At 46.1% G+C, this 70722-nt stretch overlaps 4 protein-coding genes, 1 long non-coding RNA gene and 1 pseudogene across 6 annotated transcripts; 5 read left to right on the forward strand and 1 right to left on the reverse strand.

The window, feature by feature from the left end:
* Positions 1–2107: 2107 nt before the first annotated feature.
* Positions 2108–9442, reverse strand: LOC149325496 (uncharacterized; annotated as a pseudogene).
* A 3944-nt stretch (positions 9443–13386) lies between these two features.
* LOC149325497 (uncharacterized) lies at positions 13387–38900 on the forward strand. The gene is made up of 14 exons (XM_089564308.1): positions 13387–13616; positions 24815–24903; positions 26859–27029; positions 29874–29921; positions 30324–30371; positions 30512–30542; positions 30668–30712; positions 30838–30882; positions 31008–31052; positions 31178–31225; positions 31623–31670; positions 32256–32329; positions 37207–37429; positions 38761–38900. Exons 1-14 carry the CDS (start codon positions 13433–13435, stop codon positions 38868–38870), a joined length of 1209 nt encoding a protein of 402 aa, XP_089420434.1. The 5' UTR covers positions 13387–13432; the 3' UTR covers positions 38871–38900.
* LOC149325498 (uncharacterized) lies at positions 16786–19153 on the forward strand. The gene is made up of 5 exons (XM_089563331.1): positions 16786–17513; positions 17985–18059; positions 18509–18605; positions 18756–18895; positions 19023–19153. Exons 1-5 carry the CDS (start codon positions 17327–17329, stop codon positions 19151–19153), a joined length of 630 nt encoding a protein of 209 aa, XP_089419457.1. The 5' UTR covers positions 16786–17326.
* LOC149325499 (uncharacterized) lies at positions 34495–36818 on the forward strand. Of its 2 annotated transcripts, XR_016285898.1 has the most exons (5): positions 34495–34984; positions 35249–35396; positions 35509–35659; positions 35776–35940; positions 36309–36818. It is a non-coding gene; the product is annotated as an uncharacterized LOC149325499 (long non-coding RNA). The 2 variants fall into 2 exon arrangements; XR_016285897.1 differs by having other exon boundaries at positions 35509–35940.
* A 9634-nt stretch (positions 38901–48534) lies between the features above and the next one.
* LOC149325500 (uncharacterized) lies at positions 48535–49351 on the forward strand. The gene is made up of 2 exons (XM_089564309.1): positions 48535–48856; positions 49011–49351. The coding sequence occupies exons 1-2, from the start codon at positions 48535–48537 to the stop codon at positions 49349–49351; spliced, it is 663 nt and encodes a 220-aa protein (XP_089420435.1).
* A 15271-nt stretch (positions 49352–64622) lies between these two features.
* On the forward strand, positions 64623–66048 carry LOC149325501 (uncharacterized). The gene has a single exon (XM_089564310.1). The coding sequence runs from the start codon at positions 64696–64698 to the stop codon at positions 66046–66048; it is 1353 nt and encodes a 450-aa protein (XP_089420436.1). The 5' UTR covers positions 64623–64695.
* The last annotated feature ends 4674 nt before the right edge of the window (positions 66049–70722 follow it).

The raw sequence follows: 70722 nt of genomic DNA on the forward strand, positions 1-70722 counted from the left end.
ATGACCCTGCTAGAGTGACAATGCGGAGGGGACTACCCTTGACCTTGGAAGGGGGGAATAATCCCCTTCCACGTCCCACTCCCTGCATTCTCATGCTAGCAGGGCCATGAGAATCTGCAGACAGCATTGCCTGAAAGGGGGTCCTTTGACGAGGAAAAAGCTGCGTTATTGACTTGAATCCTACTACAGGGGCCCTTAGGGGAAAATTAGCAATGATGCTTCTCATGAGAGATATGTGTGGTATATACAAACAGCCTTTGTCAAATTTTGGAACCCTGAGAGGTTTGCTTCAAAACCAAGGGGCTCTTGTAGCATACATGGAAGTCCCAACTTTTGGAAGGGGAGGAAGTTCCTCTTAGCAACTAGAGATTTGGAAGGCCAGGGATACTTAACGACCCACACGGCGCAGCCCAAAACAGCCTACAAGGAACTTCCCTGTACTGATGTGGCCCCCAAAACAAGAAAACAACACAAGTTTGCCACAACTATGCACTGTTCACTTCAGGATTGGAAGTTTGATGAAAATTTTCATTCTGTAAGATGCCTTAACTTGCTTGCACACAAGACCGGCGCTGCAAAATGCATTTTGCTGCAGAAGGCTTATATGTATCAAAAAGATACCAGATCGCTTAGCCCCTCTTTTGCTTGAAAAATGAAATCGGGAATTGTTCATCATTCAGATAGCCAAGAAAAAAAAGGATGCACAGCAAATAAAAAAATGAACACCTTTCTGTGGGCAACACAAAAGCAGAAAAATCAAATGAGAACTGTATACTCAAGCATATTAAGGACTTACAATTTCAACCAAATCATTACAAACTATGGTTTTGCTTCAATGAAAATGTGACGTACGACATAACACGGTAGAAAGCTTGTTTATTCAGCACACAAATAATGAGAAATCCCCAAAGGCACCATATGATAGCGTTTGGTCAACGATTTGCTAAAAAGGTACACAAGACTGAAAATCACAGGATGGTAAACAGACTGAACTCTGTTGATATAATACGGGTTGCCTGACTGACTGAAATGAAAGGAGTCACATTTTATGGCTTGGTGAGGCAAAAGTCAGGCGAAGATACCTCCCACAGTGGCTGAGTTGCTGTGGCATACATTTGTAGAGCACAAGGTTGCGGGATCAAATCCTAGTTGCTCTGGTCACATCTCACTGCCACTCAAATGTGAAAACACGTGTGTTGCGCATTGTCAGTGCACGTTAAAGAACCCTAAATGACCAAATTATTCAAAAGCCCTCCACTATGGTGTCCCTTTCTTCCTTGTTTCACTGCCTGCTTCACCCTTTCTCTTATGACACAGTTCAGATGTTTAGTGTAGGACAGTGTACAATCAGTAAGTAATCAAACGTGAACAACACTGAAATGCAGAGACAAGAATGCAAACGTATCAGCTCTGAGAGACAATGTACAAACAAGGTTGATTACCACTTCTGAAACACAATCTTGGCACTTTCTAAGTGAAATTCAGATGTGCTAGTATTGAGATTTCCCTTGCTGAGATCTTCTCATTTCGCTGTTCATGTTTCAATCGTCATGTTTAAATACTATTTGTTGACAAAAGTACCACTGCTTTCCTCATAAATAATCTGCATGTGTATCTTGGATACAATAAGAAACAAATGGCAGCCTCAGAACTTTAAAAATGGACCTAACTGCAGGCTGAAAGTTGCAAACTAGCTCATTACATTTTCACATCACGGTGTGACGACAGCTGACATGGAGGTAGCTTTCTCCTGAATCAAGAGTAAAAGGACAGAACAATAAAAATAGATGGGCTTTCGCGCCTTTGGCCAATATAGTTTCTTATCACAATAAGCTTAATTCCGCAGTGCAAAAAGCAACATCTTTCAGTCGTCAATTAAACTCCACTGGACTCGACAACCAAAAATAAAAAAGAATTTCAATGCTCAAAATGTGAATAAAATGGCCGAGTTGTTCACTGATGTACAAATTTGTACAAGGGACCAAGGCCTTGTCTGATGTTTATCATTTAGCATTGGCCTCCTGTTAGACACTGTCTGAGGATCAAATAAAGCAAACAAAATTTTTCATGACTCACTGACACACAGCTAAATTTGCCATGAAAGCATCTAGCATCGTTCTTGCTCATTTCCGACCTCACACAAATATGAAACGTTATCTATGTTTACAAACACACACTGTGCAAGAACATCTTCAGTAGAAAACAAATGGTGGTTTTCTGACAGCGGTGGATGCACACAAGGCACAATATGGGGCACATAATGGGACACATTTGGCACGATGAGCATTTGTTGGCAGTGAAAATAAATGGAATTCTGAGCCACATAAATACCAAGTATATATGAGTAGGTGCCGTCCTTCATCTTTACATAACATGTACAGCTCTTCTTAGGTACAACATAGTCTGCGGCATGAATGATGATGCTGCCCACCTGTGCACGAAAATACTTGGAAATGCTAGGTACGCAAGCAAATCTCTCCTCGAAGAGTTTTTCAAGACTGCGACAATTCTCGAATTGGCTGAGCAGCTCCAAGAACACACGTTTGAAACCACCTTTTGCTCTTGGATTCTAGTTCACATTTAGCAGCTGCAAGGCGGGCTGAAAGTTGTAACTCTCTACTTAAAAATCCATATGTTTGATGCATGATGCACCTTTCTGCCACCTGCATTGGCACAGATTTTGCAGCCGAAACAAGCTTCAAGGCTCGGCCATTAGAATCCTCAAAGGGGAATGTTGAAATGCCCCAAAGTGGGCCGAACATCCGTGTTGCCTTTGGTAAGTGAAGCAGCTGATGAACGTTAAACGTTGCTGCTGCCTCTCCATAGAGTTTTGTGACTTGTGTAGCAAATTGGAAGAGTAGCTTTTCTGCATCACTAATATCACTTTCATTGACCACATCCTTCAATAGCAAGAAAACTGCTTTCACAAGAAGGGCAAAATGGGACACATATGTATGCACAAGAAACCCTGAAAGACATGGCAAGCTATAAAATAGTAGCCAGTACCGCCACTCTGTGGCCTTCCAGAATGCACGTTCTGAAAGTGGCCGTGGCATCCTTGCAAATGTGATTGGAGGTTTTATGCACCGTAGCCTCGAATCCAAGATGTTAATGTGCCTGCCAATATAGAAGGCCGATCCCGTGGCTGAAAACCACAGCTCAGTCAGCTGCTTGGTCAAACCCTCCAGCACACAATGCATGTAGTCTGGTGGTAGTCCCCAGACAAGGTCCAGACCCTTGAGCTTCATAAGACAAGATGGGCGTTTCATGGCAAAGATTGCAGTCTTCTCCAGCGTTGACCAAAGCATCGCATTAAGCACACCTGCATGCGTCCTCTCAGCAGCCACCTGACCATGACAGGGAAACTTCACTGTTCCTGGACAAAAACATATTCACATTTGTCATTACGGTGGCTGCTTAGGCAGCTTGGAATACATTTTTCTTTCACTACATCAGTTTACGGCATAATAAATAGTTGAAACTGCACCCTTGTGTGCATTGTTATTTTAATTCTAGTTTACTAATTGTTTACTAAGTAAGAAGCAAAAGCAGCGAGGCAATATGTGTATCTCTGCTGACGTCTCGTTGCCTGCCACAGTCACTTGCATGCAATATGTGCGAATGGCAGCGGTGCTTGCTGTGCACAATCAGGAGTGAAGAGGGCGATCTGAATCACTATGGGAATGCCAAGATGTCAGCATGAGTGAACTTCTCTTTGCACCTCCTCGAAAGTTGTGAAAGCTTAGTGGTTGAGCTACTTGTGAGGATAGCAACCAGAATGCAGACATGCGTTAGATGTGACTTAGCCATGCACTTGCAGTGAAGTTCGCCGTACCTTCAATGAGAATCGGCCGGGTAGCTCGGGTGTATCTTTAGACACTTCAATAAAAAAAAAAGCTGGGGATCCTGCCTTCCCAATCAACCTGCTGTCATGGCAAGCAGCTATACATGATGGCGATAATCCACCATGTAATGAAAGTCACACTGTTCTCTTCTGAAGCCTGGGAAGTTGTTACAACTGCAACGGATTATAAATATCGGTGAGCTGCTTGCTGCTCTACATTGGGTAAAAAGGCTTCTCTCTAAAACACCTGTTAACAGGCTCTTTAAAAATTGTAGTAAAAAATTGGATGGAAATTAACTCCTTTTTTTGCTGCACATAGAATAGTATGCAATGTTTAATGTGGTTGCTTCATAAAAACCAATTTTCATTAAGAAAAAAATCCACGGATAATTCCCATTGAAAGTCACAATAAATACAACGCTGTCCTTCATGTTTGATTTTTCATTCGACTTGCTATCTTTTCTTTTTTTTCTGAGCACACATATTTCCCAGGGCAGGTTGCATCTACATTCACCAGATATAAACGTTTGCTTAGACTTCACCTGTAAAATTTGCAACAGGCACCATGCTTCACTTATCCAGCCAGAGCTTTAGCTCTGTCCAAGCACAGATTCTACATGAGCAGGTTGCTATCAATCTATTTCACTCTGCTCATTGTATTTGAGATATCATGGTTTTTCTGGCAACTACCGTAGCAACATTGGGCAGCATTAATTGGTAACAGTTTCTGAATCAAAAAGTACTTTAAGAACAGAATGCCATTATATTGTAGCAGTTGTTACACTGAAAGGGAACAGCAGCGGCTGAACGAGGGCACCAGAGAAAACCGACCTACACTTCAGCGTCGTCTACTTCTACCCACTGCGATCGCTTTCTTCTTCTACTTAATCCTCGTGTCAATATTACATTTCTAGTCTTCGCATCAAGATGAAAAGCCTACACTGTGTTTTATTTCCGATCAACAGTATCATATCATGCATGCTATTGGCACAAACTTAGCAATGATTAAGTTCCTACTCGAATGACGCCATTTTGGCCAAAAGGATGCTCTACACCTGCCATCCAGCTGCGTATCCACACTTGTGAAACGAGGCAAGCTGAGCAGGTCTACAAAACCATTTGCCATCATGATTGTTTAGACAAATTCCCAATCCATGAAGCAGTTATCTGAGCAGCTAATAGACTAGCAACCAAACCATGCAGTATAATGTGCAGTGCCCTATGGGTAACTCTAGTTTCACTTAGTCCGACCTGGTATGTGTTAGAAATTTGACCGAGTCCAAGAATCCACACCACGCCATCATTGACACAAATGACTCCTATCTTTTGCAGGTTCTTGTTAACGGTGCTCCAGTGTTGGTGTATTGTTATCTCTCAAGACTACTTCTGGCATTTGCCAAACAAAAGAATGCAGTGCTTCAGTAAGCCCAGCATATTTTAACACTGCTTATATTGCAAATTACGACAGATTGCAAGTTATTTTTACTTCGATTGAATTTTCCATATTTCTTCCCAACGGGCCCCTGCAGTGACTCGTCCCTAAAATAGTGGCTCCAGCCAAAACTGAATAAAAAAATGAAGTAGAACGAGCGATATCCGGCACCTGCTTGGCATTGACAGGCTCAAACCGATCTGAAGCGAACAATAGGGCCCAAAGTGGAAATTTTTGATAAAAAAAATACAATAGACCTCTCCCTGATGTAAACAGTGTGACGTCAAAAAGGTGTGCCCCTATGGGCAAAATCGTCGACTTTCGGTTCTGAACCGGTTTTTCAGGTGCCGAGCGCTCGCCCACCAGCTTTGTTCCCTGATTCGAAATGCCTGGCAGCCTTTCTTCTCCCTGTGAGAGCCTCCTCGGTATGGCGCATGTTTTGCCCATCGGACCAGAAACACGTGCGTTGATGACGTAGGCCGGGAGAGGTCTATTGAAGAAAGAATTAGAAACAGGTACACATGGGCACGCTTCCCAAGCATATTTCAAGCAAGTTATGTTGACAAGATCAGACAGAAAGCAAAGGCTAGCCCAACACCACAACACGCCTCTCCCCCTACAAAGCAGCAGGCATTAGTATGAACTGAGTGTTCAGCCTTGAACACTGCTTAGCCACATCAGCTGCCCAGGCACATTTAAAAACTATATTTATTACAAAAGAAACGTTTCTGATTAAAAAAAAAAATACGATCCACACTCACCGTCAATAGCTGTGCCTTTTTCCCAACACCAACTGCAGCCAAAATACCCGTTGAATTGTTTCATGTTTAATAGGGCCGCTCTGGCTGGGGAGTCCACACAGCAGGTGACAGCATGAACTGCAGACTTTACAGCTGTCCCAGCATGGTACCATGTCAGCTTCCCAATACTGCAAACCTCTTCAACAAACCTCTTCATAAAAAGGTGCATTGGGGGGTGAGTTTTTGAAAACCATAAGGCTGAAATGGTCACATTCTGCCATTTCAGTTGAAATGGAAGTTCGTTAATTACAAAATGGATTGGCCATATTGAAGACTTGCTAGATTCAAACACTGGTGCCCCATCCGTGTTGAAAGTGAGCGTGAGATCAGACCAAGTCATGTTCAAGTGGTTTCTTGTGCTCCTGTACAGGTCACCATCCGTGATGTCGGCATAAGTTCCTGGTTTGTGACATCTTGTCGCTATTTGCTGGAGATTTCCAAAAAGAGGCCCACTTGTTTGCTTCACCAAGTCAAGGATTTGCTGTTTCAAGTCAAACATCAAAAAAAGCTTCCAGTGTTGATTAAAGTCTGCACTATCTTTTGGACGCCACATGACTTACATTTAACAGCTGTATTTTTTCCAAGGCTCAACAAAGTCCCAAGGTAATCATAGCATGCCGAACAAAAGAAGTGTAGCTTCAGTGCTTCCTTTTGATTTTTCCACAGCTTCCTGAAGAAATAAGTGGTGCCTGGTACAACTTCTGACCCAAACAAAGCATTAACAAAAATCAGCAGACCTCTTACTTGTGCCCATGTTAGACCTGCATTTACAACATAAGCTAAAACCAACAAGAGTGCTTCTGCTTTCGCTGTTGTTTGGTGCGGCAGAGTCTCAGCAGACAATCTTTCAAACTGTTCCTGGAAGTCATAGGTTAATCTCTCCGCGTCAGGATCATCAACTTCACTTTCTTCATTATTGTCCTCACTCCTGTTCGCGGCAGCAGGTACTACGTCTTCTTCACTGCCTCCAGGTTGGGTGGGCTCTGGTTGTGAGCATGCACCAGTTTCGGGTATGCTGGTCTCCCTCTCAGAGCATGGACCGATGTTCTCAGTAGCACAGCTGGCGTTATGTGCTCCATCGTCTCCGCTGTTGGGTGACAATGAACCCACAGCATCTGGAGAATCCTGACTGGGGCTTGTACCTCGCAAATCCTCATTTTGTAGGTGTGAGCATGAATCGGCACTTTGTAAAGCTCTGGGAGGACCACTCACATTTAGTGCAGTGTCATCCTAAAAATAAAAAAAAGAAGCAGAAATTACAAGCCAAACACAACCAACAATTGGCATGCAAGATAAAAAAAGAAAAGTGAATGCGAACTGTTACTACAGGCATCCTCACGTGCCTTCTTGCAGGTAGTGATGCCCATTACAAGTGTTTGAAAAGCAACTATGACAACACAACCAAAAAAATTGGGGGGACACTTGAGCTCCACCTTTAAGGGCATGGCGCGATAGCGTTAATGCCTCCAGTCTGCGGCACCCCTTGCGGATCGGTGTTAACGTGCATGCACTTCGCTGCTAGCTTAATCACTAATCCCTTAATTTGTGCTGCCATTATCTCAAACATATTCATTAGCATGCAGTCATCAACTACTCAAATAAATCTTTTCAATTTCAAGAAAAAGAACCAGTTCAATTTTTACATATGGGAAATCTTTGTAAAAGAAAGAAAAAAAAAGGATATCATATCATGTAAAAGACCCGGCATAGCTATAAAGCCCTGCCTTAACCAAGCTGTACAAACACGGCTTCCTGGCCTAGGGGTAACATGTCTGACTTGGGATCTAAGGGTGCCAGGTTCAACTCGCATCTCACAAGAGCTACCAGAGTTGGCAGCTCCTTCCAACACCGATATATCATGTAGCCTGCAGACATCAAGCAAACTGCCTACCAATCAGCGCCGTGCCATGTCACCAATCTGATTGCCTCCGGCCAGAGGCATGCTCGTGATTTTCCGCTCACAATGTCGACAACACTAACGACACATTTTTTGCTAAACAGGGCGCTTAATGCCAATGCATTAATAAATATAAATATTCATTATCACAAGTGAGGGCATGTTTAGCTCAAGAACAGTCCTTATTCTGCCCATGTAACTACTACAGTCTATTGAGCTCAGTAAACACATGCTTTATTTAACCTACCACCTAAGCTACTCAGGTAATTGTGATTTTCTAGCAGTGCAGGGCCCATACGAAGGTGAAATTAGGATAGACAGCGAGTCCTAACCAGCCACTGCCTGTGGTTTGCAAGCCTGTCCCAACGTACAACAAAGGGGGTGCAAGAGAACTTTTCATTTTTCTGTCAACTGATGCGAAAGAAAGCTAGGCTGCCAAAATGACTAAGACCAGCAAAGGTGCACTGCAAACCTTTAGGACACCGCTGGCACCTATGCAAGGCAATTTTCTGTGAGTAACATTCAAATACACGACAACAGTGACCACAAGCTGTGCCAGAATCTTCATAGAGAGGTGGCAAGTTAAATTTCGGACAAGCGTGATGCCTGTCACATTCGTGCACGTGGACAAAAAATAAAACAGCAAACAGTGGCGATAGCTTCACATACTGACCAGAGAGAGAGCCTAACGAAGGCTAAATTTCCAATATTCATCCTCTTTATCAGGATCTCAAGGAATTCGTGTTCAGCAAATTTTTTATGCGGGCCGACAACTTTCAGGCCAAAATCACCACCTCTTACCTCTCTTTGGCACCGTCACTGAAGCTAACAGCTACCAGTTAACATTTTTAAGTAGAGAGAGACCGAGACTACCTAGAATTTTTCAAGGCCACTTATGTGGTAATACATTAATAATAAAGCAGCAGTAAATGACATCATCAGTAGCACATGGCTCATGTCTTGCACACAGTCTTTTTTTCCTTTACTGGTGGTCTGTTTTGGTGGTCTGTTAAGTTGAATATATTATGTAGTGAGACAGCAGATAACCACAGGCAAACAAACTTTGTGCTTAGCAACTACATTGTAGTTGGTTTCCTGTTTTTGGGGCTTATTTTTCTTTCTATTTGTTTTGAGACTTCAATGTGACTCTTGGAGCATGACAGAGTGGTAAACATGGTAGAAATTTTGGGTTTCCTTGCTTATATAACCTGTCATTTCACTTGATCCACAAAAAAAAAGCAGTTTGAACTTTGTGCCTTGTGGTGTTGCTTTTCCTTTTTTGCTGCCTGGTCCTTGTCCTGTTTATGAACAGACAACTTTCCTAGATATGAATAAACTAGCTTGGAAGAATTTCTTACCGGACCCATAACATGTGGAGAATCGTGACTGGGACTGCTTCCTTGAATGTCCCCATCTTGCCGGTCTGAGCAGTAAATGCCACTCTGTAAAGCCCTGGAAGGATCATTCATGATGAGTGGTGCGTCATCCTAAAAAATAGGAAAGGAAAAAACAATACTATAAACTGTTGGCATGGGTTAATGAATGTCTGCTACCCTGCGATTCTTCATCTACCTTTTTACAGTAGCCATCAAATGAAACGCGGACAGAAAAGAATTCGCCGCTGGAGAAGATCTACAGATAAGACATACCTTTAGCTACCGCACAGCGGTCTCCGCTCCATTTCTAAGGAAACTTCTAAAGGCTAACTCTCTCGTTTTGCTGCTCCCTTTCAAAGTGTCTTCTCGGTCTTTAATTCAACGCTGAGATAAACGCACGCGCACATACGATAGGTAGACTTTTTGAGTCGATCTTTTCTGCATGTTGCAGAGCTTGTGTGGAAAATTTTGCGCGCTCTAGTATTCAGTGACCCAGTAGATGCTCGCTGTTCCCGATTTCAACTGTCTGTGCGCACCTTATTTTAATACAGACGCTAACTTACACTGCATACACGCGCACACACTTACACACACGCGCGCGCGCGCGCACGCACGCACACACACACACACGCGCCACACACACACATACACACGCACGCACGCGCACACACACGCACGCACGCACGCGCACACACTCACGCAAGCACGCGCGCGCATGCACGAGCGCGCACATAATCTATACATACATACCTTAACGGCACCCCTTTTGCGTCTGTTCCGGATGTTCCAGAGGGTTTGTTTGGGAATTTTTCCGTTTGAACCAGGTTCCAAGTATTGCCTGTAGCGCTTTCGTGACTTCTGTGACATCGCGAAGTTGGCTGCTAATACGCCCGGTGCCGAAAACCGTTCCCGCTCGTTGAATCTTCAGCAGACGCTACGGCCGTCACTGTACTGTCACTCCCTGGCTCCGTGCAAAAGCGATCTTCCCGCCATCATGCCGCCACCACGTGCAGTGTTGCCACCTCTATTTCCGAGCATTCCACCAAAATGTTTTCAAAAATTCGCTAATAATCCGCTAAACATTTTTGGAAAACACCAAAATATCTGCTATTATGTACTGCGATGCTAGATGTAGAAATACGTGCACTGCGTCTTTCCTTGGCTTAGAAATGCAAGCAAATGTAGCGATCCAGAGTTAGAACTGTGATAAAAAAAAAGGGATTCCTTAAGCAAAATCGAAACCCCACGAATTTCGATGGAGGCGAAATATAATAGAAGCCCGCGTACTGTGCGATGTCAGTGCACGTTAGAGAACCTCTGGTCCCCTGTTGGTCGAAATTTCTGGAGCCCTTCACTACGGCGTCTCTCATAGCCTAGTCGCTTTGGGACGTTAAACCCCATAAACCAAACTAAACCAAACCAGAATGCGCATCGCCGTTTGAAGCGGTGTCTGCTTGTGCGCGTATCACAACCAGCCATGAACATGAGGTCAAGGAAAAGGTGGCATATTTTATCCCGCAACTATGGCTAGGAGGAAAGAGCAATTTCTTCAAGCGTTCAGTCAGATTATTTTTTGAGCAACATTCGTTGGCAGCGTCCAGGGCAGCTTGTACCGCATCGTTCCTGCGAGCGTTCCTGCCAGCAATTTTGTTTAAAGGCGTGAGTAAAGAAAACCAAACATAAGTAGGCTGTAAGGTAATCCTGTTCTCCTCAAATACACAGTCCGAAATAACCCATATAAAAAGTACTCCACAAGGGCCATTCTTCATAGGTTTATTTTACCGGGCGCTTCAGCGAACACTTCCGAAATTTTTACATTGCCTCGCGCATCGCATGTTCCTTGCACGAACAGGGACTGGAATGTTGTTACAAGTGACGACATTGCTTCACTGTGGTTAATGACATACATTGACAAATATTTTGTTACTGATATGTCAGTTGATTCGTCAACAATGATTCTGTATTTGCTGTTGCCAATGTCTGATGAAAGGTCCTCTTTAAAGTGCGGGTACAGAACATTTTAACCACTGCAGCGCATTTTGTCCTCTTCATTCGGCAGTCTCTGGCAGCCGCACTGTCTGGGAATGATTTCTTGATGCATTCTGCCAGATGGTCGGCAGTGCTGCAGTGTTCAGCTATGAACAACGCGGCCCTGCCCTCGAGATCTGCTGTGCTCACGGCATTGCTTTCAGTTCTTTTTGGGAATGTAATCTGCTGACGGGCCCAATATGCTAGTATCATTATGGTGCTGCTTTTTTGTATCTTTGTGAGCCTTCAGTTCGTTGTACTTGGATCCGAGTTGGCACCTGCAAAACTTACATTCAGCAACCTTCAATCCATTGGGTGTTTTCTTGCAGAGGAGCCAGCTGCTCAGACCCGGGTCTTTAAGCCATTCGTCTCGAAACTTTTGAGCGTTTTTGCCATGATATCTCCCATGCTCGTGCGCACCGTTTGGGATAGGTTATTTTCTGCCGCAGCGCCACAGTCAATGCCGATATACAGCCGGGTGTTTCACCTAAGACTTTCTGCAATTTTTAAAAATAAGCTATTTGAATTAGATGCGCGCTTTTTCTGGCATAGCATTGTCAGTGGTGTAGTACATCATAATGCAGCTAAGACGTGCTAACTAGCAGGCTTGTTAACCAATATTTAATAGTTAACTTTTAAACTATTACCGCTAGGCTGGAGGCACGTAGGCCACCGTAAGTAATGTCCATATCCGTTTTTAGAATTTCGAGAACGCGATTATCCTCGGCGCTGTGGCCCAACAAATTTTGGCTATCTCGACGAGTTAGGTTCACTGGAGAGGTTGCTTTGCCTGCAAGCTTCTCAACCCGCATGTATTTTGGCGCGATGTAGGCGAAATTTGTTGGGCCACAGCGCCAAGGGTAACCGCGTTTTCGAAATTCTAAAAACTGATATGGGTATTACTTACGGTGGGCTACATGCCTCTCAATAATTAAGGAGCCCAACGGTAATAGTTTAAAAGTTAATTATTAAATGTTGGTTAACAAGCCTGCTAGTTAGCACGTCTTAGCTGCATTATGATGTAGTACACCACTGACAATGCTATGCCACAAAAAGCGCGCATCTAATTCAAATAGCTTATTTTTAAAAATTGCAGAAAGTCTTAGGTGAAACACCCTGTATACCAAGCGGACTGATTTATTCTGCTCAAAGAAGCAAGGAGGAAGCACTGAGTGAGCGTTCAAAGTGTAGAGTGACTGGTTTTTTTTTTTTTTTAAGATGCTGGTTCCGAAGTAAACTGCGAGATAGGGTGTAGCAAAGTGACCGAGGCGCCTAGGCGCCTTTCACCGCGCCTCGCAGGGTCGATGCATGGTGTCATGCATAGAATCAGTTGAAACCCTACAGCAGCCAGGTGCGGAGAGGCGCAAGCTACGAATCTCTCCGTGGGCTTCTTCGAGGCGTGCCATTATAGTGTACTAATTCTAGTACACTATTGCCATGCAACGGCCCACGCCAACTGGCCACACCAACGAGCCAGCGGCCGGCACCGCTGATAAATTCCCTTCCTCGCACATAACCCGCCGGCCACTATTTTTTTACTGAAGCCTACGAAGAGAATTGCTCATTTCGTTCAGATCCACTTCACGTCCTGAAATCCGCTAAAACAATGAGACGCACGAAATAAAGATTCAAAATCCGCTAAAAAATCTGCTAGCCGCTAGACGAACATTTTTCCCGCTAAGACGCAACAAAAGTCACTTAATTTAGCGGGAAAATCGCTAAAATGACGACACTGAATTCTGCATGTACTTCGTATGAATTTCGAAGTCGAAATAAAAAATCATAAACTATTTGAGCAAGGTTGCTTGGACATTTTGCCTTTTCGTACATAAAAGCACGCATGTATATACGAGTACAGCTATAAATTATAACAGCACGTTTTACGTGGGAAAAGTACTTGTATGGTGGCACTATATTTTGCTGCGCATGATGCATGAAAGCCTATGCACGCCTTATAGTTTTGTCCGCGTAGTTGAGATGCGTCCATTGCCAAATAAAGGCGCGTCGCGTTGCGAACTTAGTGCGCATTTGCGGTTCGTTTTAATTGTTCCCGAAATGTTCGTCTACTGTGAGTACGTGTGTGATCATACAACTGCTGTTGTTGAACACACTAAAGTTCAGTCATTTGAACCAAAGAACGTCGCGGATTTCGATCCGGGAAAAAACTACAGCGTCTACTGGTGCGGCGACGACTTCACCGCTGGCGGTTACTACGATGCCAGAATCATACACATGACAGGTAAGTCGCCAAAAGGCCATCCATTGTATTTTTTTTTTCTGCGGCTGAACAACTTTTTGCGGTATTAGGAAGGTGTATATACAAGCGCGTGCCCTAAGTATGCATGACTTCCGCACCTGTGCGCGCGCTGCTCTACGCAACGACACAACCGTCTTGAGAGCTCAAAATAGAGCACTTTCGGGGATCCATTGGCTATATTATAGATATTTGTCGCTTCGTCAAGGGCTCGTGAAAATATTTTGAGGCATGACAAGTAAACCAGGCAAAGCGCGCAAGTTGAGGTCGCGGGAAGCGGCGAATGGAAAACATGTGCTCTAAAGTTTCGATTTCTCTTTTTTTTTGTAATTCTCGTATCTTCACCTGTCTTCTAGCGAATAATTATAACGAAAGGTTGCGAAGTTCATAAAATGACTTGTTTTCTCATGCGTAGTTGTCTAACATTGTCAACGAATTGCGCTTCTGATACCCCCCCAGGAAACCAATGTCGGCTACTAGACAGCTTGACTCAGCTTGACCCATCTCAACTCGACTATGGCTTCTTCCAGCCACAGAATAGACGTCTAGAGGCCATCTCAAGTTTGATGCCTTGTAGACGTTTGATTAAGGATGTATCTTAGACAATGAATATTATATGACTGCATGACACATAATATTCTAAAAAATTTTCTTCGAGACATTAAGCCTGAAATATGGACATCCTTACTTTACTAATGTGGTGTGCTGCAAGCGTCAAGCAATACTAAAAAAAAAGAAACATGGATCACGAATGTACGTGGCGCTTAAGAAATCTTGCAGGGAAGGGTAAATTAAGGCAATTGTGACGTGCGGCTTGCGCTTATATAGAAACGCTGATGCTTTCTATGCGTACTTTGCGTAGTGCGAGAGTCACACGTTTTCCCGCCATTTTTTCAAAAATTGCAGGAGCGCCATCATACCTACGTTAATTGCTCTTGAAGTATATAGCTGCATAAATATAATAAGTAAATCTTGTTATTATATTTTTAGAAGTAAACATTTTGCTATACAAAATTTTGAGCATGTGTGTTTTAATAAACGGATTCCATTGAAAACATGTGTAGAGCCGGCGCTGGCGGCGCTGCGAGCGACCGCACGTTTCCCGCCAAAATCTGTCGAGAAGCGAGCGAAGCATGGCCGTTGGCTCCGTTGGAACGTTCGCTGTGCTTTTGTTCGCGACGGCACGTCAAGACTGCGAGTGTAAAAGGTAGAGTTTTAAACTTTTTCTTATGTCTTCGAGGCACACTAAAAGCTTCGATGAACTGTCTCGCTGGCAGAAGCGTCGGCGCCTACGTTCGATGGCCGAACCGTCGTTCGAGGAATCGGTTTCGGCGAGCCTTTCCCAGCAAGGGTCGGTGCCGAGATGTTCAGAGTCGCAAGCTATCAGTGCGAATGTGTTTGCTATGTCAAGTGGCCCATCCACAGTTAATCAAGAACGAGGAGACATTTCCAGTTCCGATTCCGACTGTATGGAGATATGCGAAAGAGAAGTGCCTGCCGTGCTTGACATTGTTCACAGTGAAGATTGTCCTGGCAGTTCTGGCGTTGTCTGCTCAGATGAGAAAGGTCACGAAAGCATGAAGGACTTTTTGACAAGGTGGGCAGTACGAAATGGGGTGGGACACAAGGCTGTCAGTGACCTCTTAAAGAAACTGAAAACGCACGACTGTTGTCCATGCTTTGCTAGTTTGCCTTCGGATGCCAGGGCGTTGCTCGGAACACCCAGGAAACATAATATTATTTCTGTGTCACCAGGGAGTTATGTACATATAGGAGTAGAAACCTGTCTGACGACTCTGCTTAAGGCAGTTGTGGACATTTCAGCGGCACCATCATGTCTCAAGCTTACATTTTTCATTGATGGAATTCCTTTAACAAAAAGCTCTACGAGTCAGTTCTGGCCTATCTTATGTCGTGCAGAGGGAGTTTCAAACAACAACGTATTTGTTGTTGGCTGCTACCACGGTGAGTCAAAGCCAGAGTCAGCAGACACCTTTCTGACTCCATTTGTTGATGAAATGTGCAGTCTGTATCAGAATGGACTTTGTGTAAAGGGCAGAAAATTCACGATAGAAATTAGAGCTTTTGTATGCGATGCCCCTGCGCGAGCCTTTGTGCTAGGTGTGAAGACTCACTCTGGTTATTTCAGCTGCACTAAGTGCACTGAAAAAGGAGAATTTGTAGATCAGAGGGTTGTTTTTGCTAGCACAAATGCACCCCTTCGCACAGATGACGACTTTGCTCGCAAAACTCAGAAAGAGCACCATGTTGGCAGCACTGTCCTTGAGAAGCTTCCCATTGGATTAATCTCAACTTTTCCTTTGGACTATATGCACCTGGTATGCATAGGAGTCACCAAAAAGTTTCTGTTGTTGTGGGTAAGAGGTGAGCTGCCCCATCGCCTGTCAGCTTCTGCTGTTGCACAGCTTTCAGAGTCCTTGCTGGCTCTGAAAAGTTGCTGGTGCCTGGAGTTTGCTCGCCCACTGCGGTCTTTAAAACACCTTGATCGCTGGAAAGCAACTGAGTTGCGTACTTTTCTTCTCTATGCAGGCCCCATTGTTCTGAAGCTTGTTTTACCTCGTAAGAGTTATGAGCATTTTATTGTTCTCCATGTTGCTGTACGAATATTGGCTAGCCCTTCTTTATGCATCTCCCTGAACAGATTTGCAAAAGACTTATTGTGTTACTTTGTAAATTGTGTGCACAGATTGTATGGCCACCGTCACATGAGCTATAACGTTCATGGGCTGATTCATCTGGCAGATGATGTCCTGTTGCATGGTTGCCTTGACACATACAGTGCTTTTGCTGGAGAAAGTTTTCTTCATAGTTTGAAAAGGCTTGTCCGAAGTGGAAAAAAACCCCTTGAGGAAGTTGCTAATCGAATTCACGAAAAAATGAGCAATGGTGAACTCTTTGCAGCAAAAGGAACTGCGTCCTTTTCTGGTGTGGTCTTAAAGGAACCACATGCTGATGGCCCACTGCTGCCAACATTCAAAGGTCCTCAACATCGTGCTGCAGTATTTGAAACATTCACTCTAAAAGGCAGCTTTGGTGACAATTGTTGTATGCTTTCGGACAGCAGTGTAGTACTTGCCTCTAACTTTGCATTTGACAGTGATGGTCAACAAGTTGCAATAGGCCAAAAGTTTCAGTCCTCAGATCCTATGTTTTCAAGGCCTATTATTTCTTCTGAACTGGGCATCCTTGTCGTTCAGAACCTATCTCATGTTATGGCGTGGCACCTAACTGACGTTAAGTGCAAATGTGTCCTTTTTCCCCATCAGAGCGGGCCTAATACTTATGTTGTGCTACCACTTCTTCATTCAGAAACCCATTTTTAGCTTTTGGACTGTAGTACCATTAGGAGATATCACTGTTGCAATGTGTGTTGGACAACTTGTTTGATTTTTTACAGTAGATACTATTAATTTTTCATAATCTGTGCAATAGAATATGTTTAGATTTCAGTTTAAGTTTACAAGGTGCCATGTTTTAGCTTCACCCAATACTCTGTGTGCTCTGGATGAACCTCGTGTATTTTGAAGAGTGAACCCTTATGTTCTGTACATGTTGTAAAACAAAGTGAAATGTTTTTTAATACATGTTCAGAAACTATACTTTGATGTTAATGCTCCCAAAAGCATGATCCTAAGTGAAAGCCTGTGGGTGGCACTAACGACTTTCATCAACAGATGTATGCAGTGGTGCGATTTGCCAGTGATGACACAGTTGCTGTTGTACCCACAAACTGGGTTGATGGAGAGGACTGCTTGTGGCCTAGCCATGCAAACTCCAAAACCATAAGCAAAGCTGTTGAGCGCATGCAGACTCCGGATGCATCATATTCTCGCCACAAGATTATTGTCCTTCGTCTGGAGTGTAAGTTGCTTGCTTCCCATTTTTTTTTCTAACCTGCTCATTTGCATTCCCACTGTTCTTGATGTGACTGCAACACAAGTGATGTTATTCTAAGGGAAAATGATTGAAAAAAGGCCAGAGTTCATGTAACACTGTCTTGATAAAATTTTTGGATTGGTCTCCCAGATTAAAATGGCCGTTGAAACAAGATGGTCGACCTTCACTTACTAGTTTGCAACTGCATCCAACAGCTTCCTAACAGGACTGCTGCTGTGGCTTAGTGGCATTGACTCTGAACTGTAATAGGGTTGGTCTAAGCCATAATTACCATAAGTATCAGTTAAGGCATTAGAAACAACTATTAATGGGCAATGACAGCACCTTGCAGAGGCTGATTCAATGAAACAGCACCGTAGTTTAAGTTAGAGCAGAACTTTGTACTTTGTGTAATACCGGCTAATTAAGCAAGCAATGTTTTTGTCTGTATTCTAGCTTCATACAAGACTGCGCGTGCACTCCTGGCTCGGGCTGAAGCCACTGATGATATTCAAACATCTGCAGATGAAGGTAGGATTAAAAAATTATATGCAGTGTGTTCTTTAAACACTGCATCAGACATTTTGTCTTTTATGTTAATGTGTGTTTAAGCACAGATTATGGTAACAATAACACCAGATGGTATTTTAGGTCTTCAGAGTGTTGAGAGAATTTAAGTGTTTGTGCCTCTAAAGAACTGTAGAATGCTTGCTTGAAAGAAATGGAATACTTTATAAGATGATAATGCTAAAAATATCTTGTTTTATCTGTATTTAAGGGTTACACCTATAATTTGTCAGTTGTAGTTTTCAAGAAAGGCTGGAATGTTTACTCCCATGCTGTGGGTTATTGTTTGTTATTAGGTATTGATGGTTGGCGTAAATCTTAGTGGCAGCATCTTGTCAGCATTGTTAATTTAATATTCGAACCCCTTCCCGTGCACGTCATGGCTGCCTAAGCAAATAGTTCTCACCTTTCAGACAGAGGACGTGGCAAGCGACGAAAAGTTCTCAGAGTTTTGTCAAGCAGTGAAGAAGATGAAAGTGAGCTTGAAGGAATGCCTTGCAAGCCGCCAAGGTGAATCTCTTTATGATGATCACATTGCTTAAGTTTTGATGCTCTTGTCATTTGAAAGAAAATGCATTTTTGCAATTTTTTGTATTTATTGCTAACTAGCAGAACTGGATTGCTGACTTCCTGATTTTTGCACATTGTCATGGTTTGCAGCCCCAAAAGATGTGCCCCTGTGCATTGTCCCATGGTGTTTGCAAAGAAAAGTACCCACAGCCCAAAAACACGTGCCCGCTATGCTTCAGGCTTTGAAGAAACCATGGCTGAAAGGCCAAGCAGTGAAAGTTGTTCTAAAGGTAGGTACAGCTCATGCTCTCTAGTCAGGGTTACCTTACATTCACATGCTCACTAAATTCTTATGATGGGCAGATTCAAGCATAGTTAACATTGTGAAGTGTACATTGAAAGGTGTTTCTTTTTCAGATGCAACATACATACTGCTAAAGGAAATTCAACACATTAAACAGCAAAACGAAAAGATCCTCAAATTGCTTACAAACGCAAAAGATGACAACAGTGAAGGCCTTCGTTTAGAGTTGCCTCTAAAAAACTAAGATGATGTAAATGATCTGGAGTCCCAGATTGCTAACGACAAGGCAACAAGAATCAGCTTGGTAAGCGAACGTGACACTTTCTATGGCTGACTGAGTGAGAGCTTTTGGAATGCACAAAATACATTTGCTACTGTAATGCATTACCCAGTGTGTCATGTGAGGGCTTGATTTATCACTTCATAGCGAGAAACGCAGAGTTTCACAATTCATATTAAGCCAGTTCTCGCAATCTGGATTGAACTAACAAAGCTCAGTATCCTTGGCATGCATGCCGCAGCTGCAAAGTGTTCATGAGAAGGAAAACTTTGAAAAGCAAAGGACAACAAAGTGCTGAAGTGGTATGAAATGGTATGTTGGTGGCACCACTGGACCAAGTAGTGCAGTGCAAGAACCAATTCGTTACCCTCTAAGGCTCATCAGAGCTCACACTGATTGACAGCTGCACTGCTGCAAGAATGGTAGCAACAGTGACTTTTTTTTTTCTTTGAAAAATCCTTACACTTATACATGGCTGCTGGCAGTACTTTATATCATAGTTGATGAAAGCTTTTTGTGAAATTTCCGGAAGGAAAAATATTTTTATGGGGTTAGGTCATGGCCATAAAATGCTGCATATAATTTAAGGAAATGCTAAGAGAACCAATAACAGATGCAGTGGAAAGCTGCCATCATCTGAGATATGCTTTGTCAATTTTCAAATATAAATTTAAACTGGATTCAGCCTTCACTGCATTGAGGCAAGCACTACATGGCCAAAGCAATGGTTCACTCATTTATATGGAAAGATATGCTCTCAAACTATATATTAATAGTGTTTTTTTTTGTTTTACTCTGTGGAATATCATTCAATATATTTGTTGCAGGCACGGAGGCTTTCACTAATAGGTGGAAAGAACATAAGAACGCTGACTGCAAACATCTTGCGCACAGTTTTCACTGACGAAGTGGGGAGGATGTTCAGCGTTTTCGGACAGCGGGGCAAAAGAAGCTTGAAGGACCTGCTTGTCTTTGGCGTGATTGAAGGTGTGTATTTGGTAGGCTTTTACAAATGGTGCATGAATACTAGTTCCTTCCTATGAGTATGCCAGTAAGGCCTGCACAATTACCTTGAATTTGAAAAATTAACATAAAATGAGTGATTGTTATATTCTTAATGCCAAAACAGTGTTACTATTTAGTCACACTGGAGTTCATATCGTAGCATGAGCCACTAAGGCTTTTCATATAACCTGTGCAACCGTGCCCGCACAGTTTTTTTCCAGTAAAGTGTTTATTTCCAGAATCGATACGAATGGACAGGCGCTATGTCTCCGCCGATTCCCATACAATACAGCAAGCAGCAGCAGGGTGGCTGAAGAACTGCACACTGAGGGTGATGGCAGCTTCTAGAAGGTAATCTGTCCATTCATAATTCTGTTTAAGGATGCAGTGTAACATACAGTTATGATTATCACATTTGTGTGTGTGTGCCTTTGTATAAACCAATGGTGTAAGCGAGATTTTGAAAATTGTTGGTTACTTTGCATGAATATGGCTCTCTACATCACTGGTTTGGGTAGAACTAAAAACAAGTTTTCAATTGGTGCATTTTTGTTCAGGCAGCATTGTGATGCAACAAGTGTCCAGCTGGAAGAGCCAGTAACATTGGGAGGGCAATCAGGTGAGTGCTTCCTGCTACGAAGCTGTCAACTGCATGTATAATGAATGTGGTACTGTCGGCCAAAAGTTTCATATTAGCACAACTAAAATCTGGCTTACGGCGTTGAAGCGATAATCCAATGGACCTGATCACAGTTTTGCAGTGATGTCTATTTAACAACGATTGTGATTAAGCCGGATAAACAGTAAAACTGATATTTTTTGATGGCCACTGGTACCATGGAGCTCACTGTAAACTTCTCTTTGTGGCTGCAGAGCGCTGTTTCTCACTGTTGCGGGAGCACCTTGACAGCATTAGTAATATTTACTGGTGCAGGAAGACCTTAGTAACACTTAAGTGCATTTTGATGAATAAGCTTAATTGCAAACTTTATATCTTACACATCTAGCGTCTGTTCAGCATTTTCATCTCCAGTTTTTTCAGTCAGTAATTAAGCAAGTTAATTGCTCAAAAAAGTTAAGCATTGCATTTCATTTGAAAGGGGCGTAGGCTTTTTATATTGTTATTTCATGCTAGACACAGCCATAATTTTTTAATATGTATTTCAGAGTAACAGCTTCTGAGCCAGCTGCACAGCTCACAAAAATGTGACAATATCCAAGGATGGTGTGCTCGCCTCGTGTGTCCTCCATTCTACTCATTCAGCGGGTCTCTCAAAGTTGCAGTGACAATTTTATAACTTTGCATTTAAATTTTAATTCAGTTTGTTTTGTATCATCTATTGACTGAATGTTTTAGTGACTTTTAGATGTGTATATTTATTTGTAATTCTGCAGTTCATAAGCAGTTTTCTGTTTGTGAATTTTGGAGAAATTCATCATTATCTTGTAGCCATTGAAAGTTCCATGTATTAATGTTTGACCATCTTTAGTAACTTTAAGATAAATTTTTGTGCACTGTAGTCTTTGAATGTTTTGGTGGCAGCAACATCACTCGTCTTTGTTAGTAGTTTTGATGCTATGTCATATTGAAGTGGTTTTTAATGTGTAAAGTTTGAACTGCTCAAATTTTTTGTATCCTGGTTATGGACATTTCTTGCAACAGTCTTCTAGTCGCTGAACGTTCCCATGACAGTTACACCCATGTTTATTTGTAATTTAGCAATCTAACTAGTTCTCTGTGTGTTCAATTTCAACTTGATTTGTTTTGTATTTTTTTAGTGAAAGTACTGGTCACATAATGAGACCTGCTGGATTTGTAGTTGTGCAGTTCATAAACAGTATTCTAGTTCTGAATTTTGGAGAACTTCATTATTATCTTGTAGCCATTGAAAGTTCCATGGACAATTTTACACCAGTTGTACTAATGTTTGACCATCTTTAGTAATTTTAGGATAAATTTTTGTGCACTCTAGTCTTTGAATGTTTTGGTGACAGCAACATCATTCGTCTTTGTTTGTAGTTTTGATGCTATGTCATATTGAAGTGGTTTTTAATGTGTAAAGTTTGAACTGCTCAAATTTTTTGTACCCTTGTTATTGAAATTTCTGGCGACAAGTCTTCTAGTCACTGAAAGTTCCTGTGACAGTGACGCCTGTGTTTGTTTGTAATTTAGCAGTTTTTAAATAGTTCTATATTTGTTCATTTTCAACTCTATTTGTTTTGCATCATTTGGTGAAAGTACTGGTCACATATTCAAACTTGCTGTATTTATTTGTAATTTTGCAACACCTGAGCAGTTCTATATTTTTGAATTTAGGAGAACTTGATCATTATTTGTTGCCATTGAGTTATGTGAACAATTCCACACCAGTTGTATGTATTTGTGTTTGGTCATCTTTATAATTTGCAACTAAATTTTTGCACTTTCTAGTCATTGAATGTTCTGGTGGCAGTACCATCGTTTGTCGTTGTTTATGGCTTTGATGCTATATCATATTGAAGTGGTTTTTTTGTGTGTTAAGAGTGAACAGGTCATTCTTATTGTATCCTGGTTATTGAAATTTCTGGCGACAAGTCTTCTAGTGACAGTAAGGCCTGTGTGTTTATTTTTAATGTAGCTGTTTTAACTAGTTGTGCATTTGTTTGTTTTCAACTCTATTTGTTGGTCACATATTGAAACCTGCTGTATTATTTGTAATTTTGCAACGTCTGTGCAGTTCTATAGTTTTGAATTTTGAACTACCTGACCATTTTGTTTTTCTATGTTCACTGAAAGTCCAAGTGAAAAATTTACACCTTTGTATTTGTGAATTTCAATAAATATATTACTGGTCTTAACATTGGTTGACATGCTTTTAAGCGTGACATTCACCATATGCTCAACTGATGAGACGATTCTGCAGCATGGTTAAAACCAGTATATTGATTCCACCCGAAACTCAGAATTCCTAATAATTCAGTATTTCTGCATGGATGGCCTGCAAAATAATATTCCAGTAAGCGCTACGAATCAGGCAGGAATTGAATAAGGCCATTTGAGTGCAGGTCTGCAATACCTACTGATGTTCTTGGCCGAAGCTTACTGAGACGTCTTCAAGACCATATTGGAGGGAGCGTTAGCACAAAAAAAGCCGAGCTTGAAGCCGGCTAATAGCAGCTAATGGCTTGAAGAAGATGGCTTGTAGCCAGCCTGCTTGGCTAAACTAGCCAAGAACTAGATGTCTTGAAGATGACTTTGCGTTTCCTGGGCCGCCGGTGCCTCCCGGTGCCGGTGCCGCCGGTTCCGCGGGTCGCGGTGCCTCGTGTATTTCGCTGGTTTCTGCTCGTGTTTTTAATTTTATTTCAGTGAGTATTGGGCTTCATGTATAAGAAAAAAATGGCTTTATTGCACACAACAAGGCTTTGTGTACTACTAATTATACACTTGTATACTTCCTTCTTAACTATTGATGTCCCGGGGAGGACTATATGAGGGTATTAGTTTTAATGACTCAGTAACTGTTGCAGCTAGCGGAGCGTAAAATCCAAATGTGAAATCATCATACAAAGTTTTATGTAGTATGTATGTATACACGTATATATATTAAATTAAGGTATATTTTATAAATAATGGTAATAGTTTTAACTGCCATCCCTGCTGAAAAAAGTTCTATGTTGCAATAAACTCATACAGTTTATCATACAAATATCATAGACTTATCATACAAATCATAGAAAATTATCGTAGAAATGTCATACATTTCTATAAATCATAGTCATCATAGAGATGTTATAGAATATCATACAAATTGTATGATATATCATTCAGATTACATGATATTCTATGATGAAGCCTCTATGAGGTTATTGCATCATAGAAGTTTTTTTCAGCAGGGATGCCCTCCTTGAGGCAAAACGCTGTGGGGTACATGTTGCTATAGTGGCTCAGCAGAGCATGTGTTTCTCTATTTTTGGTGCTTTATAATTTATTACCATACAGAGTTCTTGCCCTCAAGGCAGGACAAAAGGAGGGGATATGTGCTCAACCTCAAACACTAAAATGAAGTGTGTATGGGCTTAGAAATTGTAATCTGGCTTTTACTGCTTAAGACGTTAATTAATGTGTCTTCAACTAATTCTTGCTCAAGAAAGGACATATGAATGCAGCGTGAAGTACCGCAGTTGTGCCCTCTTGGTTTGAGCATCCAGCTTGCGTGCAAGCGGTGTTGGGTTCAATCCCCATACAGTGGCCCCAGGTACTCAGAGATGATGCAGCCTGGTGTTTGGCATATGTGCGGTAAAATGCTCGAAAAATGTGTCTCTAATTGCACCTTGAGTAGACGAAAATTCCTTGTGTCATGGTGCTCTTTGGACAAAGCTGCCTTTAAACCAGTAAGATCTGCAATCATCATCATCTGATAAGCTGCATACAGTATGATTGCAGTAGACGGAGAGGAACTTGTACACAGAATTCGCGGATGCAGGTTTGTTCCATTACAATACAAAAAAAATTGAACATTTTGTAAAGGTTGTGTGCATATCAGATTGGAAAAATTCAAAATAATATGCAGTGCAGCTCCATGATACATTCTTAACCTTTTATCAATGCACATTGCTTCTAACTTTCTCTGTGCTGTGCAGAATCAAAGGAGGAAATGGACATCTACAATGAAAAACGACACCGAAGACCTCTTATACCACCCGAAGGGAAGAAAAGGACAAAAGGAAAGGTAAAGTCATAGCTTTTAAAGGCTGGTAATATTACTTTCAAATGTGCAGTTTTGCACTGTAAAAGTGTGTGTCTACTTGATGAACAGCTCACAAGGTGGGGCTTGTGACTGGCCTTGAAGACAGATCATTGCCTCCAGATATCCACTTCTATTTCAAGCTGTAAAATATTTGATCCTAAGTAGGTTGTCGGGCAGGTGAGTTACATTTATTGAAAGCAGTGTTAAAAAATATGGACATGGGAAGAAGGTGTACACACGAAGATGAACGGACAGCTAATCTATATTCAGGGACTGCTCCACATTAAATACACTGCCTACTAGGATGCCGTGCTGACATTTAGTATGCTCCTTTCCCCACACACTCTTCCACGTGATTCCTGGCTCAACTTGGATCAGCTTGCAAGGTCAGCTGACCTTTGTGCACCAGGCTAGCAGCCTTCTTAGGGGTTGACTCTGAGTGACCAAACACAGTTCAACTGGGTCATTCCATGCCAAACACCCCAGACGCTGCACACAGCCATCTACAGTTTGTTCAAAAATATTCATGGCAAGTTATGCCAATGTGCCTAATCAAAGCCTGAAACATTTTCGTTGAAAAAATTTATTTGTGAGGTCAGTGCAGTTTGAACATTTAGAGAAGGCTTTAATAAAAACACTTATAGTCGGATACAACTTAAGTCTGCAGTGAAGCTCCACCCACATTCAGCCTCTGCGCGCAGAATTCCTCCACGACAAAAAAGTAGTCCGCTGCTTAAACGTTTCTGGTTAAATAAACAAAAAGCTTATCACACGAAAAAAATTATGAGCTTTTGAATTTTGATATGGGGATTGTTTGATAAAGTCAAACATTCAAGCTGATTTCGTTTACTGTTCCGTTTACAAAAGTCAGGCTCATTTTGTTTCTGTTCCAATTGGAAAGCGGCGACTGCGGTCCAGTGTTAGCAACTGCTGTTTTTTTAAGTTGTATTCTACTATAATATTAACATTTGGAAAATAATAACATTTAGAAAAGATTAATCATCATCATCAGCCTGCCTACGCCCACTGCAAGGCAAAGGCCTCTCCCATGTCTCCCCGCCCCCCCCAAAAAAAGCTCTGCCTGTCGATGGAACTGCATAACCAGGCCTGAAGTACGGCCTGATCTCGGTGACCAGAGCTGACAACGCACTTCCTCACCAGAGCAGGATTTGGCCACCCTGGTGTAGTACTTGGCCACAACCTTCTGTGAACAAACCAATTAAGAGAAAAGATAATGAAACACAAATTTTTAGAAAACACTCCACAATTTTTTCAGTGACATTTGCGCAGATTCTGGCTTTCGACATAAATCAGAGCGTATAGGTTTTTACGGCTCAAATCTTTTTTTTTAATTAAAGAAAATATGAAAATGCACCATTTTTGCTGTTTTTTTATACCAACTTGCTCTCGCAGATTCAGAAATAGCCGTTTGGCTTCTCTAGATGTCTAGAACTGATAACCAATGTTACAGGTGATGAAACTGTGTACATTGAAGTAAGAAAAATACTAAGGTTGCAAAAAAGTGCATTTTGAGCCAATAACACTGGTTAATTTCACCCTGAGGTGATCCAAGTAAAAATACAAACAATGACAGGTTACATAGAACAATTTATTGCCTTTCATTTCTTACATTTTAATCGAGGTAATTTTTGTTTAAAGTGAGAAAAGAATTTTTGAAGTCGAGCTCTTGCGTCGGAAGTTGCAAGTTGCAGATATCGGAGAATTGCGACCTGCACTTGGACCTGTGAAGTGCCACATGTGGCTCGCGACCTACAGTTTGCCCCCCCCCCCTCCTCCTCCCCCCTGTACTAGTGCATTGCACAACTTTCCCCATTATGCTGTGGCATGCTGCTGTCAGGATTAATCCTGATGGATTGCATATTTTGGTGTGCTCAACAGTTAAGCAGGAAATTTTAATTGCGCCTATTCAGTTACAGGTGACAAAGTCAGCAAAAAAGCTACGGCTTGATGTGCAGCGCCAACAGGAGCTGCAGTTGATTGAGGAGGCAGTGGTGGATGGAGCCGTCGACATGGTTCCTGTTGGATTGCACAACGAGCTGAAGCGCAAAACAGAGGCCTTAGAGATTGAACTGGCTGCGTTGAAGCAAGCAAGGGGTGACCAGCTAGCTACAGCTGAATTTGAAGCTCTTAAGGATGAAGTTGGACAGCTCCGTATTCTGAATATGGAACTGCAGCGCAGCCTTACTTCCAAGCTCTTCGATGCTGGTAAATCCTCTTGAAAAGTTAGCTTCTTTGGAGCTGTTATGTCTTGATGCAGAGCGTACTTTCAGATCCATCTACAGAATCATGTGTAGTGTGAAACAATTTTTTCTTTCCCCCACACAGACACACACTTGTAAATGTGTTGTGAAGATGGTGGGGAACAGGTACTTCTAAACTTCTGAAATCCATCATAGCTGTGTGGAGGGATGCTTGTTGTTGTCGTGATTGCTTCCTCAAATTTCCAGTTAACTCGCTGGTTATAAGTTTCCAAAAAGACAGGAAGAGGATAGGCAGCTGGTCTGTGCAAAGAACCCTCGGTGTATCATGTGCCTTTTAACTCAACGGGAGATCATTAAGCGTTAAAAAAGAATTTAAAATCTTTTTTTCTTTTTTGAGGCAGGCCAGGTTTTTTCATTTATCGGAAATTTTTGTTTCTGCATGTGCTCATCGCGTTCAGAATATATATCAGTGCATGCTCTGCCTATTCATTCATTCAATATGTTAGCTAGCGGAAGCTTCCTTAATTTCTTAGCTTTCATTTTCACTGCACATTAAAGAAAGAGGGTGGCATATGCATGACTTTGGTAGCGCACATTAATGGCATGCCAGCACACAGTTCGGCACTGCTTATGTCAACAAAAGTTGGAAAGGAGGCTAGTTGATGGTGGACGCGCATTGCTAAGTGGCCAAGTGAAATCTTAGTGCATTATGAAACAGTAATCTGCAGTATTTTTGTTGGGAGCTCAGAAGAAAGAGCATGTTTCGCTTCTATTTAGGCCATTATAACCTGATGAGCTGCATTACAGAAATGATCCAGTGTTTTATGTAGCCCTTCGTGCTGAGTACCAGATTTCCATTGGGTATAAAGAACAATTGCATTGTTTTCAGTGAAAATTGAATCTTAGCCTCTTCACTGGTATGTTGTTGTTAATTTGGCAGCAAAGGACATAATTATTGCTGGTAAAATCAGATTGGAAATCTTTCCACTGCCTGATTCAAACTTTTGAAGTCTTTGCTGAAAAGGACAGGCTGCCACCGTTTTGAAGTTAATGATGGTCTAGCATATCCTCTGAGATGCGCGCAATAAAATTGATGTTGATACACATGCTTCATTCATGAGAACGGCCAGTGATGGCTACACCTGTATTTTGTTTCTAGGTTCTAGCTTATGAAAGCTTTGTTTTCAGTTTGTTTTGAACACGCTACCGTACTGATACAGGTGAACTTAAATTTTTGCTTTGTGTCCCTTTAACATATTCCTCATAGATATTTGTTTGCTTCTAATTTATGAAGACTACAAAAAAAATGAAACTAACATCTATAAGTGCTGAATATTGTTCCTCGTTCATGCATTATAACTGCAGTGCAGTAGAATAAACAAGGTGTAAGCATTCTACAGTGCTGTTGTTTGGAAGATGCACTGTGCCCACAACCATGCAGTGCCGGCACCAAAAAAAAATGTTCTAAAATAGGCTAGCTGCGGCTGTCACAGGACTGAGCTGATTAGAAATCAGTGAAAAAGGTCTGATTTTTCCATGTGCATAGCAAGGCTTTTGATCATAAACAGGAAGCCTGATTATGTCATAGAAGTTGCCAGACTGAAGCAGGAAGGTTAGCATTGTATTGAGCAAATAACCCAGCCACAGGACGAAGGACAGGGAAGAGACAAGGTGCACACTGCGACTGAAACTAACAACTGTGCAGCAAGTTTTCTTGGGAGATGGATGTGCTTCATTAGAACACTGTTGTTAGTTCCAGTTGCAGTGTGCGCCTCGTCCCTTCCCTGTCCTTCAGCGTTTGCCTGGGTTATTTGTTCAATACAGTGCACCAGCTGACCAGTACCAGTACTGCAGCCTGTGAACCATGGAATTATCCCTCCTGCGGCCTCAGTGTTGCAGAGTAGGCAAGGCAGATTTCGTTTGCAAACAGTATCCAACATCAGGAGTTCAGTTTCATGACACGCAGGTACTGCTTGCAACTATAGCAGAGATTTGGATAGCATGGTGGAAGGCGACAAGCTGGATAACATGGAAGTAAACTCTTGTATACAGGTAAAAAAAAAGAGTTGTATGAAGAAACCTAGCAGAGATTATCGGTAGCGTTGCATTGCTGTTTGTAAAGCCGATACAATTTCTTCCAGCGTCGTGGCACTGGTGAACATTGCCATAGGGGACAATAAATTTTTACCTTTTCTCTAAACTCTACTTCAGAGAAAATTTATTGTTCGATACGGCAATGTTTACTGAATTATGACATTGGAAGTAATTGTATGGGCTTTCCAAATAACAAGGTAATGCTATCAGTAATCTTTTCTCGGTATTAAGTTGCGCTGTGAGCAAAATCATTAAGTGCCAGCTCACTGGCCTGTGTTTGATGAATTTATGTGATACCTGATTGGCACTAATATCATCAGGTATAGGAAGCTGGAGTAATGAATTAACAGGAGTGTTTTAGGCAACTAAACTTATGTACTTAAAAACCGAATTATTCACTATTATGTGCTATGATATGTAAGGGGGAAAGAAGGGATTACTTTTAAATTTATTTTTCTTTTTCAGAAGTGAGGCTGATATATGCAGCTGCCTCTGATCTTCCACTGAATATTGTGTATCAGCCCGCACTAGGTAGTATGGAGAAGAATGGTAAGTAATTATTTGTCCACTTGCATTCTTTTACTTTCCTAAACTGATTTGAATGCCTCTGAAGCTCTTTACTTGTAATATCTGCAGGACAAGCCTCGGCGAGCGTTGCATCCCCACAGTGCCAAGTTCAGCATGGTAAGGTGTATACATTCTAAACGCGTATTGGTTTGTTGACATGTGGTTTGCTGGTGGCAGTTTCATGACATTTCAGGACGTGTGTTTGTAAGCAGAATCTGTAAACTTCTTGAACCTAGGGAGAGAACACTGTTTAGTTGAACCGGGTCAATTTGAGAGTTATCAGAATGATAGAGCACCGTTGCATTACCATGTAGACTGACACAGATGCTATGCTTAACTCCTTGAAAGTGAGGCTAAAATGAAAGTGCTGACGTAAGTATACCTTTCACTGGCGAGACTTTGCACGGCTGCTTTGTCTGATGTGGCCGTGCAACAGTCGGAAGTACTGGCATGCCTTACTGCAAATAATTATGGAAGAGAAATTCCTCTGCAGCTCCTTATAACTTGCTGTTCCTGCAGGACAAGCCTCGGCGAGCACTGCTTCCCTGGAGAGCCCAGGTCTGCTTGGTAAGATACTCTTTCATGTTTTGGGTTTAGTGATCTGACAGTTTAGAGCTGTTTTGGATCGTAGTCGTATGTTGGGAGAAAAAAAGCCTCGGTAGTTGGCTAACTTATTACTTGCTGCACCTACAGGACAAGCTTCAACGAGCACTGCTTCCCAGAGCCCAGGTCTGCTTGGTAAGATACTCTTTCATGTTTTGGGTTTAGTGATCTGACAGTTTAGCGCTGTTTTGGATCGTAGTCGTATGTTGGGAGAAAAAAGCCTCGGTAGTTGGCTAACTTATTACTTGCTGCACATACAGGACAAGCTTCAACGAGCACTGCTTCCCAGAGCCCAGGTCTGCTTGGTAAGATACTCTTCCATGTTTTGGGTTTAGTGATCTGACAGTTTAGCGCTGTTTTGGATCATAGTCGTATGTTGGGAGAAAAAAGCCTCGGTAGTTGGCTAACTTATTACTTGCTGCACCTACAGGACAAGCTTCAACGAGCACTGCTTCCCAGAGCCCAGGTCTGCTTGGTAAGATACTCTTTCATGTTTTGGGTTTAGTGGTCTGACAGTTTAGCGCTGTTTTGGATCGTAGTCGTATGTTGGGAGAAAAAAGCCTCGGTAGTTGGCTAACTTATTACTTGCGGCACCTATAGGACAAGCTTCAACGAGCACTGCTTCCCAGAGCCCAGGTCTGCTTGGTAAGATACTCTTTCATGTTTTGGGTTTAGTGATCTGACAGTTTAGCGCTGTTTTGGATCGTAGTCGTATGTTGGGAGAAAAAAGCCTCGGTAGTTGGCTAACTTATTACTTGCTGTATCTGCAGGACAAGCCTTGACGAGCACTTCTTCCCTGGAGAGCCCAGGTCTGCTTGGTAAGATTCTCATTGTACTCCCGTGTTGGTTTGGTGATCTGAAAATTTTGGTCTACTTCAAAATATAGTGTTCATAAGCTGAAGCCGACTCGCCTGGGAAAGTTTGCTTAATGCTTGAAAGCCAATGAGCATCAGACCAATTTGATGTTGCTGAGAATTACTTAGCACCATTGCACGGCCCATGCAGTACGAAAAGAATGCCATGATTAATTCTTTGAAAGCAACAATACATGAAAGCACTTTCTGAAGACTACCTGTTCGTCTTACTGCCAAGGCTTTGCACGGCTTCTTTGCCTGCATTAGCCATGCAACAGTCTGGAGTGCCTGCGTGCCTTATTGCAGGTAATAGTGGAAGAATAACACATCTGGAACTCCTTTTTACTCACTCCATCCGCAGGACAAGCCTCGACAAGTGCTGGTCCCCTGGAGAGCCCAGGTCTACGTGGTAAGATTGCTCGATTGTTGGTTTGGTGATTTGACAATTTTGATCCACTTCAAAATATAGTGTTTATAAGCTGAAGCTGACTTGCCTGGGAGAGTTTGCTTAATGCTTAAAAGCTAATGAGTGTCAAATAATTTTGGTATTTCTCAGTTATTTAGCACCATTGCATTCTCCATACAGTGCGAAAAAATGCTATAACTCCTTTAGAGTGAGAATAAATGGAACGCTTTCAGAAGATTACCATTTCCTCGAATGACTTTCCATGGTTGTTTTGCCTAATATAGCCACGCAACTGTCTAGATTATCTGCACACCTTAGTGCAAGCTTTAACTGAAGAGCAACGCCTCTACAACTACATTTTACTTGTGTACCTGTGGTACAAGCCACGATGAGCACTGCTTTTTTTTATATCAGTTTCGGGGTAGAGGTACCACATGCAGTGTTTGAATATTCCAGCCCCCATGAAAAAGTTAAATATATAAGAAGCTATGTTAATTGATCATTTTATGGTTTGATCATACCTGTGCATGCACATTTTATACTTTTTTTGGTGTTCAAAACAAAAAGTCAATTTTTGTCTTTGTGCAGGAGAAGGAGGCCATGGCCACTGCCCTGTCACTGAAGCTGACATACAAGTGGGCTCCACCAGGGATGATGGAAAAGTAATCACCTTTCTTTTTTACAAGCAAGCATGTAAACATCTGGTGGAGATGGTGTTCCATGGCTCCCAGTTTTACTGTAAGGACTGTGCTTTAAAATATAAAATATCTTTTTCAGCTTAAATGGGACGACAAATTTCTTATGGTCTAAAGTAGGCTTTTTGAATTATTATAGATAGATGTGAACAGGCAGGCAGACAGCTACAGTATTCATTTTAAATGAGCCTCAGGGGAGCATTTATGGAGGGAGGTGGTGGGGCATTGGTAAATTTCACATAAGGAAAACATGCAGAACACCATTTTTTGTAACAAAAGGCGAAGAAATACATGGCTAAAATGTGACTGCTGCCCCAAGAGAGTGCCGTATATCCGACCCTATGTTAAATTAAGCCTACTCAATAACATTTTGAGTATGCTTAATTTTTTGTTTAGTTTTAAGATTGCATAGGTCAGGAAGATAGCACCTCTAAGGGAATAACCTGTAGCACAAGCATATTAATTGCTGCTTTTCGATGTGGCAGAAGACTTCAAGCTGCTAATTGGGTGCTTGCAAGGAGAGTTAATTTGTCATACTGAACTGCTGTTTCATGTGAGCAGTAAATTTACAAAAGCCTCTCCTGCATTTCTAACCTGCTGTCAGGCACTTTAGTTGTGCAGCTGGTAAGCCTGTTCGCAACACAGGTGCATTGATCATGCATAAACTGCTAACAATGTCCAATGTATTGAACAAGTTGCATAAGCCCATGTTATCATCAGTGGTGTGTTAGCTTCGAATATTTTGGGGCCAGATGTAGAATCCACTTTCTCCTTAACTATATTGCTCAAAGACAAATTTAGGCAGTCGTTTTTGCATTCATGTCTAAACTGGAACACTATTTTTGTAAAGAACCCGTAGTAGCTTTTTCTGATTGACAGCTCAAGCTTTTGTGGAGTATGGAATTTGGAGCAATGTTTTGTCATATTACGCGTTGCTGTTGTTATTGGAGTTTGAAGTCTTATGTGGGCAATACACTAATGTGACGCTTGAAAAAAGTGACAATGCAACACTCTAAAAACTCATAAGGTGTGGTAGAACTGCTTTCATATGGATACTATTGTGATATTCATGACTTCTGCATTTTTTGTGCTCCATACCATGAGACTCAGGAGAAAACAGTTGCCCAGCCTGTCATATTGGCTTTGAGGGGACTATACAAAAAGTGCTAAATAGCGTGACAGTTTTTGTTTTGCGTCATTGTCAAGTGACCTTAAGTCGCCATCATGTGCTAGAGTACTATGTAATCCCACGAAACACAAAACGTCTTACGAACGTCTCGGAACAGCTTCAAATGACTACAAACGTCTTGCGCTATGTTCAAACGTCTCATAGATGTCGACAAGAAGAAGTTTCCTCTGCGACGTCTCTTAAACATCTGCAGTCAGACGTTTGCTGTGAAACTTCTGTGAAACATCTGTAGTCAGATGTTTTCTAGACTTGATTCTAACACGTGGAACTTGAGACCACGTCAAGGAGATGCGCCAGCAATCAGCAGAGAGTTGCCACCGTGGATTAAACATGCTGTAAAATCACGGCACATAAATTAGATGGCTCTCCTGCTTGACGTTTCGAAGAGCAGGCGCGCCGGTGCAAAGACCGCTCTTTGTATTCGAACACAGAAAGCGCGTTTTCTCCTACAGAGCCCGAATCACGTTCCACATCGAGTGCAGCTAACCCGCCACTCGTAAGACTGGATTTAGGTAACATATAATGGCCCTGAAAGCCGACGGTAGTTACGCGAGTGAAAAAATTTGCTGCATGTTGCGAACGCCTCTGTTACGCGTCGGCTAGCTGGCGGCAGCATGCGGATTGACAGGCGCAGCGCACGCTGCCTTCGCCGCCTTCCCGCCGCCTTCGCCGAGCTCGCTCGCGCGGTTTATCGCGCAGATCACCCGCGCGCTATCTTCTCGTGGCGGCGTATCTTGGAGGCAATCTTTCTTGAGTCACGCCGCAGCTTGCTGCTTGTGTCGCTCCGCACGGTGGCGATGCAGGATAGTTTGCCAAAGTGGTTTTAACCGTTTAAAGCAGAAAAAAATGGAAGCTTCAAGTGCTTAGTTTTACATGAAAGTATTAGATTCAATTTATTTTTTTGGTTCTTTGATGATATGTTTATTTTTACGTTTAGAAATTTAGTACTTCATTTGGTCATTTGGCGTTGCAGAGGCTAGCGATAGCTACGCGCGCGAAGCGGATGCTGCGCACGTTGTAGTACGTTTCGCTGCGCACTTTTTTCCGCGCTGGTTGGCATGCCGCTGCAGTTCGCATTTTCCCCTTTTTCTGCGGTATCGTTTACTACCAGTGTTGCACTGAGATGTGAGCCTGGTTTTCCGCAAAAGTAAGTAACCTTCCATTTCTCTTCTGTGGTGAAAGCGTCGGCTTTGCCGGCTAAGCCACTAACGCGCCTGATTTAACCTTTGGTTTACAAAACACAAAACAGTATCAGCCAGTGTTTTACATACCAAAGTGCAGCGTTGAATATATTAAAACAGGGCATTTGGATGTATTTGAGCTTTTGTTAAGTGGATACAGCTAGGCTGCTCTCGCATGCGAGTTGCTTTCTTTACCAAGGCGATGACAAGGTGAACGTGACAAAGCTTCAAACCAACCAGCTTTGTTTAAGCGTACGTTGGTAAGGCGCGAATTTTTTCCTACACGGTTTTCTTCTTGCCAAGGACTCTCATCTGGCCACCTGTGTGCTCCAATTCTCCTTGCTGTGATTGCCGTCAGTGAAACTCGCGTTAAAAAGGCGTTGGTTATCTGAACTGCGTCAAGCTTTTATTTCATTGCGATTGAGAGCCCCGGCACAAAGGTAGTTTACTCGGTGGTGCTGCTCTGTATGTGTGCAGGCTGTTGACAGTGCAGTGAAGTACTACGGCTCTTTGCAGGCATGGCAGCTTTTATTTTTTGGAAAACCATTGCACCGTGCACAGCTGGCGTTGTCCCTACTTCACTGTGTACATTTCGTTTTGGGTACAGGCTGTTCAACAGTGGTTTTCAGAGGACCTCCTTGCCTGCTCAACTTCTCAAGTTTTGGTAAGCACGCTTTGCAGCTGACACCTTTTCTTTCACTTCATGATTTCTTGTATAGGTTTAGGCTCTTTGCTAATGTTCATTCCACAAGCCCCATTAAGTGTTTGTCCTTTAGAACTCCAACTGTTGGCCGGAGGAGCAAGGACCTGGTATAGTTTCACGCAAATTAATAGCAGCACCTTGTACTTGGTTGTTCAGACGACTTGGCCTGGAGATTGTTTCAGTTCTGAGGTGGGAACCTGGACTAATGCTTCTTGTGCAGTGGTGTAAGTAATCTCTTGCCCACTGTTTGAGCTTCATCGTACAGATTAGAAAGGGCTTCTTTGGCAATGCAGTGTTAGGAACCTTATACACATGCACTTTTATTTGTCTTATCTTTCAGATGTGCCCTGTGTGGCTGTCAAGTTAAGGTCCAAGATTTAACACATCTCTGGTGTATACTGAAGTGAAGCAGGCATTACCAGGACAGCAGCATCTCTGCTATGTTTTCATGCGACGGTACAAGATGTCAACCATCAACCACTTTTGATTCAGCCACATCTTGCAGGTAAGAGAAAGCCTGTTTGCAAGATGCAGCTTAGGAGGTTCTGTGAGTAGTGTGCATCACAGTAAGGCAGTGCACTTGCTATTGCCTGCTTGGCTTTCAGTGTCCATGCACGCTGTTTGAATTTTGCTTCTGTTAAAGGCCTCCACAGTGATTGACTTCTTGAGTTTATGGTGAGCCGTAGCACTCTGCTGAAATGCCGCTTGCAAGGACATCATATGCATATATGTTTTCGGTTAGCTTATTTTATTGCATGTGCTGTCAATCCTTGCCATTTCCTGGTCTTATTTGCTACCGACTCCTCATTGGCCATTCTACATGCACCTGACTGACTGTGCTTTTGGTTACTCTAATATTTTTCACTTCTGCAGGCTGCTGAACAGAGCTGGATTTGACTTCCCCTTGTTACCATCTAGTTGGCATCCTCCTTGCAAGAAAAGCGATGTTTGGAACACCTAGCGAGCTCTTCATTGCCGTCCACATCACAGCAACTTGATCATCAACGCATCCGTTGTGAACAAGGCCTGGGGCCGAATGAATTTTTGATTTAACAGTTGGTTGCTGCTCAACACTTTCCCGCCATTCAAGTGCTTACCGTTGTAATGTCAGCCAAACCAGTGAAGCTACCTCCTCCATGGCTTCTAACATTAATTTCCTGGTCCCTTTCTTTTTTGTGTGGGTGTATGCACTGGATTCAATAAAGAGTAACACAGTGACTGAAAAGTGTGCTAGCACATGCATTTATGGCTCATTACTACAGCCATACATCCCTTGTAATGTGGGCTTATTGTTCGGGTCATTGCAGATCAGCTTTGAGTTCATTTTTGAGTGTATACCAGAAAAATGAACTATAACATTTTTAAAGCTTTAGAGGGTTTAAAGGCAGCACTAAAAATCAGTCTTGAAATGCATAAGAGAAATGCATAGGCGCCCATTTCGGAAAAAAAAGGAACGTCTAAAAAAATTCTAGAAAAGTTCTACCTCAGAAGTTTTCTAGCCGTATACAAGCGTAGCGTTAGCAGAGCTAATAGAGGGCTAGTAAACGTCTAAGTCTAAAACACTGCTTAGAAGAAACTTCTTCTAGATGTCAAGCTTTTTTTTCGAGACTTTTTTTAGACGTCTATTAGCGCTTTTTGTGTTTCGTGGGATGCTTGATGGTGCTACTGAAAGCTCCTCTGTCAAGGTACTTATAGCCTCAGAGCGCAGAAAGAGGTCTGAAAAAAATAGGCCACAGGAAAGTATTAACAGCTGTGTGCACATATTTTGCAGGTCTATGCTGGAAGCGGTGCCTGGGTGGAGCCACAGGTGTGGACTAGGCTCTTCCAGGCGCCATCCGACTCGATGTTCTGCCGGATGGCGGCTCAGGTGTACTGGAGCACAGAAGAGTTAAAAAACAGGAGTGTGACTGGAACGCTTTCAAACAGAAGCCTGTCTCTGGGCAAGACAGAGCCAAAGCCTGCATTGACGCCGCAGAAGCTGACTTCTCTGAAAGGTGTGTTGACCCTTTGGTGACTCTTTTGCTTTACGTCTAGCGTTGCTCAGTTAGTAAGTGGCCACGTAACAATAATTTGGAACCTAAACTTCTCATCATACCTTGTGCGCTGTGAGTTTTTGGTACAGAAGGAAAAATGTTTCAATGACTGCACTTCAGGATACAACTTGTCCACAGGTTATTTACAAACACTAGACAAGCAGGAAGCTGTTTGCTGGAACTGGTCACATTAAATGCATCATCATTTGCATCATCGTGTACGTGCAAAGTATGTTAATAAAACTGGAATTAAACAAATTTAAGAAGTCATGACAGACCCATTGTTCAAGGAATTTTCACCACCGGACAACACTGCTTATAGTTCACAGATCCAGAGCTGTGTCCTGTAATTAATGGCAGCTCACTCACTTTTAAAGTTATCATGTGTGCATTTTTTTCAATGGAGAACACTGCGCTATACCACAGCAGTTAATGAAGCTGGTTCTGCAGCAAGCTGTATTACTTAAACTTGTTCTTCTGCTCTTAACTAAGAATTCATTGTATTCTGCCCATAGTTATTATTGAAGCGTTAAATGTTTTTCCGTGGCAGAGCTTACAGAGATACGGAGGATAAATTGAAGTTGGCCTGATGTAGCTCAGCAGTTTGAGATTGAGTTCATATATTTTAAGAAGGCTTCTCATAAATTTGTTGTGGTGTGAGGAATTTAACGTCCCAAGGTTACTCAGCCTATGAGGGATGCTGTAGTAGAGTGTTCTGGAATCATTTTACATAACCAGAAGTGTTAAACCTTTACTGACATCGTCCAGCACATGGACGCCTTTTGCATTTTGCCTTCATCGAAATTGGGTGGCTGCGACTGGGTTCGAGCCTGAATACACAGGCTCGGTATCTGAAATCCTAACCACTAAGCAACTACAGCTAGTCCTTCTCATGAATATGTCGCAGTCTGCACTGACTACCTAAAAGCTCTTGACCGCGTCGAATCATCTCAGAAAAAAGTTTCTACCTTGCAGAGTAACATGATGGTGCTTTTATGCTGCCACTATTTTGTCTGTTTATTGTGTAAAATGTATGTTGCCAAAGGCAAAATGCTACAATGCACTTGTATGAACCACCAGTGGCTATTGTGTTCCAGACTGGGCTGGCCCTTAGTCACAAAGCAATTTTTCATTTGGCTATATATAATGCACTATATGCAACTTTTGAAACTGCAGTCCTTGACTGCACTGGGCTTCTTTGCTTTACTTCTTCTTTTGAGAGTTGCTTGTGGAAAGCTTTCTGTAATGCCCCTCAATCCATACATTGCCCTTAATATTTATTCTTTCTGCAGCTTTGTTCCGCCTCTACATGGGGGACACAAGCCCAGAGGAGTCTGCAAAACGGCTGAAAGCGGTGCGCAAGCATCTTGCTCAGAAACTGGGTGATGTACAGCGCAAATAGTGCGCAACATAATAAAGGTGTTCTGTGAAATTTTTTGTGACTGTTATCTAGAGACACACATTTTGCTAAAAAAGTTATTGCACCATTTATTTGCAGCATGCAGAAATAATTTTCCAGTTTATCCAAGTTCTCCTTTTCAAGTATTCAGATAATCGTTTTAAGCTTGTCCAAATATACCAGCAGGATTGTGTGTTGAAACAACGTGAAGGTGCCATGGTCATGTGTCTGCGTGAGCTTCATGCTCACGGGCCAACAGGCCTTCAGGCATGCACAAAAGCAGGCCAATACCAGTAGGCCGACACCACCAGGCCAATACCAGTAGGCCGATTCCAGTAGGCCGACACCATTAGGTCCAACACCAATAGGCCCGACAGCAATACACCTAACACCAATAGGCCCAGCACCAATAGGCCCAACACCAGCAGGCCCGACACCAGCAGGGTCCCAATTTACGGATTGCCAACAGACCTACAGCCTGTTGGATTTTCTGATAGGGTAACATGAATTTATTGAAGCAATTGCCACTTATACTAAGCCACTTGATTGACCTCTTAAATTGTAAATAAATTTTCTGTTTTGTTGAATTCTTCTGTTTTCTTGTTTGTTCCATTGCGTTGTATAATTTATCTTGGGTTTTTTTATGTACACCTGCCACTTACGACACTGCTCCGAATGGAGCTGCTGTATGTGAAAATAAATAAATAAATAAATTGAAAGGGGGTTTCTGCACAAGTAGGACAGGGACGGAGTTCACAGCGGGCGACACAAGACTGCGAGCAGAACGGCGAGCAGAGCAGAAGACGGCCAGTCCACGCGAACCGATCTCGTGCAGGGCGGCGGCACTTCGTCTTTCATCGGCGCTTCGTCTTCTTCGGCGCTTATTCAGTAATCTGCCTAAGCGGTATCAGGCGTGGCCTTCGTGGTTCGCTAAAAAACCGACACCTTCCGTCCAGGCCAACTCAGAAGCCATAGAACGCCTCCTCACCACACCTCCCCAATTAATCGTCCTTATCCTTCGCATCTCCACACACAGTAGAGGCATGGAGGACGACCTCTGCCGGCTAGCACAAGCATATCTCATCCCCAGGATAGTATACTCCTACCCTTACTATCATCTTCGCCGAAAAGTCGACGGAGCAGTAAACACCGTAATCCGATCGGTGTAAAGGGCTCCCATAGGGTTGCAACAATACGCCAGCGCATAACTTCGCACTTGCAACACTCTTACGGAACTTGTGAAGGCACACAAGACCGCCCAAATTCATCGCCTCTCCAGAAACAAGCACAGGCATCTCATCCTCGACCAGCTGAACGTCCAGCCCAATAGGCGATCCCTGTCCCGCAGCCTCCCTCCCTGTAGGCGTGTGTAGCTGCCTCGTTGTCGAACCGCTACCCAACAACATGCTGCTTGGGCGGCACTACGCGCGCCGTCAGCACAAAGCCCGCGCAATGGACGATTTCTATCGTGCCACGAACAAGCAACATACGCGGAGACTGCAAGGCAAGGTTGCAACAACCTACGTAGTCTGTTCAACAACGCCGCAATCTGCCCTTATCTCCACCTCCGCGGTGTACGCCCCTCCCCCACCGCAGCAGAAGAGACAGCTATAGCGCTGCCCATGGCTAACCACTGTAGGTGCTCAGTCCGCTGTGGCTAAGTAGGAGCAATCCTTAATTATTCAGCAGGCTGCCTCTGCCTTCCTGCCGCATAAATCCCGCGCGGCTGTAGTCCCGACCGCAAACTGGATACCCGCCCACGCGGGAAGCTCAGGAAACGAAGGGGCCCACCGACTTGCCCGAGGATTAACAATCGGGCGGCCGGCCCCAGGGAACCAGGCATCCTTACGGAAGGCCCCCAACATTTGCCGACATCAGCAATTTTCTTCAAGAGACGAGAAGTTGTTTCACCCCTCCTCACCCTGACCTCGACCATGCGCGAGCCACCCTGATCCACAGATTACACACGCACTGATTCTGAGCCAATACACGCTATCACTAATCCTCATGGGAGATAATGACCCCAATTGTCCACATTACCTTAAGGAGATCCCGCTACTCAGGCACAAGTCCTTTGGGGGTGCGAAAATAATCCGCCCCTACGGGCCCTCCTACTAGCTCCCTCTGCGGAAAACTCCTCACCCAGCTGGACCTTCCCATACTCTAGTACTACATCCCGCTACCATCAAACGCTTACCAACCCCACATGCTATTCCAATGCCTGGCGGACCCTCTTCCGCGGGCCTGGAGTGCCTCACCAGCTGACAGGACTGGGAGACCCTCTTACGCTCTGAGGACCCAGCCCAGCAGAAGACTGCCACAGGTCGGGCTATGAACATTATAGTGTAGTGGGCTCGTGCGAGAGCCCTGGGGCCTGTCAAAGTCAAAGTTTTTCCCACTACAAGAGCACTCAACTTTCCGTCAATTCGTGGGCCCAGGGCGTTTTGTTCTGCAATTGGAAATCAGCTCTTCCAGTTCTGCAGCCGGAAGGACGCACAAAATATTTCGGGCCAAGTGACATAAAAATAAAAAATTGGCAGGGGCTTAGCTTTGGTTAAGCCTGGTCGGTCGGTCGGTCGGTCGGTCGGTGGGTAGGTGGGTGGGTGGGTGGGTGAGCGGGCGGGCGGGCGGGCGGGCGGATGGATGGATGGACGGATGGATGGATGGATGGATGGATGGACGGACGGATGGACGGACGGACGGACGGACGGACGGATGGACGGATGGACGGATGGACGGATGGACGGATGGATGGATGGATGGATGGATGGATGGACAGACACACCGCAGCGGCTTCCTTACAGTAATAATATAAAATAAATAGATTTGGCTTATAGGTGTTTAACGTCCCTAACCGACTGAGGCTATATGAGGACCGCCATAGTGAAGCGCTCCAGAAATTTCGGCCCCCGGAGGTTCTTTACCGGGCACTGACATCGCACAGGACACGGGCTCTAGAATTTTGCCTGCGTCGAAATTCGACTGCCGCAGCCGGGTTCGAATCAGCGTCTTTCAGGTCAGCAGCCGAATGCCATAATCTCTGAGCCACGAGGCCGAAAAAAAAAACAACAAACGTGTAGAAAACCTGGGCTTATTGGGAAGTACATAAATAAATATAAAATTCAGGGGACACTTTGACTATCTAAGGTGCGTAGAGGCGAAAGCGTTTTCCGCACCACTTTGGCTGCTTCTGCGGCACTGGTGGCGTCCCAATTATTGAGTACTAATTACTAAGCGATGACAAATCACTAATTAATTGTTAATTACTGATTAATGCCTGAATATTAATTAACTGCTAATTAATGACGCTTAAGCTTCGCCTTTAGGAGTGGAACCGACAGCATGTAGCGCTGCCAGGGTGTCCACGGAATGCCACCACCCGTTCAGCGCAGTGCCTTGCCCTTAGAAAGCAACGCTTTTTGAGGAAAGGAAATGACGAAGTAGAGAGAGAGAGAGAGAGAAAAGGACGGAAAGGCAGGGAGGTTAACCAGGCGATGCCCAGTTGGCTACCCTACACTTAGGGAGGGGAACAGAGGGGAAAAAAGGAAAAAGAGCGGCAAGAAAATGAGTTGTCTAAGTGTCCAGCGACCACTATGTCACAGAGACAGAGGACGCGCAATGAAAACTTGAAGATTATAGGAGGGAATGCAACCCCGTGTCCCTTAATAAAGTCAGGAGCGCTTTCACCGCTTTCCGTTGTCTGGAAGGTTGTGTCCAAGGCCCCAGAGCGTTAGACTCTGTTAAAGGACGCGAGTCCAAGCGGAGCAGAGAAGCACTTAGGAAACCGCGCTCTCGCTGAAAACGAGGGCAGTCACAGAGGAGGTGGCTGATCGTTTCGCCACAACCGCACTGGTCACACGCAGGAGAGTCAGCCATTGCGATGAGATGGGAATAGGCGTTTGTGAACGCCACTCCCAGCCACAGGCGGCACAACAGCGTAGTATCACCGCGGGGGAGTCCGAATGGTATATGATGTTGGAGCAAGAGGTTGAAGTGATGCGAGCGGGGTGTCCAACCTCCAGGGGCAGACCACGACGTTACAGCCAGGTTTCGGGCGAGCAGTTGAAGGTGCCTTGCTGCGTCAGCTCTTGTCAGTGGTATGCGGACAGTGTTGGATGTATCGTGAGCCGATCGAGCAGCATCGTCAGCTAAGGCGTTACCAACAATGCCGCTATGGCCTGGTACCCACTGGAAGATGATTTCATGATCTTGTTCGATTGCCTGGTGGTGCAGATATCGTATCTCCGCTGTAAGTTGCTAATGGTCGCTATGTCTCAAGGCAGATTGAAGACATTGTAGGGCAGCTTTTGAATCACAGAAAACATCCCATTTTTGACGTGATTGTTTTGAGATATACTGTACCGCCGCAAGAAGTGCGGACAACTCTGCTCCAGTAGAGGTAGTCTGATGCGAAATTTGTTGGTGAATTTGAGTCTGTCGCACAGGAACGACCACAGCGCAAGCGGAACTAGTAGAGGTTACTGATCCATCCGTATAGACGTGAGTACGGTCCGAATATTAGAAGTGGATCATAGACAGCGTCAGTTGCTTAATGGCTGGCGTCGATAAATTTGACTTCTTCGCTATCCCCGGAATAGCAAGGCGCACACATGGGAGCCGCATACACCACAGAGGAGAGTGAGGTAGTGCTGCCGGGGTGAACTGTTGTGGGATCGACGACTGTTGCGTCGTTATCACCTGCGCAAATGCAGACTGTGGTCTCTGCAGTGGCAGAGGCGCAAGGTGATGCTGTGGAATCCTTGAGATATGACGTATGTGCCTTCGGAAGCAGTCTAGGACAATATAAGTAGAGATCGGGTGGTCTTTGGCGAGTGCAATGCTACCCAGTGTTGATGCGCTCCAAGGGAGACCTAGCCATGTGCGAAGGGCCTGACCCTGTACTGACTGGAGGGCACACATGTTAGTTTTGCACGTGTTTGGGAGTACAGGTGTACTGTACCGCAAGCATCCGACAAATAGAGCTCTCTACAACTCCAGCATAGACTGTACCGGCGAGCCCCATGATTTTCCACCTAGAAATCGGAGTAAATGAGCGATAGATATTCTTTTTTTTCAGTAGAGTGAAATGAGGGCTCCATGATAAATTTCGCTCGACCAGGATCCCTAGGAAACGATGAGTTTTGCTGTAAGAAATGACTTGACCGTCGATGCGTACCGGATATGGAGTCATACATTTACGTGTAAATGCCACTAGCGCGCACTTTTCCGGTGAAACGCTGAGACCTTGCTTCTGGAGATAGGAAGAAGTGATCGATGCTGCCCGCTGAAGTCTTGCACGCACCTGGGGACGCGTCACAGCGGAGGCCCAAATGCAGATGTCATCGGCGTACATACACACCTGGACGGTGTTGGGGAGGTTCTCAGGGAGGGCGATGAGAGTCAGATTAAACAATGTAGGGCTAAGGGCACCACTCTGGGGCACGCCACGGTAGGTGTAATGCGCAGGCGTCGGGCCATCTTCACATTGGATAAAAAATGATCTTTTGGACAGATAGCTCTCTATCCACGCAAACATCCGACCACCGATGCCCACAGTTTCCAGCGCATCAAGGATGGCCTCATGGGTCACGTTGTCGTAGGCACCTTTTACATCCAGAAAGAGTGCCACTGACAAACGTTTCATGCGCTTGTGTTGTTGAACCGTGGATACGGGATCAACGACGTTGTCAATAGAAGAGCGACCCCGCCTGAAGCCGGCCATAGCGTCGGGGTATATTTTGTAATGTTCGAGGTACCACTCCAGGCGCGACAAAATCATTTTCTCCATGACCTTTCCTAAGCAACTGGCCAAAGCTATTGGCCTATACGATGAGAGCTCGAGTGAAGGTTTTAGTAGGGGTATCAATCGACTCGATTTCCATTCTTGAGGAACAGCACTGTCGAGCCAAGAGTCGTTGTAACGTTTGAGGAGCTCTTCTAACGCGTCGTGGCCAAGGTGGGACAGCGCAGCATAAGTGATTCCATCTGGCCCTGGTGAAGACGAACGCCGACATCCTGCAAAAGCAGCGTCGAGTTCCTCGCGAGAAAAAAGGACATCCATGGCCGAGACCCGTGAGGCAGGAGGAACACGCCGGGAGCTCGAAGCAGTTGGTACACCAGCAATTTTACTGCAGTAGTCCGTTGCTACCTCAGACTACTGTGAGATCTTGATAGACAGCCAACGCATAGAAGGGTTGTCTTTGCTGCGGAAGCATACGGAGGCCCCGCACAGTACGCCATATGAGGGACATGGGCTTGCGGGGATCCAAGTGCTGACATAAGGACCTCCAACGCTGGTTCGCCAGCTGATCGATTCTACGCGTGATTTTTTTCTGCGTACGTCTCGCCTCCCGTAGATCATTTAAGCACTGGGTTCTTCTGTATCGCTTTTCTTCTCGCCGCCGAAGAGCACGCAGGCGTTCTAGTTCAATATCAAAATCGCTGCGTATTCGTGAGGACGTGATGTGACTTCTCGCAACGTTCATAGCATTAGCTATAGCGTGCTCCAGCCTGCCAGAGAGGGCTTCTTTGCTCGTCTCCTCCATATGTTTTCGAAATACTGCCCCAGTCAATTCGCGCGAGTTGGGCTGGGGAGGACGCACCAAGGCCGTTTATTTTGAGGTAGGTAGGAATGTGGTCACTTCCATGGGTCTCCAGATCACAAAGCCAGCTAACACGCCGGTGCAACGGCCTTGAGACTAATGTCAGGTCCAGGCAGCTGCTGTAGTGACAGCCGCGCAGGTATGTCGGACTGCCGTCATTCATAACATACAGATCATTGTCGGAAGAAAAATAACGCCAGATGCCTTCCTTTGGCGTTAATTCCGGTGCTTCCCCATAGCAAATGGTGGGCGTTAAAATCGCCAATAATGATCCAAGGAGCACGGGTTTCTTCCATGATGGCCTTCAGCCTCTCGCAGTCTAATTGAGAGGAGAGTGACACATATGCGGCAATCAGTGTGAATTCTAGCGTTTTTGTCTTGATTAAGAAACACGCGTATTGATTGTCATTGTGAGGTGGAACTGAGCAGCAAACATACGTCATGTCAGTGCGGAGGTATACCAAGACTTGGCTGCGCTTCCCGCATGTAGGGGCGAAAAAAGATTCGTACCCGGAGAGCCTGATTGCTTCTGATAATTTGGGCTCGCAGATTACCAATATCGGGAAGTAGTTAGTGAATACGTAAGGACGAAAACTTGACATTCGCAACCTCAGACCTCTTGCGTTCCATTGGAAGATCGTGGCGCCTCTGACTTCCTCACGAAAGGAGGGAAGGTGTCCAGCCATTATAGATTAAAGTCCTTGAAGTGCTGAACCCAGGGAGTCCAGCACTAGTAAAACGCTTCGAGCAGTTGGGGATTGCAGAGCCTGTAGGAGAGGCCGAATTGCGTTCACCACGGTCTTTATAATCACGAGGGTTTGGCGGTCTTGCTCCGGGAGCCCGTCTGCAGCGGCCGACGTGCTCAGCGATGGGAGCTTACGTGGAGGAGCCTCAGGAGGACATAATGGCGGAAGCGCTGGCCAATGATCGGAACCTGATGACATCTGGCCACCCTTGTCCACAGAGGGCGGACGGAGCACACTGGGGCGAGGTGGAACAGGAGGTGGAGGAGGGTGAGCAGGAGGCGCCAACAGCGCGTCGTTGCGGCTGTCATTGGCAGCAGCCTGTCTGGATTTCCTCTTGCGTCGGGCACGTCTCTTGCCAACGATCGCGGCGGCTTCGCGATGCGTCGAGTTGTCCCGGACCATTTGTCTTAGGACAGCACGCTCTTCTTTTAGCCGCGGGCAGTCTCTAGATGAGGCGTCGTGGGGACCGTTGCAGTTTGAACACCTGAGAATTTGTGCTGTGCATGTCTCAGAATCATGAGGGTCGGCACAGCGGGAACACACACTCGCGTTGCCGCAGACTCCGCTAACATGGCCCAGTTCCATACAATTCGTGCATTGTAGGGACTTTGGTATGAATGGACGTACTGCGTGACGAAAAAGGCCTGCCTTCACATGTGACAGAAGGCTGTCGCCTTTGAAGACAATCTTGACACAGCGAGATTACCCAAGACGTGAAACTCGGAGAATCACGGTGCCTTCATTTCCTGGCTTCACAAGTATGGGCAGATCTTCTTGCGTGATCGTCTCATCGACGTCATAGATGACGGCAGAAGAAACGTCCTCGCCGAGCGGGATAACTGTACGGACCGACATGCCTCCGAGTGCAGTGATGGCCCGCAGTGATTCGAGTGCTGGCGCATGATGGACGTCAACAGCAACAACGTTTTTGCGCCAGTTCACGCGAACGTCTTTAATTTCGTTCGGCACAAGGGCCTCAAGTTGCATTGAGACAGCTTGCCTGATAAGCCGCCTCATGTTGTGGGATCGATGCGCAGGCAGGATGAGAATAGTGTGCTTTGATGCTTGGCCAGTTGTCTTCACCGTGGACTGGCTCGATGAGGAGCTGGCTCTTAATAGTCTTCTTTTTGTCCTGCGGCTGAGGTATGTCTCAAATTCGCCTTCGGTACTGTCCTCGCTGAAGTACTCTATGGTGTCCTCGCTGTCGGGGTCACTGGGAAGGCTGCAACGCTTCCTCGAAGAACTCGACGAAGGAGCCGGCAGTCTGGTCGGATGCCCAGGAGGATCCACATCCATCGCCGTATGACGGGGGCGGCGTCCCCGCAATACACACACAAAATACACTAAAGAACGCTGCAGACGGATAGAAACCGATTCCACAAGGATACACTTCGTCGTCTCGGTAGACACCTGAACCGCACCGTACAGGAAGAGAGGAAGTGGGAGTGAAAGAAGACAAAGAGGGCCCGTAATAAAGGAAATGAAAATTATATTTTAGGAAAGGAAATTACGCAGTAACTGTCTCACATATCTCGGTGGACACCCGTCAAAATTCAGGGGGGCACTATTTTGACCTTAAGTGTGGTCACTGATGTGTGGTTAAGATGTTAAGCTTCCCCTCTGAGTGTGGAACTCGACAGCGTCTTGCAACGCTGCCAGGGAGTCCATAGAACGCTATCGCCCATTCGGTGCTACGCCTCACTCGTCGGTAAATTGGTTTTTGAGGAAAGGAAATGTATCTGTCTCTCATATCTCGGTGGACACCTAAACCTCGCCGGAAGGGAAGGGAGGAGGATGAGAGTGAGCGAAGACACCGTATTCACTACACGCGCCTTTGTTCATTTCAAACGATCGCGCTTCCCGGCCGCGGTGGTTGAATTTCTTTGGAGGAGAAATTCTAGAGGCCCGTGTACTGTGCGATGTCAGTGCACGTTAATGAACCCTAGGTGGTCGGAATTTCCGGAGCCCTCCACTACGCCGTCTCTCATAGCCTTAGTCGCTTTGGGACGTTAAACTCCATAAACCAACCAAACCAACCAAACCATCGAGCTGGCATGGCGGAGTTCTGTGCGGCTGTGCTTCAACATGCTCCTTGCTGGAAACAGCGCATCGGCCGGCGGCCGAGGTCTACCGACGTCTCAGGACACTACGGACTCGTACAAAGTTGTACTTCCCCGATTGCCTACCGGTAATGTTGTCCTTAATACCATTTTCCTGCATGCTGACCTTAAGGGTCGCCCGTACCGAGCGCCTGACTTCCGTGACGCACTCGCACAGATATTGGATCTCCAGGAAATTTTGTGCATTGGTCAATACCAAATGAGCCACGTGTGGATGGTTACCTGCGAGAGTAGTTCTTCCAAACAGAAGCTTGTTAACAAAGCGGAGTTTCCTGTCAAAGGACTGAGGTGCATGGTGTTTGACCCGGATACTAAGAACGTCAAGGTTAAGCTCCTTTGGCTTCCCCGCTATATGGAACACCGGAGGATTGTGGAAGCATTAGAGTCTTATGGCACGGTTCAGTCTGTGGAGCGTGAAAAGTGGCGGTGCCCAGGGACGGAGCATATGGAAACGGCGAACCGTGAAATCTCCCTCACACTCAAGGATGGAGTGTCAGCAAGCACAATCCCACACGCACTTAATAGGCCCGTGTAATAGGCACTTAATAGGCCCGTGTACTGTGCGATGTCAGTGCACGTTAAAGAACCCCAGGTGGTCGAAATTTCCGGAGCCCTCCATTACGGCGTCTCTCATAGCCTTAGTCGCTTTGGGACGTTAAACCCCATAAACCAAACCTAATGTTTATGGAGTGCAGGCATTAGTCCTTATCCCAGGGAGACCTCCACAGTGCCTCCGATGCAGCCGGGTTGGACATGTACGGCGCCAGTGTCGCACGCCTCGATGCACCCAGTGCCGACGCATTGGCCATACTGCGGAGAACTGTGTCTTGAGTTACGCTGACAGGCTGCGTCAAGGCCAGTGGTCACGGGAAGATGACGTGGCATCAGAACACATCATGGATGTGTCTGAGGTTGTCGACGCGACCGGAGAACTAAGTCGTGAGCATCGAATAGAGGGGGACAGAAGACTTCAACACCTGAAATCAACACGGAATCTGAAGCGACTGGCCATCTAGCATCCGCGCCTCCAGAACGAAAACCGCCGGACCCGGGCCCCCCCCGTGAGTGCTACAGAGACTGCTGTGCTTGCTGCACAGGAACGCCTCGTCGCCACAGGTCAACGTCCGGATATGCCTCCTGTGGAGTCAGTCGAGGCGATACAGCCAGTGGATGCTCGCCGATCCACCTCTGTTGCTGATTCTGCTTCGTCGTTGGAGGGTAACGGTGAGCCGTGTGTGGCGTCGATCTCTGGCGTGTCCGGTGCTCTGTCGGCTGTCAGTGTGGCAGCAAGTGATGTGCTCCCCTCGGGTTCGTGGGCCGCGGCCTTGGCTGTCTCAGAGGAAGACATGGACAGCACCGCACCTTTGAAACGTCCAGCAGATGCTGACGAGGTGTGTATCGATGGCGCTGACCACAAGGCACAATGTGTAGAGACCACGGGAAGGGTGGCGTTAAAGAGGAAGGCGATGTCTGCCCGAGAGGCCGCCAATTTGGAGGCGGTCCACCCCATTCCAGAGGATGGCGTTTGTTAAGACTGGAACCAAAAATGCCGAGCGCCGCAGCATATCAAATCGCTACCCTTAACGTTAGGGGTGTGCGTAATCGTAGGAGGCAACAGGTACGGCATCTCTTAAAGAAATGGAGTGTGTGTGTAGCCGCTATCCAGGAAACAAAGTTGTCCTCTGATGAAGAGACAGCAGCTGCTCTCGAGCCTTTTTTGTCGGAATACAACATTATTGTTAGCCACGCGAGAGGCTTATCCGGAGGTTGTATGCTATTCCTGGCGAACACGCTAGAGATGACAGCCATGTCTTATTGCATAGATGACGAGGGGCGACTTATATGCTGTGATCTCACAATTTCAGGTGTACAGTGGCAGATTATTTGTGTTTACGCCCCCACAAAGCAGTGCGATAGAAGGCTTTTCTTTCTGTCATTAGGTGAACATTTGTGCACGGACCGCAAAATTATATATCTGGGAGATTTTAATTGCGTTTGTTGGGATGAGGACCGATCAGTGGTATGTAAGAGATACGACCCTAGTGCTGCATTACTTACCGACTTGGTTTCTGAATATAGTCTTGTGGATGTCGGACAGGAAAAAGGCGACAGTATACATTTCACTCATTTTCAGTTTTCCTCTAATGCTCGCCTTGGCAAAATTTACGTTTCTGTAGAAGCGTTAGCAAGTGTGTTTGGCTACTGGGTGCGGCCCATCTTCTTCAGTGACCACTGTATGGTGTCTCTTCAGATAGGGAGGTACACTCGGCATGTACTTCACCCTCAATGGGAGTTGTGGAAGATGAATAACTGTCTGCTCTCAGACGAAATCTTTCAGCGTGCTGTACCTACTTGTTTGAAGGACGTATGGTCACGCCGTGATCTGTCCGTTTTTCAAAAGTGGGACTTGTTTAAACAGGAGATCAAAAACTTGGCAATTGAGGCCTAAGCAAGAATCGCTTTCCTGAAGAGACACCACCTTCGTGAGCTTGGGCGCACCCTAACGGAGCTACATGAGCTAGAGAGGGTAATCCCGGGTGCCTATCTCGAAGAGATTAATAACGTAAAAGCAGAGCTTCAACAATTTGCGACAGAAAGATATAAGGGGGCCTTGATACGATCTAGGTCCCGAAGGTTTCTTGACGAGCAACCTTCTCGTCGGGCCCTGAGTGATGAAAGAGAGAGTGCTCTCGCGAAGGAAATATTGGAAATTCAGTATGGTGATTGCACATACAGCGATGCGCCTGGTATTCTTGCTGCTTTCTTCGACTATTATCGGAAGCTGTTTGGCAGTTGCGAAGATCCAAATCAGGGTTTCGATTACAGTTCCTTACTCGGAAACTTCCCTCGACTTGACGATGAGAAGTGTGCCTTAGTGAAGGGACCTATCACTTTGGATGAAATTCAATCAGCCATTTCTGCCCTGCAGAGCCAGAAATCTCCTGGGCCAGATGGTATAACTAGCGAATTCTATAAAGCATTTTCGCCTTGCCTAGTGCCTGTTTTGATGGAAGTTTTCCAAGCATCTTACGATGTGGGTGTCCTGCCCCCAACTTTCTATTCTGGGCACACAATATTAATTCCCAAAAGCAACGATACTAATCGGTTAAAACTGTTGAGGGATATCGTCCAATTTCCCTCTGCAATGTTGATTACAAAATTTTTGCCAAGGTTCTTAGCAGTCGTCTGCAGCTCGTCATTATGGACTTGATAGGTTCGCATAAGGTCTGTGGTATTAGAGGCCGCAGTATTCAAACACATATCCATATTGCACGTTCAGTATTAGAGACAGTATCAGATGAGACAGGCCAAGTAGGTCTGGTTCAAATTGACTTGGCGAAGGCATTTGATAAAGTTCGGCACGATTTCTTGTTGGCGGTCTTGGGGTATGCAAATATTGGTGACGTCTTGCTCAAAGGCATAAGGCTGTGCTATAAGAACTCCTATACAAGGGTTATTCTTAATCAGGAGCTAACGAAACCAATACCACTAGAAGCATCTGTTCGTCAAGGATGTCTACTGTCTCCATTGTTGTTTGCCCTATATCTGGAACCCCTCTGTCTCAGTATAATTAACAGCGCAGCTATCCGCGGTTTCTCTCTGGCTCAATGTGAAGTTAAAGTTTTAGCCTACGCTGATGATGTCGCCCTCTTTTGTTCTGACAAAAAGAGTGTACTTGAGGCTCTAAACTTGACTAAAAAGTTCTGCGATGTATCAGGCGCGGCTCTCAATTTAGAGAAATCCAAAGGCTTTTGGTTGGGTTATTGGGGAACTAGGCCAAGCCAGTACAGTGGCATATGCTGGAACTGTAGCCCTCTTGAGTACCTAGGCGTTCCGCTGCACCAAGTTCGCAACAGTACAGCCTTCTGGGATTCACAAATTGTAACTCTACGGCGGCAAACAGAGGCTTGGATGGGTAGGGAACTCTCAGTGTTTGCGAGCGCACAGGTCTCTTACATATTTTTGTTTGCAAAGCTCGCGTATGTCCTTCAAGTCCTGCATTGTGCGAGGAGGAAGGTGCAAGCAATACACAGAATATTTGCAACATTCGTTTGGCGCTCTCAATGGGAGCCCATGAGGCGTGACAACTTGTTCCTTCCCTTAGAGGGTGATGGAGTGGGCCTTGTTCACCTGTTCGTGCATCAACTTGCTTCCCGTTTTTTCTTTTTCAAATCGGCAAACCACCCGTTTCTTCTAGCTGTGCTCATTAGGCGGCTTAGTTTTCATTTGCCTTACTTATTCGCACCGGCTGTGCAGGCTCGTGAGGGGACTTTATGGGGATTCCTTAAGGAGGTTGCTGACACTTTAAATTTCCTCACTGTGCGCTTCTCTTTAGATTACCTGTATAGCCTCTCGAGAAAACAGATGACCCAGGCTCTCACTGAGTCTTTGTTCCCTACACCATTGTATCGGCAGCCTTATCTGGGGTCCTTGGACATCAGTGTTCTAAAGCGTGTTAGGCAGATGTGCATTCACGGAGCCGCTAAAACGTTCTTTTTCAAACTACACACAGCGACGCTGCCTGTCAAGACATTTCTTAATGACAAGAGGATGTTTGTACCCTGGAATGTGAATTGCCGTCTGTGTAACGTGCCTGAGACAATTGATCATTGCTTCATCCTGTGCCGTGATGCCATGTTCTTTTGGGACATACTACAACGAACTCTTAAGAAGGACATTGAAATTACACCATACACTATTAGATTTCTGCCTGTTGACAAAAACTCTGTTGTGCCTTATGATCTGTTTATGTTGATGGGACTATTCAGTCTTTGGAAAAGCCGTATGATGGACAGACATGCCGAGCCACCAAGATCGTGTTTCGTGAACAGTGTGCTTTGGTGAGGAGTGTATACGCTGCACGCGAAGAACCTCCAAGCTGGCTGCCGTGCCTAGGTGCATGTGTGTGCCTCCCTGAATTTTGATGTTTTGATGGGGATGCAGTGTTGAGTTAGGGCTATGGCGGGCTCCTATTCAGCAGCCCGGTAACTTGAGACGCGAACCAGTCTGATTGAAGTTTTCCTCCTTTCTATGGAAGTTCTTCCATGCAATAAAGAAAAAAAGAGCTGGCATGGCGGAGTGGATAGCATGCTCGTCTCGCACGCCGAAGACCGGGGTTCGATTCCCGAGCTCGACCGATTTCCTAATCGATTTTATTTATTTATATAGCCTGACTAGAAAAGTTAATTAAACTAATTGGGTAATTAAGCATTTAACTAAGATCAGTCCCACTTACTTGGAGCATCACTGTACGATCCCTTCAATTGGTTGCATGGTTACTAGCCAAAGTACAATTGGCCCCGTTTGAAATTCGCGCACTGTGACGTCCCGACCGTTTCGACCAATATAAAAGCGTGCCATTTCTGTGGACAACTGCTGCTTACAACGATGAGACATGAAAGGATTCCGCGTTAATAACTGCACGCCTTCTCAGCCGCCACTCTCTTGTCCTTGATCCCCTGAGCCATCGACCTCGTACAGCCCCTTATAGGCACGACGCCGCTCCATCTATCCGATGCGAAGTCGCCCCATTGGTACTGGAGATGAAGACTAGGTTCCGCAGTTTGTGGCACGAGAACCTGCCCCTTGTCGAACTTTTAAAGGCCTCAGCTATCCCTACCTCATTCTATTGAAGTCTAGGTTGAGGGCGCTTGACGACACCGGCGCTTGACGACACCGGCGCTTTGATTTACGCAATGAACGCAAAGCGTCTTTCTCGCTAAGAAAACTAAAGTCGCCAATTGCTAGACTATCACTGCCAAAGCCAGCACTGAGCACATTAACGGCGTAGCAGCGCGCACTGCTGGAGTCGAGATCCAGTACCTCTATGTGATTAGTCTGACGTTCTGCCGTCCTGGTCTGATGCTATAATCTTGGGCTGGGATTTCCCGGCACTCCATACCAATATAACCGATGGTGCTTCGGCTAAAGTCGGGTTCTCGGCGCTGCCCAGTCCGTTAATGGACGCTGCTTCTTCTGTTCTTAGTGTTAAAGCCCTCACGGGCGAAGATATTCACCGTCCTCAATGTCCTTCCTTCCTTGTACAACTCTCTTGTCACTCTCAGCGACAAAACTGCCCTCCTTACAACTTAGGGGAAAAAACAGCATACTCCTGAGACACGGACGAAGAAAGGCAAGACGATACAGCGCTGACTTCAACTGATTATTTTACTGTGGAGCAACATATATATACGTTCGAAAAGTGGGCGGGATGACATAGGTAACAGCTGCTGTGTTTGCACGCGACCGAAAGATACCAAACTAAGAGCCGCCCAAATTCTAAAGCTAGGTGAAGAGTGTGTTAGCACACCCTCGATAGCGCTAACGGAACATGAGTTAGATTATTTGAGCCAGGCACAGAGCAACTTAAATGTGTAGGGTTCCGAAATACCTCGTTAGCCTTTTTTACCTTTTGGACAAGGTTGTTTTCTGTCTTCTGCTTTTAACGCCCCTTTTGGTTCTTTTATCGCTTTTAAAACTTTTCTTTTTCTTAATGGTCTTTTTGGCCTTTTAGTGCATTTTGTTCACTTGTTGTCGCCTCAGTATTTTTTTTGTCTCTTGTACTGCCTGTTCGCGTCATCCTTTTAAGCGTAATCCGTTTAATCGCCCCTCCACTTGTCTTTTTATCTTGTTTAGTTTTCATTTTTCGTTGCCTCCAAGGGCCACCCTTGTCCTCATGTGTCTTTGCAATTTTAGTTTGGTATCTTTTGGTCGCGTGCAAACACAGCAGGTGTTACCTATGTCCTCCCGCCCACTTTCCGAACGTATATATATATGTTGCTCCACAATAAAATAATCAGTTGAAGTCAGCGCTGTATCGTCTTGCCTTTCTTTGTCCGTGTCTCAGGAGTGCGCTGTGCTTTTTCCCCCAAGATGAACTACCAACTAGCCCGCTCCTCCACCCTTGCAAGCTCTTTACAACAACTCACACTTTTCTGTGACGGAAGTGCCTGGCACTGACATGCGCTTCACTCGCTAAATACCCGGCCTCTGCATACTGTTGGTTTCAAAAGACAATTTTTTCCCCTACCGTTTTGCGTCATCGCGAACGCAATGACAGTGTCCAAACCATTTAATCTCTTATCATGCTCGAGGATCACACAGTCGACTTTCGCTCTCGATCTGTCCCTTGAGAACGCCCCCTCCCCCTAAAAACGCCGATCCACCTCCGCCGTAACAGGAAAAGCTTCTTCCCGGTCTATCCAATGAAATATCTTAACAGAGATCGTCGAGGAAACGGGTGAACGCGCCTCATGTCCTGCAGCCGGCAGTGCCATATCAGTGTACGGGAAAGACCATCATGGAGTCGTCCTAGAACACGCGATGCTTCCTTGAAATGCACATCAGGCCAATATTAACTCGCGCTGCCCGATAGGCTGCACCTTTTTTTTTCACGGTTCCCTCTTAGCACTTCCTCACTTGCTCATTGTGAATCGTATGCCTTACTCCTCGCTTACTGCACTCTCCGTCCCTTATTTCTCGCGACTTTACATTTTATATCCTGTGAGCCTTCGCTGCATCTCTCCAATTACCTATCACTGCCTAACAGCGCCGGAATAGTGGCAGTCGCGATAGTAATAGCTCTCAGCGTGCATACAACTATAGGGAATGTTTTTGAACGGAACCTCTATGAAATTACAACTGGCCACGTGGTTTACTGACGCGTCACTCTTCTTTTTCAAGGCGTCTTTAGGCGACGCGTACACTATGCAACACTTTTCAGATGATTACTAAGCACAGATATATTTCTCATCATCTCTCTCGCATCCAGTGTCCACTTGAAAACGGACAACAAACCTTAACAATAGTTTCATCACTGCTATGGTTGAAAGCAAGCAAAAACTAGGAGGAATTTTCGTCCCGGAGTGCTGTGGTGCTGCCTTCGGGTGTTTTATGAAAATACCCAAGCGCAGATTGAATTGGTAGAGTACAGTTTGGAACTACTTTCGTCGTGCTGTCGGCGCAACGCTCTCTAAAGTCCACCCGCTGTGAAGGCACTCACACGCCAGATCAATAGAGTAGCTTTAGATATCTCTCCGCAACGCCGCTTCGAGGCAGCATAGTGCCCTGAAGACAAATTTGCTTTTGTTTTTGTCATGGACTACAAAGGAACTGCGATTTCAATGCGTCCGATATTACACTGCCATTCGAAACGCAAAGCATAAACACAGGCTATAATTTGTCTTACTCTTTTAGCTGACCTCTCCCGGAACGCCTTTGGGGTCAGGAGTGCTACAGCTATTGCAGGCAATCAGGGCTCTAAGGCAGGGCACACGCAGTCTGTTGAGTATTGCGCTGCACAGCATAACGTCTTGAATACGAGAATGTAAATCCTCACCAAATTTTTTCAGCAGGTAAGAATTTACTTACTGTCCAGTATATGAATTATTCAATCTGCGTTTTGTACTTCTCAGTAAGAGCTGGAAACCATCGAATGCAAAGAAGGTGATGAAACTTACCAATGCGCAAGAAAAATTATAATCTTTCCACCTAAAACATACCTTTCTGAATTGAGGGAAGAGTTAACAGTACTAAGAAATGAGTGTCCTTCATGCGTGCGACGGCGTTTGTCCTCTGCTTTTCGAGTATGACGCAATTTAGGTATGCCGAGATTTTCACTCATTATACATTCACTTCTTTTTCGTAGGCGTCGTTAGGCAGGACATGTATTGATCATTTTGCCGGTAGGCTACAACCGCTTGAGGCCAGTAACCTACCTGTCCTTCTGCGTTAACTCTGCTGTGGTCACCAGCAACACTAAATGAAAACAAAATTGTACCACTGTGACAGCCATCCATTGCTTCTACAATCATGCTGACAATGAATTTTTATTGCGCAAGGACAGCTTTGGCCAGAGAGCTCCATTGTACAAACTGCTGTTCTAGGCACAAGTAAGGCCGAACACTCATTTTCCAAGCATTTCATCTCAGATAAGACGAGCACCAGGCCCAGGAAAAGCTTCCACACACTTTATCACCACAGTGTACCCGCCGTTTCTGAGGATAAATCCACGAACCTTGATGCTGGAACCATGATGCTCGACGGATGCTGGAACAACTAGGCCACCCATGTGGTGCTTGCGTACATCGAGCAGTCAGCTTCAAATCTTAATGTGCGATGACGGTATCTTTGCATACTGCGTGAGGTCGGGACGCAGTAGATCTGGAATAAAATGTTAGACCAAACAGTTCATGAATCCTTTTTGAATTGGTACCGCATTGCATGCAGTTTAGGTTTATGTTTAATGGGGTTTAACGTCCCAAAGCGACTCAGGCTATGAGGACACCGTAGTGGAGGGCTCCGGAAATTTCGACCACTTGGGGTTCTTTAACGCGCACTGACATCGCACAGCACACGGGCCTCCAGAATTTCACCTTCATCGAAATTAGGCCGCCGCGACCAGGATCGAGCCCGCGTCTTTCGGGCCAGCAGCCGAGCGCCGTAACCACTGAGCCACCGCATGTAGTAGTTACTCACATCGAGTGTGTTGAATTTGATGGATGACTGACACATGTTTTTGTCAAAACACGCAGAGGTGTTTAAGCCTGATGGTATTTTTGTATTACTGATCTCTTGTATTTTTCTCTCGCTCATTTTAATTTGCTCTGTCCCGTTTTAATCTGCGATCCATCGTTTATTCCACTCTGGCGACATATTCGAAGAGCTTTGGTGTTTGTCTAAGTGAAGTGCAGTGTAAAGGATGATTAATTGGCGCATTACTTATGCCTTATTCTCTACTTCAATTGGGACGTTGCACCGTATCAGTTTATTTAAAACAATCAACGCTTATATTTTTTTTAAATTCAGCAGATGGCTCTTCCTAAAACTCCAAATTAAAAATGTGACTCCAAACGCGCTGCAAAGTTAATATAGTGTTCTAGTTTACTAGAACAATACGGAAAAAATGAGGGAAAAAAAAGAACAGCCATGGTTTATATACGTACAGTGATAGCAATCAAATTCTATTCAATGATTGTTTTAGCCTAAAACATGTGCAAAGAAGTGAAGTGGAAAACGACTTGATTCCTGACACGTACGTAAGCTCAATTTCTTCAAAATAAAAATAACAGTTAAACAGCAGCCCTTGTTGCCTTAAGGAGCGTTTTACTGACCGAAAGCAAGTGCGGTATCGATTGCAGACACCCAATAGGAAATTTTGGAGGAAGAAAGCAGTGCTGTAGTTTCCGTGGGCAAGCTGCAGAAAGCAGGCATTACAACGCGTATACCCTGATACATACGTGTGTTTTAGGTACAAAAAAAGATAAAATAATATAGAAACGGAGCGTACACACTTGCCAGGCCTGCAAAATAATAAATGCGACCGAACAAAAAGTTTTATTTTATTTGAAGCAATCAGAGGGAGTTGTGCGTTTGTTATTGAAAGCACTTACAGGACCTAGTTTGCAATCATGTAGTATTGTCATGCTGAGCACTGCGCGTGTCATAGTGAATTCGGCTTCTAAAGCCTCGGAGGCAATGGCCTGACAATTCTTATGTTGCTCTTTCACCGGATAGTGGGAGCCATGCGGCTGAATTAATTAAACAGCGGCCGTATTTGACATGACAGCTGTCACGCTGAAGGCACGTATATTGCCAGCTATTCTGTGCGTTCTAGTTCATCGGCGTCTCCGCTTTGTTTCATTCCACGCCGACACAGGAACAACACCTGTCACTAGGGGATGCAGTTTCTCTGAGTGAAATGGCCAGTAGGAGATCCAGGAAGATCATTACAAAAAAAAGTTTATAACTTGGATTGGGTACATAGAATTGCAAGGGGGTGAGAAGAGAGCGAAATTGTTACGAATAGAACAGCAGTAAAAGCGAAAGATTAGTACATGGATTTTGAGGAGAGACCTGAGCAGTTAAAGGAAGACGAAATACGTGCGTACCCTCTGTTCGAGACAATTCCTAGGAACCTAGAATATCTACTATTCATCGATGGGGGCGTCTGGGAAGGGTACACGAGAACACCAACGAAGAAGAATGGGGAGGAGGCATGATGATATACCGAGGAAAAAATTCGCAAAGAATAAAATCTACTAGCAAAGAACATGTCTGGGTACCAGCACCGATAGCCGGAAGAAGACATGGCTAAAGGTAGTTTATTTAGGGACCGGGGAGAAATGCTGACAAGAAAACAAGTATCTAGTGAAGTGTCTCAATGAAGATAGAAACAGTTTAGAGACGGTGCCGATATTATTTTGTTGGGTGACATGAAGAGCCACATTGAGGATCTGGATGAGTAAACAGGTTGTCACGGGAAGTTAATGCTAGGATTCTGAGAGTGACACAACCAAGTTATTCCAAATAGAGAAGCTAAAATTCAGGAACAAATCACGTGGAATTTGCGCAACAGATGGACAATCATTTATTTAATTCTTAATATCGTAGGCACTCTGTAGCAAGCTCGCATAAATGGAAATAGACTAAGAGGGGGAGTACCGTCTGGGAAGTCATCATAGGCGTGCTGGTCTGCAAATAGGAGCACTGGTCAAAACAGAAATGCAGAATAGTCAAAACGAGAGCACAAAATCAAACGACCAACAAACAGCGCTAGTAGCAGCAGGCATAAAGGAATCAACATGAAAATGCCCCTTGGAGTAGTGAAATTTTAAGTTAAAACTGCTCTTCAGTACAAACATTGAACAAGTGAATGTGATAAACTACTTTATGAAAAGAGAAAGCCACGAAGCAGGTAGAGTAAGGAAATGAAGGAGGCAATCGAACAAAGCCGGGTGCGTCCATGGGAACACGGAGAGAGGAAGAAGTCGAAGTTATCTGAAGAGGGAATAAAAGAAAAATGGGAATCGGCAACAGAGATCGGAAGTTAACCTCCTCATTCAAGGCAAAAAATAAAAGAGCCCACTGATTGCTGCATGGCTGAAGTTCGCGTTGCAAATAAAGGTGGAACAAGAAGATTCTGGAACCATGTAAGCTGGCTAGGTAAAAAGAATCAGAGAGCAAGCGCGGATTCAAGGTGCTGAGGGACGATGTTTAGAGGGAGACGACGTTGAGAAGAACCTTACATAAGTTATAGCTGAATCAATTAGGAGCGACGATAGCATGATTTCCCTAAATGAGAGAGAGCCACAGGACAGCATAATAGAGAGCCGCTTTGAATGGACAAATCTTAACTGAAAAAAAAACGGAAGCAAATATTCCTACGTGCACACCAGCAGATATAGACAAAATTCCAATCAAGCTGTTTAATTAACATTTTTCAAGAAACAAGAAAGAGCAGTAAAAAGCACTGGAAACAGCCAAAACAAATTCACGGTGTGCAATATGCTTTACAATGGAAATGGAGACTATGCGCAAATAAAATTCTCCGGACCCATTGCGATAACATCTGTTATATAGAGGCTGTCAATGCAGGCGGGGAACTAAAGATACAGTCATGGGTAGGTAGTAATAGGATAGTTGGAAAACTTCAGAATTGGTTCAGAAGGAGTAGGCACATAGAAGATAGCCTATTCGTGCTGGTCGTTGAATAAAAATAACTAAGTTGGGAAACTTACCTATGTGTTTAGCCTTTCAGTAGATAGGTGCTGCATATCACAACGTGACCAGGGAGCTCCTGTGGAACATACTAAAAGAAGAGGGTTTCGGTCATGAAATAATTGATTTCTACAAGAAATATATCGAGATAATAAAGTTGAAATTACACGGCAATAGATAAGATGTTCGACAACTCTCTAGATAGGCAAAGGATTAGCACAAAATTGCGCTCTTGTCACCATTGCGGTTCATGCTCTCTATGATAAATAATAAAAGAAGAATACGAGAAATTAATCTACGGGAATAACCTGCCGTACAGAATGGGCGGAAAGGTCCTTGAGCAACGGCTGCCCGGTTTAATGTATGCGAACCATATTGTACTGTTAGCGCGTAGCCGGGTATATTTGAAAACTCTTGTCAATTGTGGAGATCAAGGAGACGCTCTAGGTTTCATTTTTGTAGTAATCAAGTCAGGGGGGATGATTTTCAGTGATACAACTGATGAGGTGCTTACAGTACAATGCCATTAAACACCCAAAGTGGCCAAACACAAATATCTCGAGGTATGGGTAAACGAGGTACAGGTATACACGGGAAAGCACAAACAGTGTGTTAAGGTTTGGTTTGGTTTGGTTTGGTTTGTTGGGGTTTAACGTCCCGAAGCAACTCAGGCTATGAGGGAAGCCGTAGTGTAGGGCTCCGGAAATTTCGACCACCTGGGGTTCTTTTAACGTGCACTGACATCGCACAGCACCCGGGCCTCTCGAATTTCGCCTTCATCGAAATTCAGCCGCCGCGGCCGGGATCGAACCCGCGTCTTTCGGGCCAGCAGCCGAGCGCTATAACCACTGAGCCACCGCGACGGGGCAGTCTTTAAATGCAAAAGGGCAAAAGTGATGCTGCAGTAATGAAACATAGGGCATTATGAGGGTACAACAAGTATAAAGTGCTGAGAGGTATTTGGGAGGGGATAATGGTGCCGGCCGCTTACTTTCGACAATGTGGTTTCGTGCTTAAGGGCAGATGTTCAGCCGAGATTAGAACTAAATCGGAGAGCTGTTGGAAGGCTAGCACAATATGCCCAAGGCAAAGCCATAGACGAGGCCGTACAAGGGTATAGGGCTGGCCATCTTTCGATGCAAGGGCAGCTCAGAGTGAAATAGCCTACGAAGAGCGCCTGAGGAAACTGGACTATAACTGGTGGGCAGCTCAGGTATTTAAATACTTCTAGACAAAGCACATTGACCCAAAGCTTCAGAAAATAATAGGAAACTCACGAGTAAGTAAGGAATACACAAGGATTGAGAAATAAGGAGCTTTAATCAACTGATATAAACGCCGAAATTAAAACTGGATTTATTCAAGAGAAAAGGAACAGAATGTCGAACTACATCAAGATTGGTAAAGGCATGTCAAGAAGGAATCGTTCTATGATAGCTATTGTTCAAGGTGCCTTAGAATGCACCGCTACACCAAGAAACTTAAAGGGGCCCAGAAACACAATCTTAGTTAACTGTTTTGCCTGTTGATTGCATACAGTGAGTTATAATGGTGCTAATAGCGTCGGTAATACCGCGTACATTTCGTTTTTTAATATTTTAATGTCCTCCCAAAAACAACTTCATGGCTCTGATGGTGTCGCCACTCAGTGGCGGGTTTTTAGCAGCGGATATGACATCACCTGGCGCGAGCTTGATAATCGGACAAACAGTAAATATACTGCAAATTGTGTGAATAAATAGAGACACATTTTGTCACCTGTCTGCGTTTTATATTAGATCAACAAAAACAATTTGTTTGTCTTAGATAAAAGCCCTGCAAAGCAAGTAAAATAAAAATACACCACCAGGGGCGCTCTGGCATGGAAACAACGCTGCCAGTCTCAGCAAGAACGAGTTAGAGAGCAGGCAACCATGGAGTACAAACTTCCGCGACGTGCTTTGGCTGGCTGTTTTGATTGGTTGCGCCAGGTTCCGTCATTGGGAGAGCGAAATAGGAGTGGGAAGCCCCGCCAAAATCGAGTTGAGGGCGGCGTTTTGTTTGCTTGTATTTTGAAATTTCTTCTCTGAATAACTCCCGTTCCTGTGCATCGATTCCTGTAATTCTTTTTAAGTCAGCATCTGTGCGACATAAAGAACCCACCTGAAGTATAGCCGGTATTCCCCCAGGCAGTGTTTCGCAGCCCCTTTAACGAAGGTGACATGTGCTTGTTGTGGTAAATGTGCAGAAACAACTGAACATATCTTGCTCGAATGTGATGGCATCTATTCGGATGCCTCGAACGATTATCGAAGTGTATTTAGGCGTCGCACTTCCAGAATAAACTTCAGGGGACAAGGCTTCCGCATGGAAGCTGAAACGTTTTCTTTTGACGCAAACCTTTGGCCGCCGTCTTCTTTTGAAGCGAAAAGCTTCACTACGCCAGTTAACACGCGCTTTGCGTGAGCCGGCGTATGGTGGCTAAGCCGGCGTATGTCGGAGCACGAGTGACGTCACGCACGGCGCAGGCATTTGCGCATGTGTGCCGCCCTTCTCCTCCTCGCCACCGTTTGACCTTTCGCCGCAGCCGTGCGCAGTGCGAATTTGAAAGACGGGGTATATAAGGCGCGCTTGCCCATAGAAGAGGCGCACGCTGCCACGCGCAGCTTTTCGCTTCGAGATATCCAGGCTTAACCTTAGCCGTTTTTTTTTTGTTGAAAATCGATTACATACTATCCGACCAGACGAGATTCCGTCAAACCTTAGATTTCATTTCTTTCAGGTATTCGTTGATGCTTAAAATCATTAACTGCCTGTAGCTAGCTGATGTGCTCTTCCGAGACGATGGAATAGTGCTTTAAGTTTTTAATTTTCATTTTTTTAGGCATACCATTCGTTTTGCCTGCCTATGTTCTCCATCATGCTTAGCAATACGTCCCGTGATTTACATAGCAAGGCGACGTCATAAACTAATAGGAGATTATCAAGGCATCATCCATTTACTCTTTCCCCAGCTCTTTCGAATCCAAATTTCTTAGTGCCTATTCCAAACACGCAGTGAATAGCCCTGGAGGGATCGCATCTTTCTGCCAGACACCCTGCTAGTTCTTTTAATAAAAAAATTGCGCCTCTCCCGTAATCGAGAGTAGAGTAAGCATGAAATGTTTACGGGCCTAACACAGGCTCCATTGCTCGGCTTAAGCAGCTGTGACTGTGGCGGCATTGAAATCCAGGATGATACAGAAGCGTACGCGGACACGACGAGACGCAGGCCTGACAAGAATGTATATGCAGCGCGTTCGAATACTCCGCGAGCGTGTATACATCTGCTTGCCAGAGGGGGAAAGGGCTTGAAGGCCAAGCGGCCGGTCTTTTACATGCGTGAGTGTGGGACCGCAGCGCCATCCTTGGGGAGGGAGCGAAAGTTTTCCGCCGAAAGCCCTTCTCGCCCTCATTCTCTAAGTGGCCTTCTCTCGAAGCCCCTAACAGATCACGTATGACAACGAAGTGTATTGTGGCATGTATGTGCTTTTTCCACGCGTTATTAGAAATCGGAAATTATAATTCTGTGCATTATCAAATGCACAGCTCGACTGATATCTTGATAAACATTGAGAAGACACTGGCAGCAGTTATTTTTTGTGACTCGTTTGAAGAGCAACCGGCGCTTGTATGCCGGTCCCGTAGGAAGGCTTAGAGAGTCTCGTTGAATCTCGTTACGTCTCGTACGGTGCCCGGATGCCGTTACGCTGCCCGTCGAGCCAGCGGATCATCGATCTTTTCCTGTCCAGGCGGGCCCCCGGATCGAGCGTCCCGGAGGTCCTGCCTGCCGTCCTGCTGCCCGGCGCCGCGCTCCTGCCGTGGTGACCCGGGCCCCGTCGCGATGGAGAGTCCCTGCCCTGCAGTGCGCCCCACAAAGGCGCAATGCTTTTTGTTTACTGTGCCGGAACCTGTTCCGGCCGATCGCCTCATCGACCTGCTCGAGGAGGGGCTCGGATTCGGGGGGCTGACATATTTGCAGCACCTTGGTGGTTTACGTTTCCTGGCGGCCGTGGCTTCCATGGCGCAGGCAGCGAAAATGGTGGCGTTGGGCTCGCTACTCATCGCCGGAAAGGAGGTGCCACTGGAGCAGATGGGGGTTCCAGTGGTGCACGTGACGGTTTTCCGTCTCCCCCCGTGCGTCAGCGACGAGGACCTCGCCGCGGCGTTCCAACCGTACGGGAAGGTGCGCGCCATCACCGAGGTCGCCTTCCAGTCCAGGAACCGCATCGGTAACGGGACGCGCCTGGTGAAGCTCGAGATGACCCGGGGTCCGCCGAACTTCCTGACGGTGGCCGGTGTTCGAGCCATGATTGAATACCGAGGCATGAAACGCGTCTGTTCCCGGTGCGGCGCCGAGGGCCACTTCGGCGCTACGTGTAAGGCGGTGCGCTGCGGCCGGTGCGGCGCGTACGCACACATCGGCGCCAACTGCAAGCCGGTATGCAAGAGGTGCGGAGGCGACCACCCGTCCTCCGACTGCGTCGTGCCGCGGTCCTACGCGGCGGCCGCGGCTGCTGCGGCAGCCAGACCTTCCCAGGAGCCTGGTGTGCAACCCGGGCCGAAGGCGACACCTGAGGGGGCTGGCGCCGGTTCGAGCGGCGCGGCACAGGAGGCGGCGGCGAGCCCTCTCGAGGGGGCTGACGTGCGGGACGACGCCGCGACCAAGCCCGATGACGACCAGGCGGGCACGGAGACGGCGGGCACCTCGTCCGGCGAATCCGCGACGGAGCTGTCCACGGGCAACTCCGACGTCGCGGAATCGACCTCGTCCGAGTCTGACGACTCGCAGGGCGAGTCCTCTTTTGTGGAACCTCCGAGTTTGGAGGTTTCGCTGCTTGACGCGCCCACGGCGGCGCAGCACGTGGGCACGGGCACGGACACCACGTCGCCTGGCTCGCCCTCCCCCAGTGACGCCCTGCACACTCCCGTGAAGGACGCCCCGAGCAGCGACGGCTCAAGCGAGTCGCGACCGAAGCCGCCGCACATCCCGGTCGCCCTGCCGCGGCAGGGCCCGTGCGCAGCTAAGTTGGTGCGGGGGGCGCGCAAGGCTCTCGAGCTCGACGACCCCAAGCGCCAGCTCTCCTCGTCGTCGGACGGCGGCGCGACCTGCTCTTCGGCCACCCAGGCGCCGAAGAAGAAACCGAGGACGGCAGACGGCGACGGCGTCCACATGGACGTCGAGGGAAACGAATAGTTTCCGCCATGGCGCCTCCTCGCCGGACTTCAGGCCCTGCTGGGCCTTTTCCTCCTCCCCTCCCTGCTCGGCGGCCGCCCGAGCGCCGTTCTTTCGACGCTCTACGGCGCCGTTATCTTTTCGGCGCGCTGGCTCCGTCGGCGCGTTTGGCGAACGATGGACGGTGTTTGCGCGGTGGAGTGTGTTGGTGCGTGTGTGACTGTGTGTTGCTGCCGCAGCCGCGCGCATCGGCCGGACCTTTCCACCGCGCAACCATTAGCACCGCTTGGCATCGTCGTCCCGCCGCCGCGGGGCCGCCAGCCAGGACGCCAGCAGGGACCCGGGACGCCTCCCAAGCGCTTCGACGCCCCCCCAGCGCCGGTGTATCAACGCACTCGCAGACTCTATCCGCAGAACTGTACTGTGAGTCCGTCAGCGTTTTATTTTGTTTACTTGTTTCGTTGTTTATTTTTGTTACATTGCTTCCTTTATTTTCATGATGGCTGTTTTTCGTTTCCCCTCCTTTAACGCGCAGGGTTTTCGCTCTCCCGATAAGCAACGGGAGGTGCTTCACCTTGCGCGTTCGTACCAAATTGATGTTTTGTTTTTGCAGGAGTGTAATTTTCGCACCCCTGCAGACGTTATTTCTTTCCGTTCACGCTTTCATGTCGATGCTTTCTTTTCCTTGACGGACTCACGGTCTTGCGGTGTGGGCGTTGCTTTCCTCACGCCGGCTTTCCGCGCAGGTGCGCATTGTACCTTTGGTTACGATGGTCGAGTACTGGTTGTGGACATTTTCCTCGACGGGCGGAGGACTCGCTTTGTAAACCTGTACGCGCCTGTCACGCGATCTCTGACAGGCGAGTTTTTCCGCTCTCTTACATCCCACCTGCTTGAATCCGTGTCATATGTCCTGCTGGGCGATTTTAATTGCGTCCTAGACTCGTGGCGTGACATTCAGGGCCCCGGTCAAGGTGCGTCCAATTATTACGCCAAGGAGCTAGGCAAACTGGTTCGCCAGCTGCACCTTACGGACGCGTGGGTCGAACTGCACGGGAACCTTTTCGTGGCCACACGTGCTAGGGGCCGTAGCGCCAGTCGAATCGACCGGGTGTACCTACCTCCAGCCCTCGTGCCGCAACTAGTATCCTGCGAGGTAGTGCCATTTCCACCAGGCGCCCGAGCACTCAGCGACCACTTACCTGTCGCGGTATCCTTGAGGTGCGCTTCGGGCCGAATTGCGACGTTCTCTACTTGGAGAATGGACATCTCACTCTTGGTGGACGACCAGAGCATTCGCGACATCCGTGCAGATTTGGTGGACTCTGTTGCCCTCTTTGAGTTCAGTCCCTTGATTTGGGACGCCCTGAAAACACGATGGCGAGAAGTTCTCATTCGGGCTGGCAGAGCAAAGCACGCGCGGAAGACTGCGGCGCTCAACGACGTGCTACGCCGCATGCGTATCGTGAAGCAAGGGGGTGAGCTCACCTTTGCGATGCGAGAGTACCTGGACACTCTTCGCGTCCGGTACCACCGCATCCTGGAAGAGGGGTCCCAGGCCTCCTGTACCGCAGCGAATCTCCGCATGCCGTCGCAGGAACGCGCTGACCTCTTTCACGCGAACAGCTGCCGCCACAAGAGCGACCGACCGGCCCGTATTGGAAGCGTAACTATGCCAGATGGCACGATTTCCGAGCAGGTCCAAGACATCGAGCACGTCTTCCGTGATCACTTTGCCCATCTCTTTGCGTCGCAAGGCCTGTGCGAGTGGGATGGGTTTGACGCTGCTGTAGACGCCTTTTGCGCCGCCCTTCCCCACGCGCCCGACGACGTGGAATCGGCTCTTTGCGCTCGCGCCACGCGGGAGGAGGTCTACGCAGTCTTAAGCGACATGAATCGCGCCTCCGCACCCGGACCAGATGGTCTAGTCTCCGGGTTTTACTACACCTTCTTTGATGTGCTCGGGGACTTCCTCACGCATTTGGTGAACGCCTTCCTCGAGGAAGGAGCTAACCCACCGTCTTTCGGTGCGGGCCGAATCGTGTTGATACCAAAGCAGGGAACAACGTCGTCATGCCCGGCGGCGTGGCGGCCGATAACCCTGCTCAATACTGACTACAAACTGGTCGCCTCGATTCTCGTCGCTCGCTTGCGTCTTCTTTTGCCAAACCTCGTTAGCCCCTTCCAGGCTTGCGCTGTTCCTGGCCGTTCGGTCTTTGCGTCGCTCACGCTCACGCGCGATGTGTTCGCATACGCACACGCGAAAGGGACTAGCGGGGTTTTTGTTTCCTTAGACCAAGCTAAGGTCTTTGATAGAGTAGAGCATCGCTACTTATACTCCGTTTTGCGGTGCTTTGGGCTGCCTGCCAGCTTCATTGAGCGCATCAAATTGTTGTACTCGGGCCTCACGGCCGAACTCTTGGTGAACGGGTCCGTCACCGCTCCGTTCCCCGTAACACGTGGCGTGCGCCAGGGATGCCCTCTTTCTCCAGCTCTGTTCGTCCTGTCTTTGGACCCCCTGCTGCGCAGCGTCGCCTCCAACGAACGCATCCGCGGCTTTCCATTGACAGGACAGGAAACAATCGTCGTCTCGGCCTATGCCGACGATATTTCAATCTTCGTCCGACACACCCGGAGTTTTGAGGCCTTCCTGGCCGTATTTACTACTTACGCGGCGCTGTCTGGTGCCGAGCTCAACGGCAGCAAGAGCAGGGCGCTTCGTTTTGGGACCTTCAGCGATCCCCTCCCGGTGCCCATTCCTTTCGTGGACGGGCTCCGAGTGCTAGGAGTCCTTTTTGAGCAGAGCGGTGTGTCGTCCCGGACATGGGATGAAGTTGTTGCGCGCACGACGAGCGCGCTAAGGATGGCAGCGCAGTTCGGCCTCTCCATGGAGGCCAGGGAGTGCGTCATCAAGGGCCGCGCGTGCGCCTTTGCCCACTATGTGGCCCGCGTAGCAGTGATGCCGCGTCGTACGGCGGGTCGGCTCGCGTCCCTTGTGGGCGCCTTTGTCTGGGACGGTGGCACGGCGCAGGTCGCTCGACGCCTTTGCCAGCTGCCGCCTTCTAGAGAAGGACTCGGGCTGCCCTGTGAAGCCACCATGGCGCGTGCGCTCAGCGCCAAGCTCGTAACCACGCTGGTGGAGAGCGACGCATACCTTGGGCGTTCGCTCATGTTTTATTGGATGAGCACAGTGCGGCGCTTCTTCACCACTGAGCGCCATATAGGTCCACAGGCCGAGAGGCCTCTACGCTTCTATAGAGCGGCTGCTGGTTTTAGGCAGTCTGTTTGTACTGACTTGCCAGGAGTCGACCTGACTGAGACGCCCGCGTCTCGGCTGAGCGAGATGATCGCGTGCGTGCGCCTTGGCGCCGACGACCAGCGGCGCACCGCGGTACGCAAGTGGCGCACGTGGTGCACAAGTCGTCTCCCTCCGCAGGTCCGCGACTTTGAGTGGAGGAGGAGATGGAGAGTCCTCCCCACGCGCGAACGCCTCTTATCATGGGGCCTTGTGCCCAACGACCAGTGCGCGCAATGTGGAGCGCGAGAGACAGCGCGACACACTTTCTTTGAGTGCCGTGTTGCCCGGATAATGTGGTGGCAGGTGTATCGGATGTTTTCAGTTCGTGCCGGGCCAGGCATCCGGCAACCACGGGATTATTTTGGCAAACTAGTGTTTATGTCCGCTATGTTTGTTTTGTGGCGTCGCCGCTGTCTGGCCGAAGCCCGGCGTCAACCGGCGACGGCTATGTACCCCGCGTTGCAGAGCCTGCGTCTCCTTATCTGGCAATACCTGTCTGAAAGGCTTGCAGCGGATGGGGAGGCGCGGTTTCTGCGACGGTGGCACACACGCTTCTTTGTCGTGCACGAAGGTCGGCTGGTTATGCCGGCGCTGCGGTATTAGCCGGGCCGACCCCCCCCCCCCCCCCCCCCCCTCTCTTTACCGACTATGCTGGTTTGTTCGAGGATGGTGGTGTATAATTTTGAAAGGGCCAATCACCCTGAGAAAGATCCTCCCCCCCCCCCGTGCTTCGTTGCTACGGGAGGCTGATTCTTCTTTGTCCAGTGTTCGTTCTATGCACTATAGGCTGTAATTTGTGATATGTACGGTGTGTTAAAATAAGGTCATGGTGTTTCTGGGTGGCCACCCACTTTGTATACATTTGTTTTGCCCTCAGTCATGAGTGTGTTTCTAATGTTTTGTTTGTTTGCACTGTTGAATAAACTTCCCTTTTATTCAGAGCCCGGATGAGTGGATTTCAGTGCCCGGATGATGGCTCTCGGTCTCGGCGTGACGTCACCACAATGCCGACAACGGGAGCTAAAAGCATTTCATGCTTAATACTTGTTTACAAGCAACAGGAAGTACCACTGCATTTGCTGGCTCTGGGACATTTTTCGGCACATTATTTTTGTAATTTCCAATAAAGAAGAGGAAATGTGCTTGGAGAGGGCATGCAATGCAAAGGCAGATAACCGCTGATTCTTAAGGGTAACAGACTGAAGTCTATGAGAAGACAAAACGAGCCGGGGGGGGGAGGGGGGGAAAGATAGTTGGGCGGAGGAGATTAAGACCATTGCCGGAATACGATGGCCGCAGCTGGCAAAGGACAGGGTGAACTCGAATGACATCGGTGAGGTATTTGCCCTGCAGTGGCCGTAGTCATGCTGATGTTGATGTGCGTTACGAAACAATAT

Source organism: Amblyomma mixtum, chromosome 10, assembly GCF_055824585.1.
Source record: "Amblyomma mixtum isolate Tamu chromosome 10, ASM5582458v1, whole genome shotgun sequence".
NCBI classification, from domain to species: domain Eukaryota; kingdom Metazoa; phylum Arthropoda; class Arachnida; order Ixodida; family Ixodidae; genus Amblyomma; species Amblyomma mixtum.

Bases quoted from the DNA above. Each gene is read 5' to 3' on its own strand.
- LOC149325500 (XM_089564309.1), top strand. From the start codon at position 48,535: ATGAGCCACGTGTGGATGGTTACCTGCGAGAGTAGTTCTTCCAAACAG. The intron at 48,857-49,010 runs ATAGGCCCGTGT...CATAAACCAAAC, and splicing joins CACAATCCCACACGCACTTA to CTAATGTTTATGGAGTGCAG.
- LOC149325498 (XM_089563331.1), top strand. From the start codon at position 17,327: ATGTATGCAGTGGTGCGATTTGCCAGTGATGACACAGTTGCTGTTGTA. The intron at 17,514-17,984 runs GTAAGTTGCTTG...TCTGTATTCTAG, and splicing joins TATTGTCCTTCGTCTGGAGT to CTTCATACAAGACTGCGCGT. The intron at 18,060-18,508 runs GTAGGATTAAAA...CTCACCTTTCAG, and splicing joins TCAAACATCTGCAGATGAAG to ACAGAGGACGTGGCAAGCGA.
- LOC149325497 (XM_089564308.1), top strand. From the start codon at position 13,433: ATGTTCGTCTACTGTGAGTACGTGTGTGATCATACAACTGCTGTTGTT. The intron at 31,671-32,255 runs GTAAGATTGCTC...GTCTTTGTGCAG, and splicing joins GGAGAGCCCAGGTCTACGTG to GAGAAGGAGGCCATGGCCAC. The intron at 37,430-38,760 runs GTGTGTTGACCC...TTCTTTCTGCAG, and splicing joins GAAGCTGACTTCTCTGAAAG to CTTTGTTCCGCCTCTACATG.
- LOC149325501 (XM_089564310.1), top strand. From the start codon at position 64,696: ATGGAGAGTCCCTGCCCTGCAGTGCGCCCCACAAAGGCGCAATGCTTT.